General features: G+C 38.8%; 2 protein-coding genes and 1 long non-coding RNA gene across 3 annotated transcripts; all 3 read left to right on the top strand.

Annotated features, from left to right (window-relative positions):
- The first annotated feature begins 7,138 nt into the window (after nucleotides 1-7,138).
- Nucleotides 7,139-7,705, top strand: LOC137947644 (uncharacterized). The gene has a single exon (XM_068793439.1). It carries the CDS (start codon nucleotides 7,139-7,141, stop codon nucleotides 7,703-7,705), a length of 567 nt encoding a protein of 188 aa, XP_068649540.1.
- Nucleotides 7,706-17,395: 9,690 nt separating this feature from the next.
- On the top strand, nucleotides 17,396-20,976 carry LOC137948851 (trihelix transcription factor GT-2-like). The gene is made up of 2 exons (XM_068795033.1): nucleotides 17,396-18,342; nucleotides 18,950-20,976. Exons 1-2 carry the CDS (start codon nucleotides 17,813-17,815, stop codon nucleotides 20,439-20,441), a joined length of 2,022 nt encoding a protein of 673 aa, XP_068651134.1. The 5' UTR covers nucleotides 17,396-17,812; the 3' UTR covers nucleotides 20,442-20,976.
- Nucleotides 20,977-41,222: 20,246 nt separating this feature from the next.
- Nucleotides 41,223-42,526, top strand: LOC137948708 (uncharacterized). Its single transcript, XR_011111644.1, has 2 exons — nucleotides 41,223-41,663; nucleotides 41,879-42,526. It is a non-coding gene; the product is annotated as an uncharacterized lncRNA (long non-coding RNA).
- Nucleotides 42,527-72,089: the final 29,563 nt, after the last annotated feature.

The following is a 72,089-nucleotide window of genomic DNA, read 5'->3' as shown; positions in this document are numbered from 1 at the left end:
GGGTAAGTTCTTCTACTTTTGTTCTGGACTGGAACTAGACAAAAAGTCCTTGAGGTGCTCGACCAGGTCTGAACGGTAGTACTCTGCTGTTCTCGTCTGGGACTTGGTATCAACCCACTGATGTGCTCGGTTAACAAGGGCAGAAGTAGGTTGTTGGGCTCGGCTAGATCAGGACAGCAGCACATTGTTGTTCCCGGTGAGAACTGGATAGCCCCCACGGTTATGCTCTCCTAAAGAAAAGCAGTAGACTGCTGGGCTATGAGAGAGCTGAATAGAAGTAAACTGTTGGGCTTGGTGAGATCTAAATAGTAGTACCCTGCTGTTCTCGGCAGGAACTGGGCAGCAACCCATGGATATGCTGGTTCAAACAAACAACAGCACACTGCTGCTCGCTGGAAGGGATTGTAACCTCCATTCTCTGCTCGACTAAAACCGAACAACAGCACACTGCTATGTTCGTCGGAATGCAACAGTAAGCCCCATGCTTTGCTCGACTACAAACTGAACAATAGCACCTGAACTAGTGAACTCATCAATGTTGTTGTTCTGGGCTGAACTCTGTAAAACGGAAAGGAAAAGGGGCGAGAAGGAGAGATCAAAGGGATAACTAGAGCTCAAAGGGGAACACCAAAACTGAGCTTGTCAAGGAGAACTCAGGATCCTGTTTTTGGCCAAAATAATACTTGCCTCTTCATATTCCATATTCCCTTCTACATAAGCTTGACGTTGTTACGGTCCGGGGTCATGGATCGAGTAACACGGCGTGGGATTTGTGAATCCAGCACTGGTACTGAGCTGCTGGACTCGGTAAAGAGGGTTAAAGATCCCTTCTTTGACTGGTCTTCCACACGTGATCAGTACCCCTTTTTATGAATCCACTCTAGTGTTAAAGTTATAACTAGAATTGAATTAATTCACGTAGAGAAAGAACTGGAAGAAATACCTTTTGTTGCTCACGGAAATCAGGGTTTCAACCATGGTTTGGTTGCTGCTCGTGCTAGGATTGAAGTCCGAGCTTATGGATAGCCCTTGGCTAACCTTGATGGATGTTGCTGCTATGTTTTCGTGATACCTTCAAGCTAGGAAGAGATGCACCAGTCCTTCATGTGGAAGAACCAGAAAAACCTTCCTTTTTCTGCTCGTCAAGAGGGTTAGAACCCTTGCTTGTTGTTGACGTTGAGAAGGAGGGAAGACCCTCTCTTTGGGCTCAGAAAAGAGGCAGGAAGCTCCTCTTCTAGCTATGGATGATGGAGGATGAAGTTGGATTTTTGGAGTAAACCCTAAATTCAAGATCAAGAGATGATCTCAGTCTGTTTACACTAGGTTATTCTAAAATCTCAAACCTTGCCTCTTTCATTCATTCTTTCCCTTTAAATAGATCACATCATGGAGTTTTAGGGTTAGGGTTACAATAATTCCCATAATGCCCCTACATATAAAAATAATTAGAAATAACTCCTACTTAAAACAATATAAGAAATAAATCCTACTCAAAGTAATATAAGAAATAAATCCTATTGAATGAGGAGTTGTTGCCTCCTTCGTTGTGTGACTCGGTGTGCTATTGAGTCCACAACAGACGCCTGGGGCATATTTACTCCTAAACTGATATAAAATGCAGAAATATAAAAATAAGGGACTCAGTACCCAGTGACTCTACCACGGTGTTGCTAGGTTACACGGCTCACTATCGAGTTCATAACAAAATCTTGTTCTCACAGATTTAACAAAAAAATCCAATATGCACTGGTATTGGTCAAAGTATTGTGCAAACCGATAAAAACTGCCTTGATAATCTTTTCTAATCAAAGATAATCCAAGATGCATATATTCTCATAATTTCATAAGATGAAAACATGCATAAGGATATCTCTAAACAACCTCTTAATATCGACAACCTGTAGCTTAAAATTAATAATATCATAAATGAATATTTATCTCATGAGCTTCAATCTTGCTTCATAAGGAGTCTTCTATGAGCGGTTTTTAATCATATCTTCATAGAGCATAATGGGGATCCTAAATTAGTAGCTCTGATACCATGTTGAATTTAGGACCCCATGAATAATAATTTGAGCTAGGGGACAGAGAAATAAAAAAGGGAAAAAGAGAAAGGCTCTCGGGAAGAGAGAGAGAGAACGAAAATAAAGGAGATTAGAGAGAGAGCACTTCACACGAGCGAGGAGAAAAAGAAGAAGAGACTTGGTTGATATTTTTGATTTAAAATCTCCTCTATTTATATTTTGGGAGGTGATAGAGTTCATGTATAACTAACCTTAGGACTCCTAATTACATTCCAACTAGAACTCTCCAAGATAAACCTATTTTACTTCCCAGAGCAAGTAATTTTGTCAAGCCCTCCAAGTATGTTCAAATCTTTACTGTTGGATTAATTGAGGCCCTACGTCGGGAGGTTGAATTACATGGCCCAAGAGATTTGAACCACGCTATGAATTTGGCTAGGACAATTGATACTAAACAGCGTGTTCTAAAGGACTCAATAATCAGAAAACCAGCTTGGCCAAGCAGGATAAATACCTCTGCGCCATCACCCTATTTAGGGCCTCCTCGTACAGGTCCTACTGCAGCCCAGCATGCAGAGAGTTCTTCCTCCACGCCACCAGCCCCTTACATAAAAATTTAAATAGACAGGAGATGGAACAAATGAGGACCAAGGGCCTTTTGTTTTAATTGTGATGACCAGTATGTCCAGGGTCACATATGCAAAAAATTATTCAGTGTAATTCTCTGTGCGGATTCTGAGGATACCTTACCCGAGGAAGACGTTGTTGAGACAGACCAAGAGGGCCCAACTATTTCACTCCATGCCATGACTGGCCTGCGTAGTTCCAACACAATGCAAGTTCGGGCACAGTTGCACCTTCTAAAGTTACTAGCCTTAGTTGACTCGGGCAGCACGCATAACTTCATCAGTCAGCCAGCGGCAGAACAGCTTGGGTTAGTAATCCAGCATAACACAGGCCTCTCAGTCTCAGTGGCCAAAGGGGCCAAAATCGCCAGTATGAATATCTCTATAGCCACCCCCTTTTCTATTGAGAGCCATGCCTTTATTCCCGATTTCTTGGTGATTTCTTTGGCAGGATTTGATTTGGTACTCGGAGTTAAATGGGTCCAACTGTTAGGGCCAATTTTAGGAAATTTTCAGGCCCAGACGATGACCTTCACAGAGGCCCAGCGTCAGATAACCTTGCATGGCACACATGCTACTATGCCCTGCACACTTCAGGCAGTTCAGGTCCAAAGCACCGAGTTCAGTAAGTTATCTCAATTACTTACAGACTTTGAAGATTTATTTCAGGCACCTTCTGCTCTTTCGCCTATTCGCCATTGTGATCACTGCATCAGATTGCACATAGGGACTAAACCTGTGGTGGTTCGGCCGTACCGATACCCCCGCTTACAGAAGGATGAAATTGAGCGCCAATGCCAAACTATGCTCATCCAAGGAATTATTCAGCCCAGCAGGTCTTCTTTCTCATCCTCGGTGTTACTGGTCAAAAAGCATGACAAGTCATGGAGGTTTTGTGTGGACTCCAGGCAGCTCAATGCTCACACAATTAAAGAGAAATTTCCCATTTCAGTGGTGGACGAGTTTTTAGATGAGTTACATGGCACCACTATATTTACCAAGTTGGACTTGAAGTTAGGTTATCATCAGATTCGAGTTCATCCTTCATATGTGGAGAAGACCGCGTTCCGCACGCACCATGGTCATGTCGAGTTCCTCGTCATGCCCTTTGGTCTCTCCAATGCGCCATCCACATTCCAGGCCCTCATGAATGAGGTATTTATCTCTCTCTTGCGGAAATATGTTCTTGTTTTTTTTATGATATATTGGTGTATAGCAAACACTGGGACGAGCACCTTCAGCACCTTCAACAGGTATTTACTCTTCTCTGCTTTCATCATTTGGTGTTAAACAAGTCCAAATGTTCAATGGGTACCTCCGAGGTGGCATACTTGGGCCACGTTATTTCAGCAGTTGGGGTGAAGGTTGACCAAACCAAGATTCAAGCCGTCACAGACTGACCTCCTCCCTCCTCCATCACAGTGTTAAAGGGATTTTTGGGCCTCGCTGGGTATTACTATAAAATTTATCCGCAGCTATGGCCAGATTGCATCGCCGCTCCACAACCTCCTCAAGAAAAATGCTTTCACCTAGTCCGAGACAGCGGATCATTCCTTTCAGTAGTTGAAGGAAGCATTCTCTTCAACGCCGATTTTGTAGCTCCCGGATTTTGATGATTTGTTTGTAGCGGAATGTGATGCTTCGGGCGGAGGTATAGGTGCAGTGTTACAGCAACATGGCCACCCAATCACTTATTTCTATCAACAACTTGGCCAACACCATCACAAACTAGAGGCTTATGAAAGGGAATTAATCGGTTTAGCTAAAGCAATCAAGCATTGACGGCCTTATCTCTAGGGGCGCCCATTTATTATCCGAACCGATCATTGCAGCCTAAAGTATCTTCTTGAGCAGCGTCTCACCACCTCCCCTCAGCAACACTGGTTGAGTAACCTAATGGGGTTTGACTTTACCGTTGAGTATAAACATGGCAATTTGAATCTGGGGGTCGATGCTTCGTCTCGCCGGGACTTTCCTAAGCCACACTTACATCCTATCAGTCAGCCCAGAGTTCTTTTGCTGGATTCTATAAGGGAGGAGACATAGCAGCATCCGGAACTCATTGCTTTATATCATGATATTCAGCAGGGGACATCGGATATTCATTGGACGATCCAGGATCGTCTTATCTTGTTTAAGAACAGGATTTTTCTGCACCACACCTCGTCACTTATTCCCAGTATCTTAGCCTCTTTCCATGACAGTACACATGAGGGCAGACAAAAAACATATTTCCGCCTCAGTAGATATTTTTATTGGAAGGGTATGAAAAGCAGTGTAACAGATTATGTGGCAGCTTGCCAGACTTGTCAATGGAACAAAGCTGAATCATTAAGTCCAGCGGGGTTGCTCCAACCACTTTAGCTACCGTCAAAGGTATGGTCAGATATTTCCATGGACTTCATTGATGGCCTTCCCCCCTCGTTCGCTAAATCCATTATCTTTGTTGTGGTTGACCGCTTCTCCAAGTATGGCTATTTCCTCCCTTTGGTGCATCCCTACATAGCCGCTCACGTGGCTTAGATCTTCGTGGATAACATTGTCCGGTTACATGGGATGCCTGCGTCCAGTTCAGTGACAGGGACGCCATCTTTACCAGTACATTCTAGAAAGAATTATTCAAGCTGCAAGGCACGAAATTGGCGTTCTCTTCCGCCTACAGTCCGCAGACTGATGGTCAGACCAAGGTAGTTAACAGGACGATTGAGATGTATCAACGTTGTTTTGTGGGGGACTCACCTAAAGGGTGGGTTTAAGTGGCTGGCATGGGCAGAGTTCTGTTATAATACATCATACCACAACACCCTCGGCACTACTCTGTTCAAGGTAGTATATGGCAGAGATCCGCCCCGGCTTTTGTCGTATGAACCTGGTACATCCAAGATAGCCACCTTGGACCAGGCTTTAGCAGAAAGGGACGCCATGCTCAGTGAGGTGCGCACTCATCTCGAGGAGGCCCAACATGCAATGAAACTATCTTATGATAAGAAGCATCGGGAAGTGTTCTTCTCTCCCAGGGATTATGTATGGCTACGTCTCCAACATTATAGGCAGCTTTCACTGACCACCTCCAAACGTCACAAACTCTCCTTGAAATATTATGGTCTCTTTCGGGTGCTGGACCGCATTGGCACAGTCGCCTACTACATGCAGCTTCCATCAGAAGCCAAGATCAACAATGTGTTTCACGTCTCCCAATTGAAGGCCTTCCAGGGAGACTCCCCATTGCTACACACCCCTCTACCACCGCTACATGAAGGTCGGATCCTTTCTACTCCAGCGCAGGTGTTGCAGTCTCGCCGTATTCAGGGTGATTGGGAGGTTCTAGTGTAGTGGGTTGATGTTGACCCCAGTGACACTACATGGGAGCCCTTAGCAGCTTTTAGGACTCTCTACCCCTCTTTCGAGCTTGAGGACAAGCTCTTTTGCCAGGAGGGGGTGATGTTATGGACTCCATAGCATCCCGAGTTATTAACAAGCGTAGGAATTAAATTATTTGTAATTCAACACATTAGGGGTTTATTTGTAATTTGTTGAACTTATGGCCTTTGGCGTGTTTTCCCTAATTCCCTATATAGGGACGTGAGATGAATGAAGGAAGAGAAGCATTGAGTAAATTAATTTTAGCCAGGTCGGATTCTCCCTCAGAGGTCTAGGTTGAGCTTCCTTCAAAGCTCAATCCATTCCATTCCGATTCCACCATTACACGTTCAAAGAACAGGGGTTCTCTTCCAGTGTCAACAGTAAATCTGGAGGGAAGAAAGGGAAGAAGAGTGACGAAATCCATGGCCCGAGAAGATCCCAACAAGTACACACGAAGGTCTTCAAAAAACTTTGTTGCACATTTGATCCGATTTTTATTGGCAGGCAATGAAGACTTCCATTGCGAACTATGTTTCAGCATGTCAGGTCTGTCAACGAAATAAAACCGATCACTTGAATCTTGCAGGTCTTCTCTAGCCGCTCGCCCTCCCTACCCAGGTTTGGGCCGATATTTTGATGGACTTCATTGAGAGTCTTCCACTTTCAATCAGGAAATCAATTTTATTCGTGGTGGTTGATCGATTCTCCAAGTAAGCACATTTTATTCTGATGGCCAATCCTTATACGGCATCTCAAGTGGCACAGACATTCCTTGAGTATATTGTATGATTACATGGCCTTCCAGAATCTATAGTCAGTAATCGGGACACGGTATTCACTAGCAATTTCTGGAAGGAACTTTTTCGTCTAAGAGGCACAAAATTGAGGTGCTCATCCGCGTATCACCCTCAGACAGATGGCCAAACTGAGGTGGTCAATCGCACCATCGAAATGTATCTCTGGTGTTTTGTTCGTGATCGTCCGAAGCACTGGGTTAAATGGCTACCATGGGCTGAATATTGTTATAATACCTTGTTCCACTCTGCTTTGCAATCCTCTCCTTTCAGGGTTCTTTATGGAAGGGACCCCCCTCACCTTCTCTCTTATACAAAAGGCTCCACCCGCATGGACGCCATTAATCAAGCGCTCATGCATCGAGATCAGGCATTACAGACTATCATAGACTGCCTAAAGCGGGCTCAGAAGCGCATGATGGATGCCTACAACAAGGGACACCACAATGTTTCATACGAGGTAGGCGACTATATTTGGTTACGCCTACGATCGTACCGCCAGCAATCCATTGCGGGACCATCGCGCCATAAGCTCTCCCCCAAGTATTTTGGGTCCTTCTCCATTCTTAGCCGCGTGGGGCAGGTGGCCTATCAACTACAACTGCCTACTACGGCAAAGTTGCATGATATGTTTCATGTCTCACTCCTGAAACCATATAAGGGTTCACCACCTACTTTCCCTCTGTTCCTTCCTCCAGTGGACAATGGACATGTCATCCTGACACCCTCTGCAGTGTTACGCGCCCGTTTGACCAATGACCAGTGGGAGATTCTAGTTCAGTGGATAGGTACGGAACCTGAAGAAACTACATGGGAGCAGCTAGACAACTTCAAACAGGTCTACCCAACTTACAAGCTTGAGAACCTAGATTGCAAGACAGTCCTTACTAGCGTGTAAGGGCTTTACTATGTGGAATAATACACCCTCAATCTCACAACGAGACTCAATTTGATGTTATGAAACTTTATCTTGAAACCCATTATTACCTCTATGTGATTTTGTGTTGATATAATTTATGCGTTTTCTCATTTTTGTGTTTGATGTGTTATCTTTTGTCTATGGCAAAAACATATGCAATGAGATAAAAGTAAAAACTTTGAAATTACTAAATTTTACTAGAAGACATAAAAATGAGATAGAGCTCAAATTTGAAATCACTAGTTCTAATTTAAATTTTTAAAAGGAAGAGAAAGAAGGTTGTATAAGAGTTTGAGGAAATAGGCAGAATAAGTGAAAAGTTGGAGAAATAAGAGATTGGGAGAGGCTAAAGTGAAAAGGATGTATAAGAAGGAGAAAGTCAAAAATGAGAACAGATTGTAAGAACAAGAAAATGTAACCCAAAATAAGGCAAATCACCTCTAGACAATGGATGATAAAGGAGCACCCATATCTGGATAAATATTAACATCTAGGCCCACCTAGCAGACCTAGCTGAGGGAGGAGCTAATGCTAGTTTAAGTCCACAAAAGAAGTTTAAATCCTATGCCTAAAAATGACTTGAGAATGATAGTGAGAAAATTGAGACATAACGTTTGGTCTCAAGATCCCTCATAAGAGGGTTGTGCTCTACCCGCTTATGAATGATTACAAGTATGAACATATGGGAGAGTTTAAAAAAAAGGGTAGTAGATGTATATAACAATATGTACATTTCATAGAAAATAGGCAGTAAAATGCAACAGCTAGGGAGAGAGCTTATAAGGTGATAGGGGGAGCATATATATAAGAGAAGTATACCTAAATTTTGATGATAACAAAGGGGAAAAAATTAGGAAGCATATAGCATGTCTGCAGAGGGAGAAACTAGTAATTATTATCTTGCAATAAACATAGAGGGAGTAATGTTAGAAAATAGATAAAAAACTTAAGGAAATTTGTCAAAAATCATTCATGCATATGCACTCATTTACGTTTGTATTTATATATATGAGTGTTTGTCATCATCAAATATGGGAAGATTGTTAGTCTCAAGATCCTCATTGAGATAATTTTGATGATAACAAGACTTAAGTTACTAATGATATATGTTAACTATGTCTTGTATATCCAACAAATAAACCAAAGGAAATTTCTAGCATCATATTCCTTCTATTAACCATAGTATGTCCAAACTGCCCATACAAAAAATGGAAACATGCTACTCATGCTAAACACAATAAGCAACTCCATAAAAGCAAAACCATCTAACTAATAGATTGAGAGAAAAGGTTTTGTTGAAGACTTTTCATCTAGGCATTTGAAGCCAACCTGATAAAGGCGGAGAGAAGATGTAAACAAGGACAAGACAAGAAGGTCGTGTGACTGAACATCCTCACTCGGCCAAACATGAGAGAGAAAATTGTTAAAATTACATGGTCAAACACTCAACTGTTCGCATCAAAGAAAAGGGAATGAGCAATTTATGAAGGTTGATTTACCAGACTAAGACCATTCAAATGGTCTAGAGAGAGAAAAGCCACGAGAAGCATATGTTTAGAGAACCATCTGAATGCCCAGGAAAAAGAAGCTAAATGCCAGAAGAAGAGCACGAGGCATCTAATAGAAGTCATCCAATCAGTTCACAGCCATCCAAACAACCCTTTCCAAAAAAGCTACAAAATGAGATTGAAGGTTTTTATTCGGCCAAGATATGCATCCAAAATCTATGATTGACCTATCATGTGATTAATAGCTCAAAACGAAAACAAAAATTTTAAGTATTTCATCGAGACTTTGTAGTTAAGATTTTATCGCCTTGGAAAATAAAAGGTCATTTTCCATGTTCAACAATTCAATTTATGAACAGTGAAAACATGTTTATTTGAATCGATTTCAACCCAAATAATTTTAGCATGATTCCATGACGTTTATCTTGCACTTTGAATTATATTTGGAGATTGAATTTGGGAATTTGAAAAGAGCAATATCCAAAAAGCTAAGTATATTGGGGCTTTTATTTTAAAAATCTTTATTTGTTTAGCCTCTTACATGTTTGAATCATTACTCTCATACTTTGGAAGCATAATTGAAAGGTGTTTGAGCAACATTGAGTAGGGGCTAATATTTAGAAAAACCAAGTTGTACGTGCTTTTATTTTGAAATTAATTGTTGTTACTTGGTTAGGTATTTCCAAACCATAGCTCTCTTGGTTTAAAGCCAAGTTAATTGTTCAAATAATTAGTTGCGGGGGTGATTTAAAAGAAAATAAAAAATCCTAGTGCATACATACTCTTACTTTGAAATCAATCTAATACACTTGGTCAATTAGTATGAACTATAGATCTTATACTTTAAATTTTTAAAGTTGTACAGAATTGTGCTTGTGGGCTTAGATTGCAAAATCTTATTTGTTTTGAGTTATTTTCAAGTCTCCCCAATATTGGCAAACCAGTTTGATTATTTCTTGAGCTTGTACATTTTATTTTTGTCAAATGAAGACCCAATTGCGCTACTACTTATATATTGGGTACATAGGATTGGATATATCTATCTGAATGTATTTCGTACTTTATCATTTGCCTATTTGAAGAGGTTTTTTTTTTTTTTTTTTTTTTTGTAGAGGTTGAACTGTAAGCAAGTAACCCTTGCGTTATTCGGTCAAGCCTTGGCAAGGCATGGTCATCCTCATCTTAATTTGGTTGAGACCAATCTATGTGTTGAGGAGTAAAGATTGGTAATACCAACCTTGTTTGTTGTTGTTATAAGATATAAGTCCTTGTGTAAGCAAACAGTTGAAAAGTCTGAAGTCGGTCTAAGCCTAGTGTACCTAGTAAACTTCTATTGTTGCTAAATCCCTTATGAGTTTAAGCAAGGTTGTCTAGTAAGTTGCTTAGAAATCTTTTTTGAGGGTTTAGGTAGAATAACCTAGTTGCTACTGTATTCCTATGGGACGGTAACCAATTGTAAATAGGCCATGATAGTCAAATTAAGTGGTGTACATCTTTGTGTGAACAACATTATAATTGGCCTTAGAGGCAATTTATTGTAAGTATTATTAGATAACTCAAATATAGTGAATTAACTCTGAGGTGCATTTACCTTGGGAGTAGATTAGTGATCTGCAATGTAGACAGTGAACTACATAAATCATGTTTATTCATAGTATATTTGTTTGTATATGCATGAATTTTTACTTGGAAATCACTTTGACCTATTAAAATAATTAGATTCATAAACACAATTAAAGGCCAAACAAAATAAATTAAAAGAAAGTCAAATTTTTAACTTAAAATTAAACAAACATACTCTCTCTCTCTCTCTCTCTCTCTCTCTCTCTCTCTCTCTCTTTAGACCTGATAATATTGTAGTCTAAAAAATACCTCAACTTTAATTAAAAAACGTTAGAGTTGAAAATGTAAATCTCAGTTCTAAAATATAGCTCACTTTTTAAACCATTATATCTACTAAATTTTAGTTCACACAGATTTGATTTTAGCTATGTGAGATTCACTCTTTGTAATACAAAAAAAAAAAAAAAAATTATAGATTTCACCCTATATATTCCTTGAAATTTTTAAACATATCTTTTCTTATGTGATAAACTATTATTTGTTATTATAGTATAGTATATTCGAGACGATCCGAGCCGTCTATTTCCATCCATTGGGACAAACTTGAAAGTCGTTGACCAAAATAATTCAAGATTATTTGAAAGGCGACATTTTTGGCCCGTGCCCACTCGGCTTGGCCCGCATCGGATCCATTTCGATCTTGAAAATAGACTAGGCATAGCCTGACGAGACCTTCCCGATCAATTTAACCGGAGAGCGACTCCAGCACGTGAGTCACGTCATTCGCATCGCAGCTTTCTGCATAGCGCCATAATTAGTTTTAATTTTGGTAGGAAGCATCATAAATTAGTTAAGCAGTACCGAAATTCCAATTTCTCCACGTCTTAATCGTCGCCTCAGAATAGAAAATCAAGTAAGATCTTGAGACACCGCTCAGATTGTGGCCAACAGAATCCCGTTATCATTCGGTAATTACTTGAGCAAAAATTTCTAATCCAACTTAAGCGCGGAAGATTAGAGAATGATCCAGCGGAGAAAAAGTGTTAAAGAGTCGTCAACGAGGAAAGGGTCAGTCCCATGAGAAGCGGACAAGACAGGACTCGTCGGGACGTTAAGTACATTGTAGCAGGTCACATCCGATGGGCCTAAAGAAAGGACAATCTTGGCCGTTGAGTAATTACTAGTGGGTTCCACGAAAACGTGGACCATCTATGAGCTGTCAGGATTGAGGTCAGGTTTTGCAGGACGTACTTTTGAATGCTGACGCAAATTTAAAATTTGTGACATAAAATCTCTCCTCCCTCGCACCCTTCCTCACTCAGTCTCCGTCCGATATACGGTAACGGCATCCAGTACCTGCCGACATTAGAACGTACACGCGTCTTTAATGAAGTTGACCTGTCATAAAAAAACAGGAAAAATAATTCTACAAAACCACCGCGCTCTTGTGTTGCGGACTTTTTAGACGGCCCGATTAACAAAAAAGACGGCAAAAATAGGGGAATCCGGAAACACGATTCGTTCTTATTCTTTTCACGAGTGAGAGAATGAGAGCGGGTCCCTCTCCCCTCTCCCCCCCGCTGTGCCTGCAGGATGCAGAGGCTGAGAGTGACAGGGGACGTGGGGCCCACCGAAAAGCGGGAGCCCGCCCGAGAAGGAAAGAGTCGACTGGGAGAATCGGCCCGACGCACGTGGACCGCTCCTGTCACTCTGTTCTTGTCGTCGCCCACTGCGAGCAAATATCTCTTCCAACGAATTCCGAGACGTAGCAGTCGTAATTTAATAATTATTAAATTAATTACAAGCCACTTGTGGTTGTACCCGCCTTGCTGTTTCCAGTCGGACGGTTTCTATCTCCATTCGAATCACGGAGGCCGTCGATCAGCCCTCGCCTCATCGAAGAATTGGCCAATTCGATACGTCTCACATCCGGCTGGTTTAATGTAGGAGAAGGATCGTCTAAGGAGTCCCTTTGTAATTAATGAGTAATTTTGTATTCTAGATTCGAGAAAGAAAAAAAAAAAAAAAAAAAACTGTAATAGCCCGCGAGAGACATCAAAGTCATTGCCTAACGAAATAAAAACACATCAAAGAAAGCGAAGTGAATTTATTGTGTTAAGTCCAACACCTTTTTTCTTCCCGAGAGATTGTACAATCCTCATTTAATTTAGTGCAACCAACAGCCGGACAACATAATTTTAGTTAAAAGATTCCCATTCGTCCCTACGGGCTTGGCACCTTCACAGCGATAGAAGCACGTTCAGCTATGCCTTTGTGTTTTTTTTTACGTAATCAATAATGAACCCTCCCTTCCCTCTTGCCTCCGGGGCTCTGGTTATGAGCACCGAATGCCGATCTTAGCCATTTGTTGCTACCGTCCGGCCTCCGGGCCAAAAAGCAATCTTGTATAATAAAATCGAACCCAAGTTCAGAAAAAGAAGAAACAAAAGGGTTTTCCTTTTAGAAGTGGGGCCAGGATGGGTCCGTGGCAGTCGACATGTCCACGACAGCCACAGCGTGTCTAATAAAGGCAAGGGAAGCTCGCCCGGCAGGCTTCTTTGTACATGCAGGACTGTCCTGACGTATTTCTTCATTATTAATTCGTCATACTAGCTCAAGCGGCGGTAAATAATAATCGCGTCAAGTATCTGCAACCCTCTGCTTTGGATCTCACCATCCATCTCATACCTAAGTACACGATCAAACACCTAAATTTAATTAATGGACCTTCAAACAATTTACCCCTCCATCTCATACCTAAGTACACGATCAAACACCTAAATTTAATTTATGGACCTTCAAACAATTTACCCAAATCCGTCCACTCCATTCAAGAGCTTGAAGAAGGTTCGCACGGATGGGACCACTTATCCTCGTCGATCTAAGGCAGCATTAAGGGCATGAAAAGAGGCAAATCTGGACGCTGTGCGTATGTTCTATTCCGATGGCAATTGAGAGGAAAAAATGCCTTACGCCGTATTATTTTGAATGATGAATGCGTGAAATGCGAGTATGGGAGAATGGCGACGGCGACCTCGCTTAGTTGACTTGCTTCTAAACATCCAAAATACGTCGCCGTCGACTAAGACCGTTGCATGTGGACACTAAAGCAATGTTTTTTCTTTTTCATTTTTTTATGTCTGTTTTTTTAAAAAAAAAGTATCTTTAATTTTTGGTTAAAAGATCTCGTAGAAAATAACAGATTTTATTTTTTTATTTTTTTATTTGAGAGGGTAAAAAAGGCATCTGCTGAAGTGGACGAGCCTTGTTTTGAAGCCCTCGGAAATTGGACCAGCTGATGAGAGAGAGAAACAAGAGGTTTTAGTAAATTCGTGGCTCTCGTACACTCACGGGCAGCAGCACCAGCAGAAGCAAGCCAGAAGCCAAACCCCTTCGAAATTCGAATCCGCTTCACTTCATAGAATTCGTTTATACTGCAACATCAATGACGTTTTTTTTCTTTTGGCGGATTTAATTTCTTTCACATGGAAGAAATCGAGTTCTGAGGTTGGTTTTAAACTTTGACATGGTTCGTTTACATTCACTCAAGTACAACACGTCGAAGCTTTGATCCTCTTAACAGCTATATCATTTTGTTATAAATCATACCTGTCCGACCCGACACAACTTTCTCTGTCTATATATACTATTAAAAAAAATCCAATATGAAAAGTTAGTATTTCACATATTATTATCAAATAATTTTTTATATTGAATCACCCTTCGAAAAAAAATTAACCAAGAGTTTGATTTCACTCATGTCAAATTTTACTCAATACACTTTTCTCTTTACAAAATTATCATAAATTTTAAATTAAATCAATGTGATGGCTTGGGCTAAGTAAACCCAACCCTTGTCAAGTCTAATGAATCAAATAGGAATGAGACACAAACACACACTTATGCTCTACTCATGCAGGCAAGAATTAGTTATTGTCTCTCTAATTTTTAATCAACTTTAAAATGTCTTCAAATTTGTGTTTTAAACCCCTTTGATAAGAAGAAATAAATTACTTAATTAATGTTTAGGTGACGAAGCACCTCATAGTGAGCGACACCACCTAGCTGACTTAAGAAAATCATGGGTTAGACGTCCAACCTAAAGAAAAACCTTGAAATTAAACCAATTTTAGCAACAAGATATCTATATAGTTGATATACAGATTCAAATGTGCAAAATGAAGCCAACATATAGATAGGTCTCAGTAGCTGCCTGTCCTGACGTTAGAGAGTGATGAAGCTCTACCACACCGTCCCGACCCCACGCATAAATTGAATCGTGCTCGGTAGCTGAGATACTTGTTGTCACTCCCTACTACCTAGGGTGACAACCAAGTGCCGAGCTTGGACTAACCCCAACTTCCACTCATTGCTTCTATCAAATTTCAAACAGACAAAGAGCGTGCATTTCAGCCATGTTATTAAATATTAATCCGATATAGTCTTAAATCACGAATTCTTTTTTTTTTTTTTTGTGTACGCAAATGAAAAGTTTTATTTGACTAAATATTTTTAATGTTTGTGCCAATTTCCAACAAAATGTTGCAGAGATTGAGAAAATGAATTTTCTATTGTTCTAATAAGAAAATGGAAAAAAATAAACCCTCATGGCCATTTTGCTTCATAGATAAAAATGGTGCCCCTCCTAGTGCCAAATGCGAGTGGCGTAGCAATAGGGGGTTGTCACCCTCCTTCCTTTATGTGAGAGTCTAATTGATTGAGTCGAGTTAACAAGTTTAATTGGTGAATTATGTATTAACCCTTCCTTGGAGTGTATAGGAGATTCACCCAAACAAGGGATAGGGTTCAATTGAAGCAAATTCAATGGACCAATCTCATCCAAGTTTTGTAATATTAATTTCATCTTATTTGATTATTCATAAAAAAAATTATTTTCTTGCATTAGAGTGTCATTATTCTAGGGTTTTTTTGTATTTAATTATGTGGTTTTAAATAATTTTTATGGTATCTATATGTTTCAAAATAATTTTCCTTATCATTCCATTTATTTATTTGACTACTTATTTTTGTTGTTCGATAAATTGGTAAAATAATAAAGAAAGAGAATGGATAAAACAATTTAGAGAAGAAGTTGATAATTAGATTGATATATACAATAGCTTATTTCCTTTAACGTATAATATTATAAATTACAACTAATATGGGAACATCAAAATATGAGATTTATGTGTGTTTATCGTGACCGCCCGTGTACTAGTATCACCCAAGATAACGATCGCCAGCGAGATTGTAACCCGCCCAAGAAGCGATCACTAGAGATCTCGCTGACACTGTAACACTGTACTGCCCTCGTGCAAATCATGTAAGTGTAAGGGAATCCAAGGCCACAGCCCTAATAAATAAAAACACCAAGATCTTGAAATATGTCTCCCTTTACAGGGATCCATGTCCCCAAAATTGGTCAGGTCGCCGCTGTTGTCTCACGTGCGTCATAATACTTTTTTACTCGCTTAGATTACATAAAACATTGGAGACTTATACCAATTTGATGATACACTCCATCACATCTGGCTTACTCTGCTCGTTATTATAATTAAAATAATAATTTAATTTGGCTAAGTTAGTTATAATATCCACTAACATAAGTCGAAGATAAATAGCCCCTTAATTCACCTTACAAAAGATGGAAGAATATTTGGATGTGTTATTATGAAACTTAACTTGAACCCACATGATTTGTGGATTAAAAATAATCAAATTAAATCTCAAATTCTTAAAGCTGATCCAATCTGGATATCCATAAGTAATTTTATTTTAATAATTATTTTATATTAGTAATATATTCATAATTAAAAAGGTGGTATTAAAGAAGAGTATTTTTTTAAGTAATTAAATTAAATAGTTTTGAATAAATTAACCGAACATAAGAAAATAAAATAAAATATAATTTTTTTTGCTACTTATAGTAATAATCCATTCCAATTCAGGCTCAAAATCTGTGAGAAATGGATGATGTATAAATTTTAATAATTTCTTGATCTAATTTTTAACATTTATAAATAATAAATAATCTTTTTTTTGAAAATTATTGTATACAATCGATTACCCGATCCGACCTCACATATTTGCAACCCTAAGTAGGTCTCACAAAGATGCATCTCACCAGATGGAGATCTCAGGTTACCTCAGCGTTGCTCCTGGGAGCCGACACTCGCAGTGGTAGTGGTAGGTAAATTTGAAGATAGGTTTTTTTAAATGTACTTCTTCTCTATTTCCGCTCATCAGGCGATATCTCTTAATACGAGAAACTAAATTTTTTATTTCTGTTATATATGACGCAATCAAGTGCTCAATCATCCGTTGCTCTTTCTATATTTTTAAATTAAACAGCAAATATGCGTAACAATTCTAAAGAAACAAAATGCTTAAAAAATGGTGACAGTTCAAACTTCAGAGACAGTAAAGAAGAAGCATAAAATAAGTAAAAGAAAACATAAAATTATTTTGTTTGTTCAAAATATTGTTTTTATTTTGTTTTTGTCTTTTTAGATTTCTGTAAACTAACGTGACGTAAGACAAATATGATAAGCTTCCCCGTTTCCCGTTATTTCTCCGGTCGCCTCTATCTAGTGGAGTGAGGGAGAGAGAAGAAGGGAGAGAAGAAGGGGTAATAGGAAAACCGAAACCAAAATTTCGAGCTATCCCAATCGTCTTTGGAAGGTTCAAATACCAGTTTTTGAGGGAGACCCCCAGTCTTTTTCGTATCTTCAGCTCAAGGGTTTGAGCGGTTTCGAAGAGGTTTACAAGGCGTGGGAGTGTGGGCTGGAGAGAGAAAGAGGAAGAGCCGTGCAGGTGCAGCTCTACTTCAGATAGCAGCAAACTCCAGCAAATTACTCCCGATACATGTCAATCTCTGTCCAACGTTTTGCGGATTTACAGAATGAGCGGTTTTAGAAGAGACGGGAAATGGCTTAGTTAAAAGGTTCAGTAGAGCGCAGGTAGAGAGTTGGAAGGGGCAAGAGAAGATTAATTAGCAAGACGAAAGAAGAGGAAGATGCAGTCTGGTTATGGAGTTCCAGAGATCCAACAATTCATGGTGGACAGTTGTGCTTCACTTTTGTCTATCTCTCATGATATTGGTAACCCTTCCCAGCAGCAAAAGCACCATCAACATCATCCGCAGCAGCAGCAGCAGCAAATTCATCAAAGATTTCACCATCTCAGTCCCATCCCGATCACCCAACAGTTTTTCCAGCACCACCCCTTTCATGCCTTTCAGCATCAGCAGCATCCGCCGCCTCCGCCGCCGCCGCAGCAGCAAAGGAGATTGCACCAGCAACTTGGTCTCGATCAGGAATCGGGGCCAGAGAATACCAATTCCCCCTCCCGAATCGAGGTCGGCCTATGTCAGCCTCACTTCCTGGGAACGAATTTTAAGCTTGGGGTGAATGAGAATAGCTGCAACAGAAAAGTTTTACATGAGGAAAACACAATCCTCCGAAGTGATGACGGATCGGATAGTCGGCCAGTTCACCCGCGGTGGCAGGACAGGGACGAAGAATCCGCCATTAAAGAACCTTTCTGGTATGAAAAAATAAAAGAGAATCATTTTTTCGCGTTTCTCTTTGTCTCAACAGGATTCTTCTCTTGAAAAAAAATTACGCTGCCTCTGGTCGAGATATAGATCTGACAAGCCAACTTTTTCGCTAGAGCAGTGAAGTAGACAAATGAGAAAAAGCTAAAAAACCCTAATAAGAAGAAGCTGACAGGATGAATATTTTTCCCTTTTCCTTCCTTTTCAAGATTTTCTGATTCTTCTTGAGTTCATGCCGCTTCCAATTAGGAGTTTTCTGTACGCTGCTCATTCTATGAGGAAAGGTACGAAAAGTATTGAAAATCGAATTCACTGATTGTTTTTTTGATTTCCAAAGCAAAATCACGGCTTTGATACCTGACTTCGCAATTGTATTTCGTTTTCTTAAATCATTTCTTTCATAGTTTAAACCAAATATTCTATCACAAACTAGTTAATTTCTTTATTGATGCTAGAGTTTCGAGTAATGGATCTGATCGTCTTCTCAAATTTATGAATGTCTTAACATTTCGAATTATAAATCGCGACTTTCATTCTCTTTTCCTTGTGAACCATTTAAATAAAAAATAACATTTTATGAAATATCTTGTATTGCAGGAAGCCGCTGGACATAGAATATTTAAACAGGAACAGCAAACGCTGCAAGGAGAAACTCGAGGTCTCCACCAAGTACTGCGAGAAAGGCGAAGAAGGAAATGAAACCGAAGAAGGCAAGAGCAGCGGCAGCAACTATGGATTCTTCAGCGAACTCGAAGCTATCTACACTCGTAGTGGCGGAGGTGGCGGCAGTACTGGCGGCGTAGCAAATAATCAAGCTGGTTCGGGATCAGCTCTCACCGGTGATAACAATGGACCTACAAACACTGCCACTGCCGGGCCTGCTAGTGCTCCTCATAACAGCTTCGATCATGGATCAGAAACATCCACCGGGGAAGAAGCCTCCCTAAAAATGCTTCATAAGAACAGGAGAAAACGGAAACGAAAGCATATGAACTTTTTTGCTTCATTCTTCCAAAGTGTTGTGAAGCAACTGATGGATCATCAGGAGAGCCTTCACAGGAAATTTTTAGAGGTGATGGAGAGGAGAAATCAGGAGAGGTCTGAAAAAGAAGAGGCATGGAGACGACAAGAGGCTGCCAAGGCGAACCGAGAAGCCATGGCTCGAGTCCAAGAACAAGCACTGGCCTCTAGTAGAGAGGCAGCCATTATCTCTTTCCTGGAGAAGATCACCGGCGAAAGTATTAACCTGCCAAGCAAGACACAGTTTCGAATCAATTCCCCAGGTCAAGAAGACCATAAAAGATCTGAGAAATCTACTGAGCATTTGGAAAGTCTCAGCAATGACAACAACACGAACAACAATGGTAATCGTATTATTGACAGCACCAACACTCGGAGATGGCCTAAAGCTGAAGTACATGCCTTGATTCGGGTCCGGAGCAGCTTGGAATCCAGGTTTCAGGAGCCCGGACTCAAAGCTCCACTATGGGAGGAGGTCAGCCGTTCAATGGCTTCCCTGGGTTATCAAAGGAGTTCAAAGAGGTGTAAAGAGAAGTGGGAGAACATAAATAAGTACTTCAGGAAGACGAAAGACAGTGCAAAGAAGCGACCTCAGCAGTCCAAGACCTGCCCCTACTTTCACCAGTTAGATCAGCTCTACTCAAAATCTCAAAATGCTTCCACTCTCAGGCCGTCCGTAATCCCTCCGAAGGATAATTCGGAGCTATTGGACGCCATTGTCGTGCCATCTGACCAACCTAACCCGCAAAACTCATCTCTGGACTTCGTTGAGGAAAAGCTTGAGATGTGTACAAACTTCAAATTTCCTGAGATGGGTTCCCTGAATTTGGATTTTAATGGTAGCGATAACAACTGTAACGAGGCTACTGAGCTTAATGCTGGTCAGGTACTGCTTCAGCTTCAGCAAGAGCAGGGCAACGAAGAAGCGGATGACGGAGACGAAGACGAAGACGAGCAAGACATGGACGAAGGAGGGGAAGAAGAAGGAGAAAGTCAGGACCATGAGGAAAACCAAAAAGAGCAAGAAGAGAAAGAACGACTACAAAGAGAACATGTTCTTCCGCATTGAATCCTGAATGCATTGGCCAGACTAAGCATTTCAGCTGGCTTCTTCCCCTGGTTGGCGAGTTTTTTTTTTGTTTTTTTTATCGTTTTTTATGAAGTTTTTGTTACATTAGTCATAGAGTTACATCAACTAACGTAAAAATACTAGATAGATAAATTAGCTAAATAAATAAATTAAACGGCTGTATATTTTATATCCCATTGCCGGAAGAATGCTTTCTCTTTTTAGGTTCCTTCCCAAAAAATTCTAAAATAGGCGTAATATTGTTTTTCTTATCCTTCTCAGTTTATCTTCTACTTTTTGTTTCTTCTTAGTTTTTATCTTTTTTCTTCTCTTGGCTGTTATTTATCTTCTCGATAGCTCGTTCCTTAATGAATAAGAATGACAACAAAAACTGACATCTAATGGTTTCAGGCACAGCCAACTGATTTCTATCCCTTGGAAGTAAATTTGTTGTCTTTTCAACTGCTATATGTGGATTGCCATACTTTTGTTTTGTTTTTTTTTTTACGGGTCAGTGCAATTCAGATTCCACCATTATGCTCTTCACTATTCTCATCAGATAATTACTTGTGCAACTTCACTTGTTGCAGAGTGCAGACAGATTGGTCTTGATTGTCTTACCCGCGCATGATCTAATGAAATCGATAATTTAAGCATACTGAGAAGTTATCCTTTTGGTGTAGGAAAGAATAATTGGGAGTAAATTGAGGCGATAGAGTGAGAAGGAAGGCTCATCACATGAGCCTTTCTGCAATAAGTAATCCTTGTGGTTTAGTTTCTGAGAGGTCTGACGTCAGTGATCGATCGAAATCCGCACGGTGCACGTGGATGAGACGAGCAGAAAGCGGTAGGAAAACCAGGAAAATCATCCGACAAGAAATCAAGGCTTCTGGATCAGATCGAGTTCCAAAACCATATGGGAAAACTGTGTTATCTCAATCTTGGGGGAGAAGGTGTTTGATGAAATCCAGAGAGCGTGTGAGGGAGAAGGAGCGCTTGTCTGCTTCGCTTAAATCCGATTCCCACGACTGACATTGAGTGGCTTCCCATAGATCCATTGAGGTACAAAGGACGTCACTTGCTCGGGCCTTTTCTCTCTGGCTGCTTCGCATGTCGGAAGGCTATGGACCGATTCCTCCCTTTTTGGGAAGGATGAGAGTGCAAGAGACGACGAATCCACGATGGCGTCAGTGCAGACTGGTCTGGCCTCATAATGATGAGTTGAAGAGCCATTTCGACAGGTTTATCTTTCCATCAATGTAGTTTCGATGGAGACCGATCACATGATGAATACCAACCATTGGCGGTTGAGAACTTTTAAGAAGCATTATTAGTCAGTCAATAGAGGAGGTTTTCACCCTGTCAAAACGATTTCTTCCGTTTCAACTTTTTAACTTTTTAACTTTTTTAAACTTTTTAATTTTTTTTAACTTTTTCAACTTTTTAACTTATCAACTTTTTTAACTTTTTTAACTTTTTTAACTTTCAACCTCTTGTATTTTAACCGGGCGTTGAGGGCGGGTCGGTTGAGCAACCGATGGAAAAAAAAAAAAAACAACCAGCGAGTTAGAGGAATTGGTCGGGAGTGGCGTTTGTCGAGACTCTTCGGGCGGCCATTCAGCAGAGCAGCGGCGTTCCTCGAGAGACTAGGGAAACCAAAACGACTCCTCTCCATCGATTTTCCCTTAAACGATAACCACAAAATCGGAGCGATTTTGCCGTGTCTCCCATTTCTCTTCCATGCTCGTCTTCGCTCTTCAACGTCTTTGTTTCCGTAGCTTCTTCAAGGAGGGTGTACTTTCTCGCAATTAAATCCATGGCGCCGAAGGAGAGGAGGCCCAGGGTCAATAGCCGGAATCCGGAGCTCATCCGCGGAATCGGCAAGTACTCCAGATCGAAAATGTATCACAAGAGAGGGATTTGGGCCATTAAGGCTAAACACGACGACATTCTCCCAAAACACGATCCAAAGCCTGCAGAGCCGAAACCTGCGGAAAAAGCTTCTGAGTATTACCCAACTAATGATGTGAAGAAGCCTTAGCTAACAATAGGAAGCACAAGCCCACCAAGCTCAAGTATTTTGACTTGTGCATTTTTGTTTTGTTTTTTTTTTGTTTTAGCGTTGTCTCCTCTTTTATCGATGATTATTTGGTTGTATATTGTTGATGATTTAGGGCAAGCATTACTCCTGGGACTGTTTTGATTCTTTGTCGGTAATTTATGGGGAAGCGGGTTGTTTTCCTCAAAAACCTTCATTCTGGGTTGCTGCTAGTCACTGGTAGACTCTCTTGGCGTTTTTATTTGTTTGATTGCATATGTGCGCTTATGTATCTCTTACAGCTGAAGGGTTTCCGTATTGCTGCTTTATCTCTCGTTCTGCCTTTCCCGTCTGTATTAATCTTCTTGTGTTGGATGATTTTCTTTTCCCTTCGTATCCGAATAGTTTTGATATTCCCACATCCATGCTTTCTACCATATTGTGGTATCACCTTTCGGTAGCAGTGGCACATTGGTCTTTTGGAATTACATGAAAGTGTAAAACAATATTGATTCATATCGATGAGATTATTCCTGACTAGACATATCCAGTAATACCTACATGACCTATTTAATGATGGATGGTGCTCTATTCTTTTGGTTTGACTTATTGTTCAATGTGTGTATAATCAAAAGCCATCTAGAATAAGTGTTTGCTTTGTTGTATACTTTTCCATAGTATAACATGTAGATGATTTCATTAGTGATAAAATGATATTTATCAGCTAAACCTCTAAATAATTATTAAATAAATTTTATGGAATATATTATACAATGTTTATGAACAATTTTATGCAAAGTCTATAGACAATTTTATGCAGGATTTATGTATTGAGGTCATGCCCAATTTTATGTAGAGGTCATGCCCAATTTTAAGTAATATTTATGCATAATTTTATGTATAATTTATTTGATATGTATTTTATGTAAAATTTTAATTATAGTTTGGAGCTCGAACTATGAATGAGCTCGAGTTCAAACTTGGTTAAAACTCTTGGGCTCGAGCTCAATTCCAATTTTAGGCTTGAGGTTGGGCTCGGCTTGAGCTCGAGTTGGAAGTATTTAAATCAAGTTTAGCTTGACTCGAAACTACCCCTATGTATTAGCATTCCAAGGGATAACACTCAATGGTAATACCACACATTAGTGCTGGCTCCTTCTCCAATCTTGCTAAAGATATTTTGAAGCATATGGGTTCTCTGATTCCAAATAGCTTTCCAAAACGGTGATGCTTGACGAGGCTAGATTAGTATCGAAAAACACAAATTTCTCATCCTTATTACCCAAACTACTATTTTATGCAACTATTTTAACAAGCGTAAACTTCCCACCTGGACTCCAATGTTGGACACGTTCAAATAGAACCCATTCTTAGGAAGCTGTTTTCCGTAGATGTAGGAAGAAGTGGACAATCGTAACTACCCAAAAGTTACAACTTCTCCTCTTTTGATGAAAAAAAGGAATTAAAGTTTCATGGATCTGGTCTAACAAAGAGCGTGTGACTTTCCATCAAAAAACCTCTGAATAGACGAACCAATCTCTATTCTTCCGGAATCTGAACGCCATGATCGCAGGTAAGCGATCGTTCACGTTTCCTTTTACAAATTATGAATTTCATGATGTATTAGAAATTATTTTAGTCTAACATTTGGTATAATTGTAGTTGGTAAGCAACATTGCCGATTTTCTTCTCGATTAGATAAGGGCCGTAGAACTTGCTGGAAAGTTTTTGATGAACTCGTTTGAAGGCGGTTTGTTGGCGATAAGGATGTAGCTTAAGGAGGACCATATCACCTGCTTGAAACTCCACATTTAGTCTAACATTAGGACCTGTGGGCTCTAATACCAAATGTTAGACAATGAAATTCTAATATATCATAAAATTCATAATTTGTAAACGGAAACCTGAATGTTCGCTTACCTCCGATCATGGCGATCAAATTTCGGAAGAACAAAGATTGGCTCGTCTATTCAGAGGCTCGTTGATAGAACGTCACATGTTCTCTACTAGACCAGATCCGTGAAACTTTAATTCCTCTTTTCCCATCAAAAGAGGAGAAGTTGTAACTATTGGACAGTTACAACTGTTTACTTCTTCCCACATCGGAGGAAAACAACTTCCGAAGAATAGGTCATATTTGAATGTGTCTAACATTTAACACCTATTATCGATGTTTAAACTTTTGAATAACACCTTGAAAAGTTTGACGAGTCGGTTTAGTCATATATTGACCCCAACTAGAGTCAAATCTTGAGACTCCAACTGCTATTATCGATGTTCAAACCTCTGAATAACATCTTGAAAAGTCTGACGAGTCGGTTTAGTCATATGCTGACCCCAGCTAGAGTCAAATCTTGAGACTCCAATTGCTATTATCGATGTTCAAACCTCTGAATAACACCTTGAAAAGTCTGACGAGTCAATGTAGTCCTATTAAGACCTTGATAACATTGGGATGATGGGACTTGTATGTTAACCAAGTACGAACTTAAGGAATGGCTTTTGCCAAATATAAGTCCTAAAAAATGTTTTTGTGATCGTTGTTGAGCTTATCTAATTGAAAAATATGATTCATGCTTGTCAGCAAATAAATGTAATCGGATCCCTGCTCCATAAAACATTCCTGAATTTGATTAATGAATCGGCCACTATCTATTTTCACGTGAAAATATATATTCTTGTTCACAAAAATTAATGAACGTTCTCTTAGACTTCCTACACCGGTGGAGTTCTTGCAACCTTAACATAATCAAAATGAGGCCATTTCTCCTCCATATAACAAGCCAATAAAGCTGGGCCCTAAGGATATTGGGTATGGAGAGAATGAAATTGTTGGTTCAAAATTTATGACATTTTTCATGAATGTTACCGACCACCTGTAGATTCCACTTTTGAAGCTTTTCCTACAATATTGCAAAATTTGCAAAGACTGGAAGTTATGTGCACTAAACCCATGTGCTAATGCCAGTATTTGAACACTTAGGCCTTTTTAAGGAAATACTAGAAAATCATTTCTATGTAGAAATATGTTTTCAAGGACCATTTATCTAAAGGAAATTCTTACTTGGAAAGTTGAATAATTTTCACCCAAGATTTTCCAATCAAGACAAATCGGAAAACAATAAATTGGAAAAACATTGGGCCTGTTATGATATGTTAAAATGTATATTAAATGTAATTTATGTTCATAATTTTTGTATAATTTGGGATATGTATATAGGGTTATTTGATTAGGCTTAATGGGATGAGGTGGTATTGTCTTGGACCCATGGGCCATTTTGTAACAGGAAAACCTAAATGATAAATACTTAATGAAAGGGGGAAAACCCAACGGATACAATTTTGGATTCATCTTTGTGTGTTTCGTTTCGCCGTGAAACTAGAGAGCTACGCTCTCTTTTGTGGATGTTTGGACTGTTCCGTCAGTCCCTTGATCTTGTTTTGTCATGGTATCAGAGCTTTGAAGAGTAATCGTCCGACGTAATTTTGTTTGATGACCTGCGTTGTCCGACAAATTTTTTTTCTCTTCGCTTTCGGCATTGATTTCAGGCGCTATTGGAAATACTTGTCGGGTGGTTCCATTGCCGGACGAGTTACGGGGGTTCCGTTGCCAGGAAGGGGGTTCTAGCCGGAAGGGGAAACAAAAGGGGTTGTCGGAAAGTATTCTCCGAGCTCGAAAACGTTGTGGTTCCGTCATCGAAAAAACTCCATCGGTGGTTTCATTGTCGGAGAAGCTAAAATGGGATGGGGGTTCTCACCGGGAAACTCGTCGAAAGGGGGAACAAATGTAAGATTTTTTTTTCTCCCGCGCGTTCATTTCGAGTGATTATTTGGCATATGGTCGTTTTGCAATTTGAGAACCTTTGGGGGCCGATTTGCAATTTCTGAAAATTTGGGGGCCATTCTGGAATTTTTGAAGGTGTGAGGGTGCTTTTCAAATTTCTAACAGTTTGGGGATCTAATTCGAATTTCAGTTAACCTGGGGGCAACTCTTGGATTTTTGCAAGTGTAGGGGTTCATTTGCAATTTCCAAAAAGTGGGGGTATAGTTGGAATTTCTTTTCTTGCAGGGGTGCATCAAGAATTTTGCTAGATTCAATTTTATCATGTCAGCAGACAAGTCCGATTTCGCTCCTATTCGGTTCACGGGCAAAAACTACGGTACTTGGGAATTTTAGTTCCGGTTATTTGTTCAGTGAAGAGGTTTATAGGGTCATATTGATGGGAGTGATTCGGCACTTGGCGATGCTGATGCATTGTCAAAATGGATCATCATGGATGCTAGAGTCATGACTTGGATACTTGGATCTCTTGAGCCTCACCTAGTCCCAAATCCGAGGCCCTACAAAACTGCCGTCGATATGTGGAATTACCTCCACAAGGTTTATCGTCAAACTAGCATGGCCCGTAGATTTCAAGTTGAATATGAACTTGCAAATTTCACCCAAGGCAGTCGTTCGATTGAAGAATATTTCTCGGGCTTCCAAAATCTATGGGCTGACTACACTGACATAGTTTACGAGGATGTCCCTGCTGCTGCTCTCTCTACTGTGCAAGCTGTACATGACACCAGTAAACGGGATCAATTCTTGATGAAGCTTCGTCCCGAGTTTGAGATTGCTTGATCACATCTGATGAATCGTCATCCGGTGCTGTCCCTAGATGCCTGTTTGAGTGAACTTCTCCGGGAGGAGCAGCGCCTTACTACTCAGGCTGGCATGGAACCTCACGTTCAGGCTGATCTCTCGGCTCCTGTAGCTTATGTAGCACAAGGAAGGCCTCAGGGTTGGGACACCAATTCTTTTCAGTGCTTCCACTGCAAGGCTTATGGTCACTTTGTTTGGGACTGCCCCAAGAAGTCGGTTCTATTCTGTAGCTACTGTAAGAAGCCGGTCATCACATCACCGTTTGCCCTACACGACCTCCACGGAGGAAGCCTACAACTTATCATGCATCCACCGGTACATCTAGTTCTGCCACATTGCCGCCTGCAGTTTCGGTACCTATCATTCCTATTCCACCAGCACCTGCCAGTTCCACCACTCTCACTCCTGAAATGGTACAACAGATTATCATTTCTGCCTTTTCTACTTTTGGTATCTCAGGTAAACAGAACCTTTCTACTCAACCATGGTATTTTGATTTTGGTGCCTCTAACCACATGACCAACAATGTGGTATCTCTTTCGAATGTCCGAAAGTACGATGGCAATCTGCACATCAACACTGCTGATGGCAGCACTCTGCCTATCAGTGCTGTTGGTGATCTCTCTCCATCTTTAGCTGATGTCTTTGTGTCTCCTGACCTGGCAACAAACCTTTTGTATGTTGGTCAATTGGTTGATAAAAACTGTAATGTTCAGTTTTCTCGCTTTGGCTATGTTGTGCAGGATCAAACGTCGGGGAAGGTGATCGCGAAGGGGCCTAAAGTGGGCAGGCTATTTCCACTTAAAGTCTTTCTATCCACTTTTATTCCACGTTCTCCTATAATTTCTTTTGCTTGTAATGTTGTTGGATCTGGCCCTAAGTTGTGGCATAGACGTTTAGGCCACCCAAACTCGGCTGTACTTCGTACATTATTTAAATCGGGTTTATTAGGCAATCAAGATTGTACTTCTCATGACACGTCTTTTGACTGTTCATCATGTAAACTTGGCAAAAGTAAAACTTTATCATTTTTGCATCATGCCTCGCATGCCTCCCACTGCTTTGACCTTATTCATAGTGATGTTTGGGGAATTGTTTCCGTTATCTCGCATGCACAAATTAAGTACTTTGTCACCTTTATTGATGACTTTAGTCGATTTACCTGGGTCTACTTCCTATGAGCTAAGTCTGACGTTTTTTTCGTTTTAAAGAGGTTTCTTGCACTCATTGAAATTCAGTTCTCTGCTCACCTTAAAGTACTCCGCTCTGACTCTGGATGCGAGTACATGTCGGTAGAATTCTAAGAATTTCTTCAAAACAAAGGCATTATCTCTCAACGTTGTTATCCCTCGACACCCCAACAAAATGGTGTTGCTGAGTGCCAAAATCGTCACCTTCTTGATATGGTCCGCACCCTTCTCATTGAATCATCCGTTCCTCCTAGGTTTTGGTGTGAAGCTCTCTCTACCTTTGTCCATTTAATTAACCGCCTGCCCTCGCCTGTCTTGCATCATGTCTCTCCCTTTGTTAAAAGGTTATTCTCCGTCCTACACAGATCTTTGGACGTTCGGTTGTGTTTGTTTTGTGCATTTACCTGATCATGAACGACATAAACTTATAGCTCAATCCGTTATGTGTGCATTTCTTGGGTATGCCGGTTCTCAAAAGGGCTATGTTTGCTATGATCCTCAGGCGCGTCGAGTCCGTGTTTCTCGGAATGTGGTCTTCTTTGAAAACCAATATTTCTTTCCCTCTCAAGTTACACTTCCGTCTACCTCTTTGTCTAGTTTGCCAAGCTTTGATGAGCCTCAACCCATTGCTTCGTTGCCCTCTCCTCCTTCTGACCTTGCGCTTGACCCTAATCCTCCCTCTACTTCTGCTCCCCTCCATCTTCGCAGATCCACACGTAGTTCTCACCCTCCTGACCAGTATGGTTTTCCCTCCCCTATATCTCTGGTAGCTACTTTGTCTTCTATTTCCATTCATTCTGGATATAAACAGGCTATAGCACATGCGTGTTGGCAAAAGGCCATCCAAACTGAACTACAAGCGCTAGAGGAGAATCACACCTGGGACATTGTGGCTTGCCCTGCTACTATTCGGCCTCTTGGAAGTAAGTGGGTTTTCTCTGTCAAGCTGCGTTCCGATGGATCGTTGGATCAGTACAAAGCCTACCTTGTGGCCCTGGGGAACAGGTAGGAATATGGGATTGATTATGAGGAAACTTTTGCCCCAGTTGCCAAGATGACCACAGTCCGTACTATCTTAGCCATTGCAGCCTCTCAATCTTGGCCATTGCATCAGATGGATGTGAAGAATGCCTTTCTCCACGGTGATCTGCAGGAAGATGTCTATATGAAGCTTCCCTCGGGTATGTCTACATCCTCTCCTGATCACGTCTGCAAGCTATGACGTCCTTTGTATGGGCTTAAACAAGACCCCCGGGCTTGGTTTGAGAAATTTCGTAGCACCCTTATCCTCCACTGGTTTACCCAGAGTCAGTATGATTCCTCCCTCTTTTATCATAAGTCTGTTATAGACATGGTCATTCTCTTGGTTTATGTGGATGACATCATCATTACTGGCACTGACTCTGGACTGATTACCACGCTTCAGAAGGTGTTGCATGCCACTTATGAAGGATCTTGGACGCCTCACCTACTTCTTAGGGCTGGAAGTCCATCACACACTCAAAGGTATTTTCTTAAACCAACATAAGTATATTCAAGATCTTATCATACTCGCTGAGTTGGAGGACACATCTTCGGTGGCTACCCCTATGGAGGTCAATGTCAAATATCGGAAAGATGAAGGGACTCTCCTTGATGATCCGACTATCTATAGACGACTAGTCGGGAGTCTCATCTACTTGACTACTACTCGCCCGGACATTTCCTATGCTGTTCATAAGGTCAGTTTATGACATCTCCTCGACACCTTCATCTTGCGGTAGTTCAGCGCATCATCCGCTATCTGCGCGGCTCCCCTGCTCCTGGTTTATTTTTTCCTACTGGCTCCGCGCTACATCTGGTTGCCTGCAGTGATGCTAATTGGGCAGGGTGCCCCAATACCCGTCGCTCTACTACAGGCTGGTGTATGTTTTTAGGCAATGCACTGATTTTTTGGAAATGTAAGAAACAAGATCGAGTGTCCAAGTCATCTACCGAGGCCGAGTATTGTGCTATTTCTATTGCGTGTTCGGAAGTTATTTGGCTCCGTGGTCTTCTTGCTGAGCTCCAGTTTCCTCAACCCTCATCTACACTGCTTCATGTAGATAATACAAGTGCTATATAGATTGCAGCCAATCCGGTTTTTCATGAGTGTACCAAGCATATTGAGGTTGACTGTCACTCCATCCGCGATACTTTGGAGCGCCGGGTAATATCTCTAACGTACATTTCTTCGGATCTTCAAGTGGCCGATGTCTTCACCAAAGCATTGTCTCAATCCCGACATAAATTTTTTGGTTGGTAAATTGTTGGTGGTTGACTCACCATTATCAATTTGAGGGGGGATGTTACGATATGTTAAAATGTATATTAAATGTAATTTATGTTCATAATTGTTGTATAATTTGGGATATGTATATAGGGTTATTTGATTAGGCTTAATGGGATGAGGTGGTATTGTCTTGGGCCCATGGGCCATTTTGTAACAGGAAAACCTAAAGGATAAATACTTAATGAAAGGGGGAAATCCCCAATGGAAACAATTTTGGATTCATCTTCGTGTGTTTCGTTTCGCCGTGAAACCAGAGAGCTATGCTCTCTCTTGTGGATGTTTGGATTGTTCCGTCAGTCCCTTGATCTTGTTTTGTCAGCACGTAATTTGAGAAATCCATCTTCCTCGAGTAGTCATTGTTCTCCATAAGCTGTCTTCTTCTCAAGGCTTCCGTCCTTTATCTATAGTTGAAAATCCTCTCCTCCTTCCCCTCACTCTCCTTCTCCCCTTCCTGCCTTCCCTCCTTCGCCCTCCCCTCCCTGATCTTCGTTCCTATTGTTGGGGGAAGGTGGTGGTGATGTAGTCTCGGGGTCAGATGTGTTGGAAGACAGAGCCCAAACCCACACAACCAATGAAGGCCCACATATCAAAGTGTATAAGAAGATGGGCCCAAGTCCATAACACCAAGGAAAACCCATGGATGCAAGAAATATAGAAGATGAGCTCAAGGCCCATATGCCCACACACATTGATGGCAGGATGGTAAATAAAGGGTCATCTCATAGAGATGACATTGATGTAATTAAGTGAAAGTTCCAGGGTTAAAACCCTAAACCCTAAGTTCAGGGTATTATTATAATGTAGTAATTTCATAGATCTATAAATTGAGCTTCAGGGGGAGGGTAAAATATAATCAATTCCATAACCATTCTTCCTTTAGTTTTCTCCCAATGGGTTTCTTTTCCGTTTTCTCCATGAGCTAAATCCATGGAGTCCTGAAAATCAACATGGTATCAGAGCTTTGATTTTCAGGACTCGTCGTATGGTTTTTATGATTCTAGAAATCGGTTATTTTTTTTCTTTTCTCTTGTTGTCTTTTTTTCTTTACCCGGCATATTAATGATATTTTTTTCTTAGCCTAGTTGGAAGTAGAGTTTGATTCGTTAGACCAAATTTTTTTCTTTCTTTTATCTCTGTCTCATACGCTTGTTTTACATGGTTTCTTCTTCTCGTGTTGAATTGGTTGACCTTTGTCTTTCAAGTAGATTTTCAAATTACGCCGTCCTTGGCACAGCTGCCGCTGTGTGACATATTTCTCTTCCAGACCAATAATGGGTCTCACTCTTTTTTTCATTCGAAGCCTTTGTCAAATGCTTCCCACTGAGGGAGCACGCTGTGTGAGTTGAACCGCCGCTACACGTAGCTGATCAACCAGGTGGACGTCGAGAAAAAAAAACTATTGTTGATGGGTTACCGTTTAGTCAGGGCCCAAAGGTCACATCGCTATTGCCATAGACGATGCCACCATGAACGAGAAAAAAAAATGACTGCTGGTGCTGATGATTTTTGGAGACCAAAGACAATGGAATCCAGCCGACGACACCGGTGGAATAATCCCGCTAGCTTTGTTACAGTTTCTGGACGGTTTTTGCCTTCCTTGCTCAAAAAATTTCCTGGCGGAACTCACCGCAGGGTGACTGACAGCCGCTCGTCGACGGGGAACGAAAAATTTTGGGCCTCCGCGGGGAAGTTTCCTCCTGTCGAGCTCTATTTCCGCCAAATATGGCGGGGAGGAAGACGAGTTGCCAAATTAATGTTTCCTAAGGGGGGGTTAGTCCACAATGAAGTGGAATGAATTCCCCCCGCATTACCTAGTTCATCCCATTTATGGTGTTAGTCCAAAATGAATTGACTTGAAGTGAGATAACACCGTTTCATCTCCTCAGGAAAAAACAATGAAATTCTGTTTCCGCCCTTTTTTTCAATTCATCGAATTACCATGAGCGACGGCGTCGCTTCTTCCCCCCCCCCCCGAAACTAAAAAATTACCCACATTTCCTTTCTCCTCTCCTCTCGCTTAGCCTTCGTCTCTGGACGAAAATTTTCGCCCGACTTCGTCTCTGCTCCTCTCGCTCGGCGCTCGTCTTCGTTCTCTGCTCCCTCTCTCTTGTTATCTCTCGTTTTCGCCCCATCTCCCTCTCTCGTCTCTTTCTCTCTCGGCCTTTCTCTTCCCTCTCCCTCTCTCGTCTCCTTCTCTCTTTTCCCTCTCGGCCTCCATCTCTTTTCACTCTCGGCCTCCCTCTTCCTTCTCGTTCTCGCTCTTCTCTTTCCTCCTCCCCCGATTTGCTTTGATTTAACCTATTCCGGTTTCGAATTCCTTCGATTTCCTTCAATCTTCTTCGATTTTCGACGGTTAGGCGTCGATTTCTTCCATTGGGCTTACATTTCCCCATTCGGCGGTGATTTCCCCCAAATTTCAGAAGGTAATCCGAAACCCTAATATTTTTTTCAACTAATTTAGTTTTGTGTTTGAGTTAATTTAAATTTTTGTGCGTAATTTATCTTCATTGTGGCCAAATTAATTCCAATAATATCACATTCATTGAAGCTGAGATACAAAACGTTCATTAATAAATAATACAGATTTGCTCACTTGTTTCCTGTGCATGAGAGTTGATAGCTCAACTGACTGTTTAAGAACTTGACAACCCATCAAGTATGCTGTCAGTTCATGGCATATTTCTGGGACCATGCCCTTGCAGTTTCCTCATAACGGGTTCTTTAGATGCAGTGAGTTCCCCTCCCTACTTTTTCCCCTTGACTAACTCATTTCCATACAGTTTTCAAGAGAGTAAATTCTCTTGCAACTTTTCCTTTGCACTAACAATGCTCCTATTAGAGGGTGACACCCAGTTGGCCATACGCTGGGTAAGACCATGAACCCAAAACGAACCATCCAATATTAAGTGGTTCTACCCATTCGCTTGGTAAAATCATGAAACCAAAGCAAAGCATCTGCATTTAGCTGTTCCACATTTCCCAATGCAAGTCTTGTCAATTTTCTTGCTAGTTATGAGATCTCCCACCAGCAACTTGCTGCTAGATGCCATTCCTCTACAGTTTGATTCACTGTTGCAGTTTCTGATGTGTTTTCTTTTATTCTCTTTGTTGTTCTCTTTTGTTAGGAAAATCCTAGTAACTAGAATAACAGAATGTAATCCGAAACCCTAATTTTTTTTTCAACTAATTTAGTTTTGTGTTTGAGTTAATTTAAATTTTTGTGCGTAATTTGTGTTGATTGTGGCCAAATTAATTCCAACCCTGAAGATTAATTTTGAAATGTGTTAGAATGTTGTTGAATATGTTTGAAGTGCTATGGAATGTTTATGTCGTGTGGTGAGGAGATTTTGGAGTTATAAATATCCACCACATGGTCCAATTCAAACAAGGCTGAGTCGCCTACACGGGCGTCCATTAGCCAACGAAACCCGACCCCCATCAATGACGATGTACGGTTCGTAGTGACTGCGAAGTCATATGGGGCTCTACCAGGGGTGTTCGGTGAATTTGGACTTCATGAGTTTGTTTTTGCATTGTTCTAGTCATTTGCAATGAAATTAGTTAGATTACTTTTGAAATGTGTTAGAATGTTGTTGAATATGTTTGAAGTGCTATGGAATATTTATGTCATGTGGTGAGGAGATTTTGGAGTTATAAATATCCACCACATGGTCCAATTCAAACAAGGCTGAGTCGCCTACACGGGCGTCCATTAGCCAACGAAACCCGACCCCCATCAATGACGATGTACGGTTCGTAGTGACTGCGAAGTCATATGGGGCTCTACCAAGGGTGTTCGGTGAATTTGGACTTCATGAGTTTGTTTTTGCATTGTTCTAGTCATTTGCAATGAAATTAGTTAGATTACTTTTGAAATGTGTTAGAATGTTGTTGAATATGTTTGAAGTGCTATGGAATGTTTATGTCATGTGGTGAGGAGATTTTGGAGTTATAAATATCCACCACATGGTCCAATTCAAACAAGGCTGAGTCGCCTACACGGGCGTCCATTAGCCAACGAAACCCGACCCCCATCAATGACGATGTACGGTTCGTAGTGACTGCAAAGTCATATGGGGCTCTACTAGGGGTGTTCGGTGAATTTGGACTTCATGAGTTTGTTTTTGCATTGTTCTAGTCATTTGCAATGAAATTAGTTAGATTACTTTTGAAATGTGTTAGAATGTTGTTGAATATGTTTGAAGTGCTATGGAATGTTTATGTCATGTGGTGAGGAGATTTTGGCGTTGTAAATATCCACCACATGGTCCAATTCAAACAAGGCTGAGTCGCCTACATGGGCGTCCATTAGCCAACGAAACCCGACCCCCATCAATGACGATGTACGGTTCGTAGTGACTACGAAGTCATATGAGGCTCTACCAGGGGTGTTCGGTGAATTTGGACTTCATGAGTTTGTTTTTGCATTGTTCTAGTCATTTGCAATGAAATTAGTTAGATTACTTTTGAAATGTGTTAGAATGTTGTTGAATATGTTTGAAGTGCTATGGAATATTTATGTCATGTGGTGAGGAGATTTTGGAGTTATAAATATCCACCACATGGTCCAATTCAAACAAGGCTGAGTCGCCTACACGGGCGTCCATTAGCCAACGAAACCCGACCCCCATCAATAACGATGTACGGTTCGTAGTGACTACGAAGTCATATGGGGCTCTACCAAGGGTGTTCGGTGAATTTGGACTTCATGAGTTTGTTTTTGCATTGTTCTAGTCATTTGCAATGAAATTAGTTAGATTACTTTTGAAATGTTTTAGAATGTGGTTGAATATGTTTGAAGTGCTATGGAATGTTTATGTCATGTGGTGAGGAGATTTTGGAGTTATAAATATCCACCACATGGTATTTTGTTATTTGTTGGTTGTGTTTCTATGTGTCCCTAGTTACTACGATGAGTAATGGTTGTCTGATAAAAAAAATTTCTATGACGACCATCTCGGATTTAGATTATAAATGGCTGGAAGAAGACAACAAACTCCTCGATCATATGACATTTGGACCTTCGATGATGACAACAAAATGCTCGATCTATTGGTTGAGCAAGTCAATATGGGGAATAGGATGCCTAATGGGGTTTGGAAGCATGAAGTATATTTGGACTGTGTCAATAGGTTCAATTAAGACACAGTTAATAAAAAAACTGTTGAGTAGCTCAAGAATCGAACAAGATCATGGAAGAAAACTTACCAAACAGTAACAAGTTGTCTCAACACTAGTGGGTTCGGTTGGGATGCAACCACACATCGAGTTACTGGATGTCATTCTGTATGGCAAGACTATATCAAGGTCAGTAAATTATGATTGACTGTAAAACATTTTGTATGTTTTTCGCATTACTAGAACTCTATGCCAAGTCGTCTAAATGATGTTTTATCCTTGTAGGAGCATAAAGAAGCTGAAAAGTACAGACAACAAGGTTGCCCTCTTTATGACAAATTGGCTTTGGTAGTGGGAAACTCAATAGCCATGGGGAGAACAAGTCAAACTGACGAAGACATGTGTAATGATGTCCAACATCAGGAAGAAAATGAGCACGTGGATATGCTCGAGGATGTCGATTTAGGTAGAGAATCTCCTTCGCCATTCTTTACAGAAAATGAGTCGGCACTTGATCAGTCTCCAAGTACTAACCCGTCAAGTTCAAGTCGTCGTAGAAAGAGACCACAAATGACCACTGATGATAGTATTATGTTCGCTGATACAATGACAAGAATTGTCACCCTACTGCAATCTCTACAAGCTAAAAATGATAAAGCCACCGGAGAAAATTGGTATGAAGCACTCACAGAAATCCCGGACCTATCAGTAGAGATGAAGTTTCGCGCTCCTATATTGTTAGATACACCAATGAAGAAGGACATGTTTACGAAGCTGCCAGTGAAAGAGCGAATTAATTGGCTTAAATATTGTGCTGGTGAAATGGAGTCAATACTTTGAAGTACATTATGTATTTTGGGACGATTGTTTTGAAGTTTAATTATGTTTTTTTAATTATGACTTTGTAAGACGTATCATTGATAGATTATGAATTTTATTATGGTTAAGATTTGGGTTTTCATGATTGTCGTGTTCTTATTGTGTGGATGAATGTTGTGGGTGTGTGATTGGAGATGATTTTATATAGGTGTGATTAAAAATAGGTTATGATTGAAGAACATGGTATGTTTTTGTGTTGATGATATTATGAAGAAACAGGAATTATTGTTGAAGTCGTTATTATGGTTGTGGTGATTGTATTTGCAGGTTTCCATGGAAGACGAAAATAGGAATACAATGATGATTTTATTGACATGTCTTATGTACATGATGAGAATATACTATATGAACCATAGGTCTAGACGTACATTACGTCCTCGTGGGATAGGTGGTCCGATTTATTTACAAAAGGCATTAGCGAAATCACCTGTTAAATTTCGAAAAGTTCACAGGATGAATCAAATTGTGTTTAAAAAAATGGCAGAGATACTTTATAGCAAAGGATTTTTATCACCTACAAAGACCATCTCAGTGGAAGAACAACTTGCATATTTTCTCTTAACTGTTGGTCAAGGACAAGCGTATAGTGTCACAGCAGAGATGTTTGATAGATCAAACTGGACTATAAGTAGGTATTTCAATAAGGTGTTGAATGCTATTATCAAACTTCGGCCTGATTACATCAAACGGCCTTCAGAACGGACTCACTCGAAGATTTTAAACAATCCAATGTTTAATCCGTATTTTAAGGTAACATCACTTGACATATAATGAACAATTTTAGATTAATATTTAGAGTTACTTGTATTAATTGAAATGATATAATTAGGATTGTATTGGGGCTATTGATGGAACTCATATCAAAGCAAACATCCAACTTGAAGAACAACAAAGGTTCTGGAACAGAAAAGGCTATCTCTCACAAAATGTGATGGCAGCATGTACATTTGATATGCAATTCACTTATGTACTTGTTGGATGGGAGGGATCAGCAGCTGATTCCCGTGTATTGAAGGACGCATTGACTCGCCAAAATAGAATTTGTGTACCTGAAGGTAAATAATATATTGTTATGTAGTATTTTTTTTATTTTTTTTTCAATTATCTTATGTGAAAAATATTTTGTATTCTAGGTAAATATTATCTAGTCGATGCTGGTTATGCAAATATGTCAGGATTTTTGGCTCCATACCGAGGAACTCGTTATCATCTACAAGAATTTGGAGACAACCTTCCTAGAAATGATAAAGAGCTATTCAACCGAAGGCACTCATCTTTGAGAAATACTATTGAACGAACTTTTGGTGCTTTAAAAGCTCGATTCCAAATGTTGAAAGTTGCTCCTCCCTTTTCTTATAAGATCCAGATGAAAATTGTAATCGCTTGTTGCATATTACACAATTATATACGTAAAGAGGATTACAATGATATGTTTGAATTGGAAGATGATGATTCCGATGATGAGGTAGGTGGAGGAGGTGATGAGGTTCGATTAGCTGGTGAAAATTTGGATGGAGATAGCGATGATAGCGATGATAGCGATGATCTTGGGGATGAAGGCAACCTATCAACAACAATGCGGAGGCGTCATGCATTAGAATCCACTAGAGCTGCACAATTTCGAGATGCCATAGCAACTAGCATGTGGAGTGATTATTAGTGGTTGTACCTTATTGCATTTGAACATGTATGTTGTCGTTCGTATCTACTAAACTAGTCAATTGATGATGTTAAACGCACAAACTCTAATTATATTGGTTGTTGTCATTTTATACCTTTTTGTTTTAATTTTATTTATTAAGTATTTTTATACTATATAGTATGTTATTACAAAATAATTTATTTATTAATTATATTCATTTATGTTATTTTTAACTGTTTTATGTAATTTAAATAATTTATTCTACTCACACATAATTAGTTTAATAATTAATAATAAAATGTAATCATTAATTGGTTTAATTATGCAATTGCTATAATTAATTAAACAATTTGGTTTATTTATTATATTCCCTTATGTTATTTTTAAATTTTTATTAATTTTAAATAATTTATTCTAATCCCGCGTAATTAGTATAATAATTTATAATAAAATGTAATCATTAATTGGTTTAATTATGCAATTGCTATAATTAATTAAACAATTAGGTTTATTTATTATATTACCTTATGTTATATTTAAATTTTTATTAATTTTAAATAATTTATTCTAATCACAATAATTAGTATAATAATTTATAATAAATTGTAATCATTAATTGGTTTAATTATGCAATTGCTATAATTAATTAAACACCTAGGTTTATTTATTATATTCCCTTATGTTATTTTTAAATTTTTATTAATTTTAAATAATTTATTCTAATCCCAAGTAATTAGTATGTTAATTTATATTGAATTGTAATCATTAATTGGTTAATTATCCAATTTCTAAAATTAATTAAACCATTATTTTTATTTATTATATTCCCTTATGCTATTTTGTAATTTTTAATAATTTTATATAATATATTCTAGTCACGTAATTAGTATATTAATTTATAATGAATTGTAATCGTTAATTGGTTAATTATCCAATTGCTATAATTAATTAAACCATTAGGTTTATTTATTATATTTTTTATGTTATTTTTAATTTTTTTATTAATTTTATATAATTTATTATAGTCACACGTAATTATTGTTTTAATTTATAACAAACTATAATCATTTATCTAGAAAAGGACACTGAAATCTGTTTTCCAAGCACTAACACTGGAATCTGTTTTCCAGCCACTTCAACTGGCCTGGACTAACACCCAAACATGACTTGAAGTGGAAACAATTCATCTCACTTCAATTCAATTTTCCACTTCATTTCCACTTCATTGTGGACTAACCCCCCCCCCCCCCCCCCCCTAAGGGGAGAGCCGGACTTCAAGTCAAGTACATGACTAAGGGGGGGTTAGTCCACAGTGAAGTGGAAATGAAGTGGAAAATTGAATTGAAGTGAGATGAATTGCTTCCACTTCAACTCATGTTTGGGTGTTAGTATAGACGAGTTTAAGTGGCTGGAAAACAGATTCCAGTGTTAGTGCCCCCAAATGAAAAATATGATACAAAAAAGAGAATAAATAATATTTTATAATATACTTAAATAGAACATATACCTAAACATATAATTAACAAAAATAAGCGTGGTTACTACACTTATAAGTGATTTAACGTGTAGTATTAGAATATATTAATATCCTAATTAATGAAAAATTATATTATATTACTTAATGATTATAATTTATTATAAATTAAAATAATAATTATGGTTTAATTAATTATAAAAATTGGATAAGTAAACCAATTAATGATTATAGTTTATTATAAATTAATATACTAATTACGTGTGACTAGAATAAATTATTTAAAATAAATAAAAAAGTTAAAAATAACACAAGTGAATATAATAAATAAAAAAATTATTTTGTAATAACATAAGATATAGTTTAACATTAAAACTCACTATTTTAATAAAAAATAAGTAAATACATAATAAATAAATAAATATATTAATTTATCAATAACATAATATACATTTTAAATATTATTAATTAATAATATATTAACAAAAGAAAAACTAATGGTTTAACTAATTGGATAATTAAATCAATTATGACGATGTTTAATTTTTCCTAACTTAGGAAAAATTAAACAACGTCTTCGTCTTCCTCTGCGGCGGGCTTGGCAATGGTGACGGCAGCAGGCAACGGCGACGACGCTCCGACGGTACGCCGAGAAGGAGAAAATAGGGAGGCCGAGAGAGAAGAGAAGCCAGGAGGCCGAGGGGCTCTGGCCTCCTGTGCTCTGCGACGAAGGTCGAGAGAGGGAGGAAGGAAGGCCGACGGGGGGGGGGGGGGGGGGGGGGCGGAAAGAGAGGGAGGGCCAGGGGCTCTGGCCTCCCGTGCTCTGCGACGGAGGTCGAGAGAGGGAGGAAGGAAGGCCGACCGGGGGGGGCAGAAAGAGAGGGAGGCCGAGGGGCTCTGCGATGGAGGTGGGGGCAGAGGGAGGATGACCGATGGGGGTGGGGGTAGAGGGAGGAAAAAATACTTTGCTGAATGATCGCGGAGGGTGGGGGGAAGAGAGGGAGGCTGAGGGGCTTTGCGACAGAGGTGGGGGCAGAGGGAGGACGGCCGACGGGGGTGGGGGCAGAGATCGTCTGGAGAGGCTGACGAGAGGGAGAGCAGAATAGCAGGGGGGGAGAAGAAGCAACACGTGTCGCGTGTGGAAAGCTGATGATTCACAAAATAGGTAGGAAACAACTTTCCCCTGTTTTTGCCTGAGCGAATGAAATGGTATTATCTCACTTCAATTCAAGTCATTCTGGACTAACGCCATAAGTGAGATGAACTAAATAATGCGGGGAGAATTCATTCCACTTCATTGTGGACTAACCCCCCCTAACATTACTTCAAAAATCATGTCCAATGTGTAAGCGACGGAATGTGGTTTCCGCCCATATTTGCCGTTCTTCGACATGTCTCTGGCGCCGCGATTCGAACCCTCGTCGTTTTGTTTTTTATTTGGTCTCTCGCGTTCTCTCAGTCTTCTTCGTCGCTCGTCATTTCTTCCTCCTCGAAAATTTTCTTCACTCTTCTACAGCCATCTCCGGTCTCCCTGATCCCTCTCACTTCTCCCTTCTCCCTCTCGCTTCTCCCTTCTCTCTATCGACCTCCCTTTCCCTTCTCCCTATAGCTATGAAAGTCCTCTAGGCCTCCCTCTCTCTCCCTCACACTTGCTCTCCCTTTCGGCCTCCCACTCGCTTCTCCCTCACTCCTATCCCTCTCAGCCTCCCTCTCTTATCCCTCTCTTCTCCATCTCGGGCTCCCACTTCCTTCTCCCTATCGCTACTCTCTTTCCCCCCCAAAATACCTCCCGATTTTGTTCGATTTTTCCCATTTCAATTTTGATTTTTTTCGATTTTTGACATTTTGGTGTCGATTTCTTCTATTCTACTTTGATTCGGCGTCGATTTCCCCATTTGGCTTCGATTTTCCCCAAATTTCAAAAAGTAAGCCTACGCCCTAATTTTTTTCCAATTAATTTAGAGATGTATTTGATTTAATTTTAATTTCTATGCATAATTTGGGGATTTAGGGTTAGGGTTTATGGTATTTATGGTTCAATTTCATCTTTATAGGGTTTGATTTTGGAAATTTTGCTTATCATGCTTTGTTGTGAAAAGTGTTGATCAATTGACAAATTTCGACCTTGTTTGGAGGTTAGTTTCTCTTATGCGAGTAGATGGTTCAAGATTCTGTTTACAATCAATGGACAAATTTGGACCCTGTTTGGAGGTTAGTTTCTCTGATGCAAGTGGATGGTTAAAGAGTCTGTTTATAATTTGGATTAGTTTCTGTCATAAGGATGAGCTCCTCTCATTGAATGTAGATATCAAGTAGATACTATGCTTTTTATATTGGTGTGGAGTGTCATTGTTTACCATGTTTTATGGACACTTCTGTAAATGGCTAAGTCTTGTCTATAAGCTTTGGAAAAGATTATGCTGAGCACTCCATTACTAGAACTGGTATTGCCTTGCAAAAACAGCAACAGAAAGTGAAGCTTGGAGTACGGACAGAAGAACAGACTTGACGTTGTGAGTGTCTGCCCAACTCTTATTCTTGGGCCCATGTTGCAACCAACATGAATGCAAGCAGCCTGGTTTTATTCAAGATACTGACAGGTGCTTTACTCATAATTGATGTTTTAGACAGACTTTGGCCTAGCCAAGCATGATGAGGTTATTAATGGAAATACTGACATACATTACAATTTTTGTAATCCAGCATATTTTGTATCACTTTTTGCATGCAGCATAAACTTGATTATAGCTTTGTTTCAATCAATGAAAAATCACTGCCTTTTTTTTTATAGAGTTCATTTAGAATTAAAGAAATAATTTAGGCCCTGGAGCCAAAGTCATTTAATGTCTAGTTTAATAGATGGTTGTTCGCGTGTGCCCTAGGAGTAGAAAGGATGTTGACAAAAGTTCATATGGTGATCTTCTTGTTGCTTGTTGGTCTACTGTTTGGTACTCTTGGTTAGCTGCTGCTAAACCTGTTTTTGAGTCTTGTTATGATTTTGATAATGCTGGAGAAGAATGCTGCCAACAGGCAAAGCTTTGGTGCTTTCCTGGAGCTGAACCAAGTTGATATGGCTCACTAAATTCTGGGTGTTCACTGGAGGGATTGAAAAGATGTCGTTGCTCAATTGCTGGATTTTGTTCAACTTCATTGGAGGGAAGTTGAAAGTTGAAAGGCAAACCATTTGTGGATGGCACATACAGTTAGTGGATAAATTCTTTATTTGGCATTCGGAGTTTGTATATATTCAAATGGTTTAATATTTGCTATTTAGGGTATGTTTGGAACCGAGGGAAAAGAATATAAAATAAAATTTTGATTATTATTCTTTATTTGGCAATTTGACCTTTTTCCTTTCAATAATCTGAGTTGTGACAACTTTTTGGTTTAATTAACCTATTTTTAATTTAATAAAATCAGTGGTTTCAAATTTAACGAAAACATATTATTACTTAATATTACGTAGTGGAGGGACACGGTAGTGGAGGTGGATACTTCAGAGCAATGTCTTAGCGGCTAGGAGTGATTTTACTCTCACTGATATTATACCAACTGGGTCTCATGAACGAGAACACCAGTGTGAGGGGGAGTGTTGGAAGATGAAAACATATTATACAAGAAACATTGTAAACATCATTTGCAGCAAGCTGGGAGTTCATGCTGTTCTCTCACCCCAGCTTGCAGGGGAGTATTGAAAGACAGAGTCCAAACCCACACGACCAAAGAAGGTCCATATGTCAAAGTGTATAAGCGGATGGGCCTAAACCCATAAGACCAAGGAAGACCCATGGTTGCAAGAGAAATAGAAGATGGGCTCAAGGCCCATAGATCAAGGAGAAGACCCATAGACCCACACACATTGATGATTAGATGGTAAATAAAGAGTCATCTCATAAAGATGACATTTATGTAATTAAGTGAAAGTTCCAGGGTTAAAACCCTAAACCTTAAACCCTAAGTTCAGGGATATTATTATAATATAGTAGTTTCATAAATCTATAAATAGAGCTTCAGGGAGAGGGTAATATATAATCAATTCCTTAATCCTTCTTCCTCTTATTTTCTCCTAATGGGTTCCTTTCCCTTTTCCTCTATGAGTTAAATCCATGGAGTCCCAAAAATCAACAAAATGCTAGGTGGAGAGGGGTGTCTGAGGGCGTTTAGGAGATGTCAATGTGTTCATTTCTGGGTGGCATGAAGCAGAGGACTGCCTGCCATTCAGCCGAGAAGAGCTGCCTTTCTTCGTATGTTAATTAATCCTTTCTCTGCTTTCTCGTTTTTCTCTTTGTGATTATTCTATTTCAAATTATTTAAATTTTCCAATAGAAGGATGTACTGTGCCCTGTGTTTTGTTACTGATTCCGTTTATTTTTGTTTCTATCGTCGACGCCGAATTTGATTCTCTCTGTTGCAAATCCTCATGGTAAGAAAGCAACCTGATCACTACTTGCTTTTGATTTACATCTTTTACCAAGCAAATTAATCAAGCGAGCAACACGGAATGAATAGTTACCAAGCAGAATTCCTCTTTTTCCTTTCTGTATTTTGTTGAGCTGTAATATAACAGGCCACTGTGTTTCTTTTTCTTGGTTGTTGTCAACTTAGAACAAGAAATCCTAAACAATTCGTCCGTTAAAAAAATGACCGAAATGACCAATAAATTATGTTAAGATTATGAATCCACCATGAAAGGTTGTTGTGTTTTCCAGGTTAGATGAAACATTTGGCTCACTTAACTCCCATCTCAACAAACTGATGGTTTTTTATGAAAGTAACCATGACCATTTGTAGAAATGCTTTAACTAAGTTACATCCCTAGTATAAGCCTGTGGTTAGGGGTGGCATCGAGCCGAGCCGAGCCCAAACTTGCTTATGTTCGAGTCGAACTTGATTTAAATATTTCAAGCCGAGCCTCGTCTCGAGCCTAAAATTGTTATCGAGCTCAAGCCCAACGAGTTCGAGCCGAGCTTCGAGCCTCAACATACATTTAAAACTTTTAAAAAAATATATATCGAATAAAATGTAAATAAAATTATGCATACATTTTATATAAAATTGGGCATAACCTTTACATAAAATTGGGCATAACTTATATATATAATATGTGTATAAGATTGGGTATAACCTCTACTTAAAATTGAGCATAATCTATATATATAATACTTGTATAAAATTCGGCATGACCTCTACTTAAAATTGGGCATAATCAATATACATAATACATGCATAAACTCTCCATAAACACTCCATAAAATTGTCTATACATTCCATAAACACTTCACGAAATTGTTTATACACTCCATAAAATAATCTAAACACTCCATACACTGCATAACATTATAAATAAACTCCATACAATAATCAAACACAACAAAATTAAATAAAATATCACTATCAATTTACAATCACCCAAATAAAAACTATAAATCCTTTAAATAAAATCCTATTACTATTACAAACTTACTAGAAAATTACAAGAAATATTTTAAATATTTCTTAGGAAAGTTAAATGGACCTCTTATTGCCTTTTCTAAGGAAATAAATAAAAATTAATAATTAATCTAATATATTATTATACTTATTGATAAATTTTTAATCACATAAAATGTCAAATACAAAATTGCTATGAAAATGGCCTCATGCTCAAAGTATTATATCATCAACTGTCAAATACTTATTCAAAATTTTTCTATATGGTTTTCTAACCCATCTTGGCAAGAAAATCTTACTTGGAAAATTATATGATTTTTTAAAAAGAATTTATAATTAGAAAAATATTTTGAAAAAATATGAGGCACTAATGGTCCCTATATTTCTATTAAAAATGTCTTTTCAACATTTATTTAAAAAACCACTAATAGTCTCTATAAACGTATTTCTACTAAAATATCTTTTCAATTTATTTAAGAGCCATGAGGAAGTGACAAAGAGTTTTTTTTCCCTTGTTTATGATCTCGCACGTAGGTGTGGCTTTGAATAAATTATATATAAAATTATGCATACATTTTAAAAAAATATAATGATAGGGGAGGTTCAGGATTGAATTTCAATAATGGATTAAAATGCACCAATATTAATATTTTTGACTCCAATTGTTGTCTATCTTGTTTTGTAATTTTTTAATCTAGCCATAATTTATTATGGCCTCCTTAGTGACCATAGATAAAAGTTTATATTCTAGGAAAAACTAAAAATATTTTTCCTATGATACATATTCCCAAAAAAACCTTTAAATAAAATCTTATTACTATTAGTGACTTATTAGAAAATTACAGGAAATATTTTAAAATTTTCTTAGGAAAGTTAAATGGACCTTTAATTGTCTCTTCTAGGGAAATAAATAAAAATTTATAATCAATCTAATATATTATTATACTTATCGATAAATTTTTAATTAAATAAAATATTAAACACAAAATTGCAATGAAAATTGCTTCATGCTAAAAGTATTACAATATCAACTGTTAAATAATTATTCAAAAATTTTCTATACAGTTTTCTACCCCATTTTGGTATGAAAAATCTTACTTAGAAAATTATATGATTTTTAATAAAAAATTTCAATTAGAAAAATATTTAAAAAAACATGAGATCCTAATAGTTTATAGAAAATTATTTCTATAAAATTTATTTTTAATTTTTTCCATAGGAAAAAGTTTTTTTTTTTTTTTTTTATGATCTCACGCGTGCGAGATCATCTTCTCGCGAGGAAGGGAGAGATTATTTCTCCCCTGTTCTAGTTTTCCGTCGAGACGACGCGGAGGGAAGGGGGTTACGGCACCGGGGAGGACCTATCGTCGGGGATGACGGCCACGACGAAGTCGGCGGCGACGGAAGCGGCGGCGACGGCGAGGAGAGGAAGATATCGAACGGATGGCCACAGAGGTGGCCGATGAGCAGCTGCGATGGCTGTATAGACGTCGGCGAACAGCTACGACGACGGTAGAGGCGGCGACAACAACTGATGGGAGGGGTCGGCGGTGACGAGGGGGGAGGAAAAAATTTTCCCCCCCTTGCTCCCGCTCCCGCTCCCACTCCCCTGCTCGCTCGTGATCCCGTTACCAATTCATACCGATCCGACTCATTTTGAGCCGGCTCGCGAGCCGACGAACCGAACCTAGCTTCGGTCGAGCTTGGCTCGTTAAGGTAAATGAGCTGATTTCGGTGCTCGAGCTCGGCTCGAGCTCGATAAATGATGTATCGAACCGAGCCGGCTCACGAATCGGCTCGGTTCGGAGCCACCCCTCCCTGTGGTGGTAAGTGAGTTCGTAGGAGAGTATGAACAAACCAATCTCTATCTCCCAATGCAGACTGCATAGATAGTGAGGACCCAAGCTAAACATTTTTTTCATAAGTTAAGGATCCCAACACCTTTCTCCCTTCAAATCAACCCTGGCTTAAAAGGTCTACCTCCTCAACCCTTACCTTGCTTCCTTCTTTCTTTTTCCTTTTATCATATTAATTTTTTTTAATTGAACATCCCCATGAGACTGCTCTTCATCGGTTTCATTTTCAAGTTGCTTGTTTATGTTACGATCCAACCATATTTTTCTTTTTACTTCTCCACATAACCTAGTTAATTCCAACTAAGGTACAATACCCTGAAGTAGACTTCCTATCATCAGGTGATCCAACATAATTTGCATTTGAGAAACCTTCTATGTTGCAGTGGCCATGATTCTTAGAGAGAAGATATTTTCCTCGAGCTCATTTTAAATATCTTAGCATCCTCTCCACGACTTGCTAATGGGTAAGTTGTGGTTTGTGCATATAATGACTCACTAGACTCACTACATATGATATATCTGGTCTGGTCACTGTGAGGGATAAGCTTTCACTAAGCCTCTGATATTTATGTATATCAACATCTTCTCTAGAGTTTGCACATAGCTTTACATTAACATCCATAGGAGTATCTGTAGGTCAACTCTCCATCATCCATGTGTCTTCTAGTAGATCCAAAACATACTTTCTATGAGATAATATCATCCCATGTTTCGACTGGAATACTTCAATTCCTAGAAAATATTTTTGAAGTCCAAGATCTTTTGTTTTAAATTCTTGGCATATCTTTCTTTGAATTCTTTTATGCTATCTACATCACTACTAGTTAAGATGATATCATCCACATAAACTGCTAGTAGTACTTTTCTCTTTAAGATATTCTTGATAAAGACAAAATGGTCCAAACCGTATCATTGCTTGGCTAAATTTGTTAAACCAAGCCTAAAGAGATTGTTTAATCCCATATAGGGAATTTCTCAATTGGCATACAAACTACCCCTCAACCACAAAACCATATGGTTGATGTATCTCCTCTTTTATGTCCCCTTTCAAAAAAGCCTTTTTGACATCCAATTGAAATACTGGCTAAGAGGAATTAACAACTAGAGATAATAAGATGTATACCAAGTTTAATTTAGCCATTGGGAAATTGTTTTTTCTCATAATCCACTCCATAACACTGAGTGTATCCCTTGACAACGAATCGGGCTTTGAAACAAGCAACAAAACCATCTAGATTATGTTTGATAGTAAAAAACCATTTAAAACCCACGAGTTTCTTACCGAGAGGAAGAGGAACAAGGGCCTATGTCTGATTTTCATATAAGCATATATTTCTTTTTCCATGACAATCTTCCATCCTAGATGTCTCAGAGCATTTTGATAAGACTATGGAACAAAGATGGAAGAAATAGATGCAAGAAATTGACAATATGAAGACGATAATCGATGGTGAGAAAAAAAATTTGAAATAGGATGAGAAGTGGAGGGCCTAGTGGAAGTCCAAGACTCCTTTCTTAGATCTATGTACCGAGTTTTAAATTGTGGGCCAAATACAATTTGGGAAGATGGACTTACCTTAGAGGGATCCATAAACTCCACAGGTGTTGTGTTGCCCGAGTCTTCAGGGGGCCGAAGTAGAATTGAATCAAGTGGCACAACGAACTTTGAAGCAGGCTGAATAGATAAAAGACCCGGGGGTGTATTTTTTGAGGAAAAAAAATATGTGTACTAAGGATTGTAATAGACATAGACTTTTTGGGTACTCGAGTAACCCAAAAAGAGAGGGATTATAATAGACATAGCCTTTTTGGGTACTCGAGTAACCCAAAAAGATACACTTACGTGATTTAAGTTCAAGTTTACTATTTTGAGGAGATGTGGTATGAACAAAGCATATGCAACCACAAACTATCAAAGAAAGGGAGGAGTCTTCATTCGAAAATAATAATGAGTATGGGGATTTATGGCTAAGGATTGAAGAAGGTAACCTATTAATAAGGTAGCAGGCTATAAGAATGGCATGAAGCTAGTAAAAGTAGGGTACTTTCATAGAGTAGAGTAAGCCACGGGCTAGCTCAAGGAGATGTCAGATATTTCTTTCAATTACACCATTTTGTTGAGGGGTGTAGGCACATGATATTTGATGAATAATGCCATTATCGTGACAAAAGGATATAAATTCACTAGATAGGTACTCTTTGGCATTATCTGATCAAAATACTTGAATTTTTTTTCCAAACTTAGTAGACACCAAAGCAAGAAAGGATTTATATATGAAAAAAATTTTAGACCTTTCTTTAAATAGAAATAGCCATGCGCTCGAGTAAAGTCATTAACAAAAGTGAAAAAACATTTAATTTGAGTTATGTTCGAGAACTCAAGGGTCCCCATACATATGAATCAATTAATGAAAAAGGAGCAACACCATTAAGTTTGTTGAATTTAGGATCCCAGCCAAAAAGAATTAGTAGCAAGGGATAATAAGATACATACCGAGTTTAATTTGGCCACCAAAGAAAAAATTTCCTCAGAATCGATCCCATAACATTGAGTATAGGTTTTGGAAATGAGGCAGGCCTTAAGGAGAGCAATTGGCCCATCCGGATTATGTTTAACCATATAGACCCACTTAAAGCTAACGAGTTTCTTGCCTGAAGGAAGAGGAAATAGAGCCCATGTCTAATTTTCATAGAATGCCAGCATTTCTTCTTCCATTTCCGCCTTCCACCCTGGATGTCTCAAAACCTTCTGATAGGATTGTGGGACATAAATGGAGGAGATTGATGCAAGAAATTGAAAAAATGAAGAAGATAAATGATTATGAGACATAAAATTGGATATGGGATGAGAAGTAGAGGGCCTACTGCAATTTATGGGTTCTTTCCTTAAGGCGATAGGCCGAGTATCATACTGTGGTCTAAAAGGAATAGGAGAAGTTGTACTTACCTCAATGGGATTTCTAAACTCTGCAAGTGTGGTGTCGGCCAATGTGTTAGGAGGTTGAATAGTTTCCACAACATGGGGCACTACCGGTCGAGGAGAGGTCAGTAGAGAGGAGAGACCTAGAGGGGCACTTTCAGAGTAGTATGAGGAGTCTTCAAAAAAGGTTACATCCCTAGACACAAGTAATATTTGGAGAGTACGATTGTAGCAATTATAACCCTTCTACGTGCGAAAGTATCCTAAGAAGATACACTTGATAAATTTCAAATCAAGTTTACTACGCGGTGGTGAGGTAACATGAACAAAACATATACACCCGAAGACTTTCAAGGGAAGCGAAAAAGGATCACCATGTGGAAACACTAGTGAATATGGACATTGATGACTGAGAACGGAAGATGGTAGCTTATTTATAAGAAAACACACAATAAGGATGACATGTGGCCAATAAAATTATGATACTTTCATGGTATATAATAAGCGGCAAACTACTTTGAGAAGATGATGGTTCTTTTATTTTGCTATGCCGTTCTGTTGGGAGGGGGGGGGGGGGGGGGGGGGGGGGGGGGGGGGGTTGTAGACATAAGACGTTTGATGGATAAGGCCATTTTCTTAATAGAAGGAGTCAAGATCACTAGAGATATATTCTTTAGCATTATTAGACTGAAGTACTTTTATTTTCTGACCGAATTGGGTGACTACCATGGCATGAAAGGATTTAAATATTGATGATATTTATAAATGGTCTTTAAAAAAAAATAGCCATGTGGTACGAGTAAAATCATCAACGAAGGTAATAAAGTACTTAACTTGGAAAATGTTTGAGACACACCTTACATATGTGCGAATCAACAAAAGGGGAGCAACACATTTAAGTTCAGGTCGGGGAGAGTAAGTGGTCCTCTGGTGTTTGCTCAATTGATACACTTCACAATTTAAACTCTACCTATTTTAAAAGTAGGAAACAAAATATGAAATGATTGGCTGGATGGGTGTCCCAATCGATTGTGCCATAGACTTGCCTTGGTGTTTTTGGTTGAGATGGCATTGATTTGAGGCATGTCTAGGTAGTAAAGCTGCCTTGTTCATGGCCTCCGCCAATCACCTAATTCGTTGTAAGATCTTGAAACACACAGGAAGCGAGTGAGAAGGTGATGGATCAATTAAAATGGTGAGTAAGGTGACTAACAGATAAAAGGTTTAAGGGAAAACTAGGAAAAAAAATGATGTCTGTGGGCGGATGTGATGGCCTAATAGAAGTGAATCCTTTCCCGAGAACTTTGGTTTGGGATCCATTAGCTATGTAAGCAAATTTATCTGAGAGATAAGGAGAGACAAATTAGAGTAGAATTTTGTTACCTGTGAGATGCTCAAAGGCCCTTAAGTCAATTATCAAAGATGAAGAGGAGGAAGTAGCAGAGAGCATACCTGAAGAGGTGGTGGCAGCAACAGTGGAGGAGGAACTTGGAGGAGAGACCATCAGATTTTTTATTTTTTGAAATAAGTCATACTCATCATCGGTAAGTGTCTTCTTTTCTGTTGGTGAGGCAGACTTATCCTCCTTTGTACTACTTACTGAGGCTTGATTAGCCTCGGCCCATTCTAGTGTGCCATGGATTTTCCAACATTGATCGATAGTGTGGCCATATTTCCCATAGTGGGTTCATTCCTTGGCTGCGGTCGGTTGACGTTCCCCTATTACCAGAGTACATAGCAGATGATACTTCAGTGGGAGAAGGGGAAGAGAAGTCTACAATGCAGCGTAATGTGGCACATACATCATCGAAGGTGGGAATAATAGATGCACTAAGGAGTTGAGATTCAGCAACCTCGAGATTTGGCTTAATATTTGCTAGACAAATGGCCATGGCTAAGGCTTCACAAAGACATCAGTGGAGTTAGGCTGAGCTAACTTCCATTATTGAAGAAGGCCCCTGAATCGAGCTAAGTACTCATGGATATTTTCTCCTGTATAGTATTAAACATACTTTGGAGGATGTCATATGGCCTTTGTAAGATGTCGGAGCTAGAGTACAACTTAGCACATGTTTCCCAAATTTGCTTAGTTGTGTCTAGATGGACAACATTGTTGAAGACAAGTTATTCCATGCCATTAACGAGCCAAATAATTACCAAGTGTCATTCTTTAACCACTTGGTGTAGGGAACATCTTCCTCATCAATGGGTGGTCCAAGTTTGGTGAGGTGACCTAGTAGGTCCTTTGTGATAAAATATTGTTGAATATTTTTAGACCTGCTCAAGTAATTAGATATCACTCTCAAGGTAATGGTGGTAATCTTGAAAATATCACTCTTACTTCCAATATGTTCTTCAACCATGGGAGTAAAACATGTAAAGGATGAAGGAAGAAAGTAATTTTCAAGCCTAACAAAACCAAATAAAAAACCCAAGTAAGAGTCAACTTGAACCAACTCGGCTCAAAGGAGAATCCGAGCCCAATCTTCCAATTGCAACTTGAACTCAATTCTTTCTATCTCTCCCGCACTCTTCTCTCTCTCGGTCTCCTTCTTCTCGTGGTCTCTTCTTCCTTTGAAATTTTCTTTTCCCTCTTGACTTCCATCTCCCTCTCGCTTCTACCTTCTCCCTCTCAGCCTACCTTTCCCTTCTCCCTCACGTTGAGAACATCCTCTCAGCCTCGCCCCCTCCCCCCTCTCTCTCTCTCTCTCTCTCTCCCTCTCGGCCTCCCTCTCTTCTTCCTCTCGGCCTCCTATCCCCTTCTCTTTGTCGCTGTTCTCTTTTCCCCTAAAAAATCTCCTAATTTCCTTCGATTTCCCTCATTTTGATTTTGATTTTCTTCAATTTTTTGACATTTCGACGTCAATTTCTTTGATTCTACTGCGATTTCCCTTGATTTTCCTGTTGGAAGATAGGCCTAAGCCCACATGACCAAGGAAGGCAAAGGAAGGCACACATATCTAAAAGTATCATAAGATAGGCCACACGACCAAGGAATGCCCACAAGATGGGCCCAAGCACATAAGAAGTAGGACCCGCCATGATTACAACAAGCTGACATCCTTATCACATATGTTGGAAGATCAAGGACTCAAAAAGACATCTTTATCTTATGGTTACATCCTAGAAGAGTTCTAGTTTGAGTTATGTTTGTCTTTTATCTATATTGAGTTATTTAATTATGCTAGAACTCATATTTAAGTGTTACATTTTGGGTGTAACTGGGACAAAAGTAGTTTTATTGTAATTGGACTCTACTACCTTCCTTTGCTATAAATTGAGGTTCATGTACTCTGATTATAATCAGTTAATGAAGTCAATGAAGTATTTCTCTTTTCCATAAATTCAACATGGTATCAGATTAGTTTCTATGAGTTGACTTGGTCAACCCTCAGAGATAATGTGATCCTTTTCTCTAAATCTAGACCCTAAGTCTAGGTTCGTAGTTATTTATTTTAGTCCCTACTCTGTAGTTTTCTTTGCGTTTTAACCTCTATACTGAGATTTTCATATTGAAAATTATTTATTGATGCAAAGATAATTGAGTCTACTTTCCAAAGAAAAATAATTTTTTCCAATCAGAGTTATCTACAGAGAGATATAGATATTTGAATGAGCAAAGTTTAGATTGCAAAAAGGTTTGAGCAGCAGCAGTAAGCTTCTGCTTCTGAGGTTCTTTATGCTATCAATAACTAGACTTTCTATGGAGAAATATATATATATATCCAAAGAAAGATATGTAAGTCTATTATTTTACCTATTCAACTAATTTTTGATCTGAGTTATCTATAAAGATAAATTGATATTTGAAGCAGCAAAGGTCATATTGCAAAAGACGTTCGAGTAGCAGCAAAAAGCTTCAACTTTTGAGGTAATTTATGCTATTAGGAAAGAGAATTTATATGGAGAATCATATATAAAAATAAATATATGTAAGTGTATTTTCTTAACTATTAAACCAATTCTCGATATGATTTTTATATAAGGAGATATTGATCTTGGTAGAGTCTATGGTCATTCTATTTAAAAGGAGAAACAATACTTAGTTCGGCCAAATGATAGAGACCGAAATATATCTGATTATTTATATTCTTATAATTATATTTTATGAAGTGAAGTACTTGGATGAAAGGTATTTTAGTCTAGTTTCTGTCTAAGAAAATTTCATGTCAATGTAATCTATATTTAAAGATATATTCACATTGGAAGAATAAAAGGTCATGCTGGGATTTTGTTGCATTGAAAAATCCGAATTTAAGCCCATTGTTTTGCGTCACTTTTTGAGTTGATATATCAATAAAATATCTCACCTCTCCATGGTTTGAGGGCTTATCTATACATATCTATTATTTGGGCTTATTGCTATTTCTAGATATTTGGTTCAAGCTGGGATCATTGCAATTACCTCCAAGCTTGAGGGGAAGAAGTAGAAGAAGTAAAAGGAAGAGGTATTTTATTCCATATGTTGTGGATAAGTTTTATGTGACCAAAATATTCAAGAAATGGGGAGTACAAAAGAAGAAGCTTATGCATCTAAGAAAAAATATTTGTATCGGATTATGATTATTTCATGGGTCCTTCTACAAGGTTTATTATTTTGGTTTGTGTTATACGTATTGGAAGATGGTCGTGTTACATTACAACCGCTGCTATTATGTCTCATTGGTTGAGACATTATTATTGAAGAAGAGGTGGCCTCAGTACCTTTTCTCATACCATAATTTATTTGACTCTCAAAAATATCACGGTTGGGACACCATGAGAGTTGGTGCCCGGTTTGGGACACCATGATAAATTTAACTCTAAAAATTATCACGGTTGGGATACCATGAGAGTTGGTGTCCGGATTGGGACACCATTATAAATAAACCCACAACTCCCCCTGTAATGGCTTTTATTACTTCTACCACTTGAGAGTCATTGTCTTGTGGAGGGACACGGTGGTGGACACTTTAGAGCAATACCGATAGACACACTACCTACAAAAGACGGAGTGTGCCCTTCATCCAGCATTAGGACTGGAGTATGGAGCAATGTCTTACCGGCTAGGAGTGATTTTTACTCTCACTTATATTATGCCAGCAGGGCCTCATGGAAGGACGCAACTGCTTGAGGGAGAGTGTTGGAATATGAAGGCATATGGGAATATGTGCCATTTTATACAAAAATATTCTATACATCATTTGCAGCAAGCTAGGAGCTCATGTTGTTCTCTCACCCCCAGCTTGAACCAAATATCATAGATGTAGTAATAAGCCCTTAAACAAGGGAGAAGTGAGATATTTTTCTAATATATTAACTCAAACAGTGACGCAAAATAATCGGCTTAAATTCGGAATTTTCAATGCAATAGGATACTAGCATGACCTTTGATTCTTCCAATGCGAATATATCTTAAAATATAGATCAGATTGACATGAATTTTTTTCCTTTTGAAACTAGACTTAAATAAATTAATCCAAGTACAACTAATATTCATAAAACATAATTACCAGATGATAAACAATTTGATAGATTTTGGTCTCTGTCATCTAGCCGAACTAAGCATTGTTTCTCTTTTTTTCTTTCCAACATTACCATTGACTCTTCCAAGATCAATATCTCCTTATAAAAAACTCAGATCGAGAATTGGTTGAATATTTAAGAAAATATAATTACATATATTTTTTGATATGTAATTATATATATAAAATCTCTTCGTTGATAGCATAAAATACATCGGAAGTTGAGGCTTTCTGTTGCTGCTCGAACCTCTTTTTTTTCAATGTGACCTTTGTTGCTTCAAATATGGATTTATCTTTGTTGATAAATCTGATTCTTGAGTCTCATTCTTGATAGCATAAAATACCTTAGAATTTGAAGCTTTCTGCTGTAGCTTGAACCTCTTTTGTAATTTGACTTTCACTCATTTAAATATCAATTTATCTTTTTAGATAACTCCGATTGGAGAAAAATATTTTTTCCTTTGAAAGTAGACTCAAATATATTTCTGTCATTATATATTTTTGAATATGAAAATCTCAAGATAGAGGTGAAAAATGCAAAGCAAACTACGGGAGTAAGGACTTAAAAAAATAACTACAAACCTAGAGTTAGGGTTTAGGGTTTAGAGAAAAGGATCACATTATCTCAGTGGGTTGACGAAGTCAATTCACAGAACCTGCTTTGATACCATGTTGAATTTATGTAAAAGAGAAATACTTCATTGACTATCATTGACTTATTTTAATTAGAGTACATGAACCTCTATTTATAATAGAGGAAGGTAGTAAAGTCCAATTACACTAAAACTACCATTGTCCCAATTACACCCAAACTCTAACACCTTAAAAGATAAGTCATAGCATACTTAAATAGCTCAATATAGATAAAAGACAAATATAACTCAAACTAGAACTCTTCTAGGATATGACGTTAAGATAAAGATGCCTTTGTGAGTCCTTGATCTTCCAACTTATGTGATGAGGATGCCACCTCGTGGTAATCATGGTGGATCCTACTTCTTATGGGTTTGGGCCCATCTTGTGGGCCTTCCTTGGTCGTGTGACACATCTTATAATACTCTTAGATATGTGGGCCTTCCTTGGTCATGTTGGCTGAAGCCCATCTTCCGATTGTAATTTCTATTGATTGTTGCATAATTTTGGGATTTAGGGTTCAATTTCGTCTTTGTAGGGTATAATTTCGGGGTTAGGGTTAGAGTTTAGTGTATTTAGGGTATGGTTCATGGTATTTAATAGTTTATGGTGAAGGGTTTATGTTTTTTGTAAATTTTTTTAGGGTTCTCGGTTTTTGGGGTGATAGGGTTTAGGGTTTGGGCTTTTAGGGTTTTTAAGGTCTAGGGTTTAGGGTTTAGGGTTAATAGCAGTTAGGTTTAGGGTTTATTGTTCTTTTAATTTTTTTTAAGGTTCTCGGTTAGGGTTTAGAGTTTGGGGTGATATGTTTTAGGGTTTAGGGGGTTTAGTCCACTTCAAACAAGGCTGATTCGCCTACACGGGCGTCCATTAGCCAATGAAACCCGACCCCCATCCCTGACGAGGTACAGTTCGTAGTGACTGCGAAGACAAATTGGGCTCTACCAGGGGTGTTTGATGAATTGGATTTGATGAGTGTGTTTTTGTATTTTTTAGGGCATTTGCTATGGAATTAATTTGATTAATTTCGAAATGTTATAGAATGTTATTGAATATTTTTGTATTGCTATGGAATGATCTTGCCATGTGGTATTTTTTTGTGGTTTGTGTTTCCATTTGTCCCTAGTTACTATGATGGGTAAAGGTTGTTTGATTAAAAAATTTCCATGAGGACCATCTCATATTTAGATTATAAATGGCTGGAAGAAGACAACAAAGTGCTCGATCATATGACATTTGGACCGTCTAAGAAGATAGAAAAATGCTCGATCTCTTGGTCGAGCAGGTCAATATAGAGAACAAGAGTCCCAATGGGGTTTAGAAGCATGAGGTCTTTACAGGTTGTGTCAATAAGTTCAATGAAGGTGCAATCAATAAAAAAACTGTTGAGCAACTCAAGAATTGAATATGATCATGGAAGAAATCTTACCAACAGTAACAAGTTGTCTCAACACCAGTGGGTTCGGTTGGGATGTAACCACACAACGAGTTATTGCATATCATTCTGTATGCCAAGAGTACATAAAGGTTAGTAAATCATGATGTACTGTAAAATATTTTGTAAGTTTTCCGTATTAGTAGAAATCTATTCCAAGAAGTCTAAATGATGTTTTATTCTTGTAGGAGCATAGAGATTCTGAGAAGTATAAACGTGAATGATGCCCCCTTTATGACAAATTGGCATTGGTAGTGAGAAACTCAATAGCCTTGGGGACAACTAGTATAACTCCTATAGATCTGGGCGATGAAATCATCCATGAGTCAAAACATGTCCTGATGGACAAGCTCGAGGATTTCGATGTAGTTAGGGAAACTCCATCGCCATTCATTAGTGGGAATGAGTCGATAGCTGAGCAGTTTCGAAGAAGTAACCCGTCATCTTCATTTTATCGTAGAAAGATAACCGAAATGTTTGCTGATGACACTGGTAGATTCATTGATGCAATAAAGTGTTAAATTTAGGAGCCCTTTTCTAATATTCCAAGCAAGGGAAGAGAGAAAGAAAAAGAAGAAAAGGGTAAGAAGGCTCTCAGGTAGAGAGAAGAGGAGAAGAGAAACAAGATGTGCGTCAAGCAAAGAGAGAGATTTACTCAAGAAAGAATTGTAGAACTAAATTAATTATGAGTTACAACACCTCTATTTATAGTAGAGGAAGTGATAGAGTCCTTATACAATTAAACTTTAAGTCTCCTAATTACATTCCAACTCTAATTCTCTAAGATAAGCCTATCATGAAAAGATAATACTATCTACTAGAGGTCTAATATAACTTGAACTCTAACTCTTCTTTAATCACATAAACATAAGAGAGGAGGCTGGCTCGTGGTCTTATCTTTGTGGGTCCCACATGATCTTCCAACTCATGTTGATAAAGTTACCAGTTTGCGGTATCTTTGTGGGTCCCACTTGATCTTCAAATCTTCTAACTTATTCTAGCTCATGCTTTTTATCTCGTAACTCGTGCCTGTCAAAGTGGTTCCGTCCACGCTTGTAGGTAGTAGCTTTCCGCACCTAACAGATCGGTCTGTTGGGTTGTATTGGCTAGCCGCTGTCATGGTATCAGAGTTGGGCACGCCAGGTCCGCCGTTCGAATCCCGTGAGAGACGACTCCTGAATAGGCGGGGTGGGTGTCAGAGTTTTTTGGTTCCGGTCCACTGGGTTAGGTTCCATTCGCCCCTGGTCCACTGATGGGTTAGGTACTTGGCTTTCTACATCTTAAATGGCGGGTTGTATTGACTAGGTATCTGACTAAGAACTCTGAAGTTAAGCGAGCCTGAGCGAGAGTAATCTTAAGATGGGTGACCTCCTAGGAAGTTGCTAGGCATTTGACATGGTATCAGAGCTGGGCACGCCACGTCCTACGTTCGAATCCCGTGAGAGGCAGTCAAGAATGGGTGGGGTGGGTGTCAGAGTGGTTCCGTCCACTCTTGCAGAATCTTAGGATGGGTGACCTCCAAGGAAGTTGCTAGGCGTTTGACATGGTATCAGAGCTGGGCACGCCAGGTCCGTCGGTCGAATCCCGTGAGAGACGGTTCCAGAATATGCGGGGTGGGTGTTAGAGCCAGGTGGTTCTGGTCCACTGGGTTAGGTTCCGTCCGCCCCTGGTCCACTGATGGGTTAGGTACTTGGCTTTCTGCACCTTAAATGACGGGTTGTATTGGCTAGGTATCTGACTAAGAACTCTGAAGTTAAGCGAGCCTGAGCGAGAGTAATCTTAGGATGGGTGACCTCCTGGGAAGTTGCTAGGCGTTTGACATGGTATCAGAGCTGGGCACGCCACGTGCTATGTTTGAATCCCGTGAGAGGCAGTCAAGAATGGGCGGGGTGGGTATCAGAGTGGTTCTGTCCACTCTTGTAGAATCTTAGGATGGGTGACCTCCGAGGAAGTTGCTAGGCGTTTGACATGGTATCAGAGCTGGGCACGCCAGGTCCGCTATTCGAATCCCATGAGAGACGGCTCCAGAATAGGCGGGGTGGGTGTCAGAGCCAGGTGGTTCCAGTCCACTGGGTTAGGTTCGATCCGCCCCTGGTCCACTGATGAGTTAGGTACTTGGCTTTCCGCACCTTAAATGGCGGGTTGTATTGGCTAGGTATCTGACTAAGAACTCTGAAGTTAAGAGAGCCTGAGCGAGAGTAATCTTAGGATGGGTGACCTCCTGGAAGGTTCTAGGCGTTTGACATGGTATCAAAGCTGGGCACGCAACGTCCTGTGTTCGAATCCTGTGAGAGGTAGTCAAGAATGGGCGGAGTGGGTGTCAGAGTGGTTCCATCCACTCTTGTAGGTGGTAGTTTTTCGCACCTAATAGATCGGTCTTTAGGGTAGTATTGGCTAGCCGCTGTCATGGTATCAGGGCTGGACATGCCACGTCCCGTGTTCGAATCCCGTGAGAGGCGGTAGAGAATTGGCAGGGTGGGTGTCAGAGTGGTTCCATCCATTCTTGTAGGCGGTAGCTTTCCGCACCTAACAGATTGGTCTGTTGGGCTGTATTGGCTAGCCGCTGTCAGTGCCTACCTTGGTGAGGACTCTTCTTGGCATCCCACCTCCTCATGGTGAGTCCCACCACCTCGTGCAACCATGGTGGGTCGCACATTGTAACACTCCCCTCAAGCTAGGGGTGAGTAAACATTGTAGATGCTCAGCTTGCTGCAGATAGTAGACATAATCTTGTGAGTGACCGGCTTGGTGAGAATATCTATAACTTTGACTTTGTGCTGATATATGTTTAAGAGATAAAAGGCCTGTTTGGAAATTTTCTCGTATAAAGTGGCAGTCCACTTCAATATGCTTCATTTTTTCATGAAATACTGGATTCGATGTAATGTGTGTTGCTGCTTGATAATCACAATATAGATCCATCAGAGCTTCTTTGTAGAATCCCAATTCAATGAGAAAATATCTGATCCATAGGAGTGCACTAACAGTGTGTGCCATGGCTCTGTATTCTGCTTCTACACTAGACCGTGCTACTAAATTTTGATCCTTGCTTCTCCATGTAACCACATTCCCTCCAGCTATCGTACAAAATACCAAAGTAGATTTCTTGTCATCTGGGGATCCGGCCCAGTCTGCATCTGAGAATCCTTCGAAGTTGAAGTGACCATATTTTTTATAGTGAAGCCCTCTTCCAGGAGCTCCTTTTAGATATAGTAATATCCTTTCTAGTGCTTGCCAATGACTAAGTTGTGGTTTGTGCATATATTAACTCACCACAATGACTACATATGATATATCAGGCCTTATTACGCACAAGTAAATGAATCTTCCCACTAGTCTTTGATATTTCTCGATATCTACATCTTCTCCAGTATCTACACATAATTTTGTATTTGAGTTCATAAGAATTTCTGTTGGTTTGCATCCCATCATTCCTCTCCTCTAGTAAATCAAGGGCATACTTCCTTTGGTATAGCACAATCCCAAGTCTAGATTGTAATACTTCAATACCCATAAAATATTTGAGTAGTCCAAGATCCTTTGTCTTGAACTCAAAACATATTTTTTCTTTTGTTTCCTGGATGCCCTCAAAATCACTACCAGTTAAAATGATATCATCAACATATATTGCCAGAATTACCTTGCCTCTAGGTGTGTTTTTGATAAATAGTGAGTGATCTCCAGAGCATCTGTAAAATCCAACCCTTATGACGGCTTGACTAAATTTCTCAAACCATGCATGAGGAGACTGTTTTAAACCATACATAGAATTTTTTAGTCGACATACTGACTTCCCCTCAACCACATACCCAGGTGGTTGTTGCATATAAATTTCTTCTTTGATGACCCAATTCATTAAGGTATTTTTCACATCAAGTTGATGTACCTGCCAGGAAGAGTTAGCTACCAGTGATAATAACAAACGTACCGAGTTCATTTTGGCCACTGGAGAGGAGGTTTTCGCATAATTAATTCCATAAAATTCTTCCCATCTTTGTAGAAGGTGATTACTCCTTAGATAGTCTAAAATGACTAGCCAAAGGAGTACTTACTGGTTTTGCATCATTCATGTTGAATCTACTCAGCACCTTCTTCACATATTGATCTTGTGACAGTTTCAAGACATCAATGTCCCTAGTAATCCTCATCCCAAGGATTACTTTTGCAGCACCCAAATCTTTCATTGCAAACTTCTTGGACAACTTCCCTTTCAACTTTTCTATTTCTTATTTTCAAACACTTGCCATCAACATGTCATCAACATATAGCAGTAGAATGATATAGGAGTCATCAAGTTTCTTCACATAACAACAATGATATGCCTGGCACCTCAAGAAACCATTACTACTCATAAAGGTGTCAAACTTCTTATACCACAGTCTTGGAGCTTGTTTAAGACCATACAAGCTCTTTTGAAGTTTGCACACCATTTTCTCCTTTCCTTGTGCTTTGAAACCCTATTGTTGCATCATGTAAATTTCTTCCTCCAAATAACCATGAAGAAAGGTTGTCTTTACATCAAACTATTCTAAGTGCAAGTTTTCATTTACCACTAGTCCAAGCTTTGTTCTAATAGTAGTCAATTTCACTATTGGAGAAAAAATCTCAGTTTAGTCAATGCCTTCTTTTAGTTGAAAGCCTTTTTCCACCAGTCTTGCCTTGTTCCGCTTGCTGCCATCATGTTCATCTTTTATTCAGTACACTCATTTATTCTGCAAGGCCTTCTTCCCTTTTGGTAACTCGGTCAACTACCATGTCTAATTGGATAACAATGAATTCATCTCGTCCTTCATGGCCTGTTACAATGTGGAACCCACCATGGTGCACGAGTTGGTGGGACCCACCATGAGGACATAGGACACCAAGAAGAGTCCTCACCCAAGCTAGCACGAGTTAAGAAGATAAGAAGCACAAGCAAAAATGAGTTAGAAGACTTGAAGATCAAGTGGGACCCACAAAAATACCACAAGCTGGAAACCTTATCAATATGAGCTGGAAGATCATGTGGGACCCACAAGGATAAGGCCACGAGCTGGCCTCCTCCCTTATATCCACATTATTGAAGAGGAGCTCTTGTTCAACTCATATTAGACTTCTAGTAGATTGTATTGATAGACTTATATTGGAGAGATAGAGTTGGAATATATTTAGGAGATTGAAAGGCTAATTGTATAGGACTCTATCTCTTCCTCTACTATAAATAGAGATGTTGTAATTCAGAAATAATCATGTTACACTTCTCCTTCTTGAGTAAATCTCTCTCACTCTCTTTGCTTGGGTCACATCTCTCTTTTCTTTTTTTTCTTCTCTCTACCCTAGAGCTCTTCTTCCCTTTTTTTTTTTTTTTTTCTTCTTTCTCTTGCTCAGAATATTGGAAAATAGATCCTAAATTCAACATGGTATCAGAGTATTAAATTTAGGATCCCTCGTCAAAAGGAATACTCTAAAGAAGTGATAATCAACACCACTCAAAGAAGGCTCTTTTGTGAAGAAAGATCACAAACCGTGAGATAAGTGCTTACTTTTTTTCCTTCATGTTACTAGTTTATGAATTTAGAAGATGATTTAAATATGTGTATGTGAATTCTTTTCATCTTATTACATTGTGGATAAGCATGCCTCTCCATCTAGAAGAAGCTATCAAAACAGTTTTGTCAGTTTAGAAATTCTGTTCACCGAGACCAGTCCATGATCAGATTGTTGGAATTTATTTTTCATGAGAACAAGAGTTCTCTGATATAGAAGATTGTTATTGAGTCTCTTATGAGTGGTGTTAGAGGGAAAAATCAGAATAATAATTTATCATCAATCCCAAAGTTCCCTTTACATCGAGTTGTTTGAAGATTACTACTAGGTGTTATTGTTAGATCCACATCGGTTAAAATATAAATACTTCATTGACTTCGTTAACTTATTATAACCAGAGTACATGAACCTATATTTATAATAGAGGAATGTAGTATAGTCCAATTACAATTAAACTACCTTTGTCCCAATTATACCCAAACTCTAACACTTAAAAGTTAAGTCCTAGCATAATTAAATAACTTAATATAGATAAAAGACAAGCATAACTCAAACTAGAACTCTTCTAGGACGTGACCATAAGATAAAGATACCTTTGTGAGTCATTCTTGATATTCCAACTTATGTGATAAGGATGCCAGCTCGTGGTAATCATGGTGGGTCCTACTTCTTATGTGTTTGGGCCCATCTTGTGGCCTTCCTTGGTCATGTGGGCTTGGGCCTATCTTTCAACAATAAACATCATTAAGAATATGCTAGAGAACTTAGAGAAAAATATTCCCATGCTTTGAAAATCAACATTGTTGAATGGACATTGGAATGATGGATCGACCACTGGTAATGATCGATCATTCAGGACTATGCAGGAAAAAATATAAAGCATGATCTATTAACCATAGTCGATTGATCGATCATCCAAAACATGGTCATTTCATGTTATAATGCATGATTGATCATCCCACTTGGAGTGATCGATCATTTTTGTCTAGGCAAGCAAATTTCACATTGAATGATCGATCACCCTTCTTGATTGATCGATTAGACAAAACCTTGACAGTAAGGGACATAAAACCTGATCGATCATAGGAAATTCACTGATTTATCATTTTTGAATTGTACATCCAAATTGAATTTTGATTGATTGATCATCCACTGGTAATGATCGATCGACTTAACTTTTTTGGACCAACAGTAACTAATTGATCAATAATTCCATCGATCAATAAGTCATTGTCTGACATAAAAGTAGCCATTATAATCGATTGATTGATCAATCAATCAAAGTATTGACTTTCACATACGAGCAAATAATTGCTAGTTTGAGTTGGGAAAGTTATAAATACCCCTCCAAGTCGCGTATGGAGAAGAGAATGAGTGTTTATTGGCTAATAATCAAGCCATTATTTTCTATCTTGCAAAGTTCCTTTGAAAGTGCTTAAGAGAGAAAAAACAGATAACCTCACACTTTTTAAAAATCTCATTTCTCTTTCATCAAACCTTGCATACATATAGTTAAAATCTCCTTCATCATTTCACATCATGCTATAAAGGAAGAGGAAACTTGAATCTCTCAAGGAGAAGAATGTCTCCAATTAAGGGTGTATTTTTACTTTTATTTTACTTGTATTGTGAAAGGTTCATCTAGAACCTATATAATATAGATAGAAATACCTAGCTAGAGTTAGAATGTGGCCGCAATCTCTTGGGTGATAAGCATCGAAAAAATCATGTATTGAGCTACTCGGCTATAGAGAGCCAAAATTTCTTTTGTAATTCCAGCTATTAGAGCTTTTGAAAATTGTGGAATTTCCCAAGCAAGGATTCTTGGGTGGTGAGTACCACTAGGGGAACATTAATAACAAAAATTTCTTCGTCCCTGTGGTGTGTGCTTGTTACGTGTTGGAAGATGGGCCCCTGCCCACTCAACCAAGGAAAACCAATATATCTAAGAGTATTATAAGATGAACCACAAGACAAAAAAAGGCCCACGAGATGGGCCCAAGCCCATAAGAAGTAGGACCCACCATGATTACTATGATCTGGCATCCTTATCACATATGTTGGAAGATCAAGAAGGACTCACAAAAGCATCTTTATCTTATGGTCATGTCCTAGAAGAGTTCTAGTTTGAGTTATGTTTGTCTTTTATATATATTGAGTCATTTAATAATGCTAGGACTTTTCTTTAAGTGTTAGAGTTTTGGTGTAATTGGAACAAACGTAGTTTTATTGTAATTGGACTGTACTACCTTCTTCTATTATAAATAGAGGTTCATGTACTCTGATTACAACAAGTCAATGAAGTAGTTCTTTTTTCCATAAATTCAACACATTTTATTTTGACTTGCTTTCATGCATGGTTATTAATTGCACGCACAACTTGTTTTTAATTTGATAATCTCAATTCACCTCCCTTTTGAGAAGCCACTTGGGACTACATATTATACCAATCAGCCAGTAGACCGGATATAATGTTCTCATTATGCATATGTGCTAGATTTCAATATGATCCTAGAGAATCACACAAAGTGGCAATGAAAATTTTTTTCCCTTATCTACTTAGGATACTAAACTTAGGTCTTTGGTACTCAAACTCTTCAGCCATTGATCTTGTAGGTTACGTGGATGTTGATTTTTTTGGTTGCAAAAATGACAGAAAGAGTGCAAGTGGTAGTTGGCAATTACTTGGAAATATGCTTGTCTCTTGGTTTTCCAAGAAACAACATTCGGTTGCACTATCCACTACCGAAGCAAAATACATAGCATGTGGAAATTGTTGTGCTCAATTTCTTTCTATGAAACAACAAATAGACGACTACGACTTAAAGCAAAAATAAATTTTAGTCAATTGTGACAACATGAGTGCCATAAATCTAAGTAAGAATCTAGTTCACTACTCTTGATTAAAACACATAGCAATTAAACATCAATTTTTCAGATAGTTGGTTCAAACCAATGTTATTAAGATTGAATTTGTCCCTACCAAAAATTAATTAACAGACATCCTTACAAAGCCATTAGGATTTGATCGTTTCTCTAACCTTCAAGGAGAACTAGGCAAGATCAACCTACCTTGATTCTCTTAGGCTAAATTTTTTTACCTTAATGAACACATCCCACCATTATAGTGCCAAAAGAGTGAAGTGCAAATCAAAAGATTACATTTTTGTCACTCTACACTGATCATTGATCAATCAATACCTATTGATTGATCGATCAAACGAAACTGAATGATCGATTATTCACAGTAAAAACAAAGAATATTAGGAGCCAAAATTGGTTTTTAACCTGTCTCATCATATCAAATCATTCCAAAACCATTTCCTACGATTTTTAAGAGCACCAGAGCCTCAAATCATCCATTCCCTTTTGGTTTTTGAGCGATTCCCATTGCAATGCAAGGCTAAAAACCTAAGTTTTGGTAAATCCACATGAAAAACAAACCTATTCACTATGGTTAGGATGGAATTTATGGCCAAGAAGAAGACCCGTATCAAGGAGAGTGACACATGTGAGGAAATACCAAACTGGAGGGAGTATTTTTGCACTAGTCAACAAAGGGGTAGGTATTTTTCAAATTCTGCCGCTAAGAGTATCGATGAGCCAACAAAAGTGGATATTTCCTTCTGTGAGAGAGAAATAGAAGGTTTTGAGGAACTTCTCCAACCCTACCAAGGTCTTTTGGAGAAAGCTCAGCATGTCTATCCCCTCCCTATCAAGATATTTTACACAAATCTTGAGGTAGAGGAGCTCGGGCCGTACAACCTTGAGCTCTCTTCCTATGTAAAGAAGACAATAATTACTATTTAGTCTCTATACTTGAATACCTTACTTTATACCTCCTTCATGGGCATGACCCAATACATGAAGGAGAGCTGGCCGACGGACCTTCCAAAAAACATCCAAGATGCGCTTCTTTCGGTGTTTGTTTAGACCGCCAGAAGTTCAAACGAGGTCAAGATCAAGGTCCTTTCCATGGTGCCATGATTTACTATGGAGATTGTGACCCATCATCAATCCAAGGAAGGGTACCTACTCACAGCTCATGACTGTAGATATTTCATAAGCCAGATAGCAAACATTGCTATGAGTATGAGAGCAGATGGTTTACATTTTTCTTAGTAGATCAAAACCATCTTCCTTCATTGCAGAGTGGACTTGTCGGATGAGGTGTCAATGGATATTATGAAGAAGATGCCCATTGGAGAAAAAAAGGTAGAAAATTTTGGATTTGCCAAATATCAAGGTGAGTGGATCCTAAAGGAGGCAGCCCCACAACCTGCAACTTCTGGAGATGAGCTCAATCCGGAGCCTCTTGCGGATCAATTCAAATTCGTGAAGACGAGATGAATGGAAGAAGGCAGCTCTTCCTCCATTGATCGCCTCACAACGCTCTAGGGAGCATCAAATGATGTTTTGACTACCAGCGTAGTAATTCTTGCTATGCAGGATCAGTTGAAGGCCACTTCTCACTTCAACAATCTCAATAGAGGATCAACCAGCCTCTAGCTCAGGCACTTTGTCTTTAGGATCTACCTAATATTTTGACTCCCATTGTATTTTTGAATGCTCTATAATTTTACTTATTTTACTTTGAAGCACTGTCAAAATTACAAAATTTTCTAAATATGAACATATATATATGATATGGCCTTGAACCAACTTTTGTTATGATTTATGTTTTCAATTCCATATATTTTTGAGTGTGACAAAAAGGGGGAGAAATAGATGGGAACTTGGATCAAATGACCTTTGGCACAATTTTTTTGGAAATTTGATGCTTAAATGGATCTGAATACACTATGCAATGATTAAGAGGGAGCATATGTTGAAATTGAAAAATCAACTTAACTCCTACCATTAGGGAAGTGTATCTTTTTAGTTTTTTCCAAGTTAGGTTTTGTCATCATAAAAAAGGTGGAGATTTTATCATAGGTTGACCTTGTTGAGGACTCAATAGCTTACCAAGTCACCCAAAGGAGGCGGCAGTGATACACTAAATTAATTACTTTTACTTTCATAGTTTATATTGCTTTTAAGTATAGTTTTTCATTAAGTTTGTAAGGATACAAGTTGTAGGGGTAGAATTGTCAATTTTAAGCCGAAAACTCTAATGACGTCAAACCCTATTTAGAGGGTAAAGGAATAGAAGAAAGGCAAACATTGAATTAGGTTAAACAGGGTTTGGAGTTCTCCTTGACGAGCTCTAGGGTTTGGGAGGTCTCCTTGATGAGCTCCAAGTACAGGTTTTCTCTTGAGTTTGAGTTTACTCTTGCCCTTTTGAATTATGTTTTGCATTGATCTTATCGAGGCCAAGGGGGAAGGTTTGTTTTCCTTTTTCCGAGTTCAATTAGAGGGTATAGCCTCCTCTACGTCCACAACAGCAAGAGGGGACTTCTCTCCCTCTTTCCGAGCAAGGGTAAGAGCTTCCCAGCCCTATACCAAGAGCAAATCCTATGAGAGGTGTTACAACCTCTAAACCAGCAAGGAGTAGGGTTAGGGAAACCTAATCTCTCTCAGCCGTGAGCAGTAGCAATAATCCAAGAGTATCCTAGCCCCTCTCAGCACTCCAACAACCAGGGTCCACCCCTATTTGTCTGAGAGCAGCAAAGGTTTCTCAACCCTTACCGAGAACAACAACCTAGCTGTTAAAAGGAGACCCTTTTATTCCTTACTGAGAGTAGAAGCTCTCCTACAATGCTGGATTCATGAATCCCACGGCGAGTTACTCGATCCATGGATAGGGACCATAACAGACTCCCATATCGATTTTGATGATAACAAAACTTAATTGATCTAACAATTTGAAAATCCAAGTATTTCCGATACTTCACCTTCAAGAGTCAATGAATCTCAAGGTCTAAAGCTTCAAAATGATCAAGCCTACTCAAGACCTCAAGCACCATTGAAGGACGTCTCTTGAAGAACCCCCAAGGAAGAAGGCAATGAGAAGACTATAGTTCAACGTAAAAGCCACATATCTAAACTCAGTCACAATGTAATAGAGTATTATTAAACTCCCTTCATTCAGTACAATTGTGAATATAGAGCTTTTTTACATTAGCATCCATAGGACTATCAACAGGTTGACTCTCTGTCATCCCTATGTTCTCTAATAGATCCTATACATACTTTCTATGATATAATATAATATCATGCTTTGAATGGAATACCTCAATTCTTAAAAAAAAAAAAAAAAAATTAGAAGTCAAAGATCTCTTGTTTTAAATTCTTGGCTGTTGAATTTATGGAAAAGAGAAATACTTCATTGACTTATTATAATCAGAGTACATGAACCTCTATTTATAATAGAGGAAGGTAGTAGAGTCCAATTATAATAAAACTACCTTTGTCCCAATTACACCCAAACTCTAACACTTAAAGATAAGTCCTAACATAATTAAATAACCCAAAATAAATAGAAGATTAACATGATTAAAACACCTTTAAACTGAAACTCTTCTGTGAGACCTGCTTCCATAATAATTGTGGCTTTGTTAAACTTCTTATTGTGTGAGACATCTTATGCCACCTCATGTGATCATGGTGGGTCCCATATCTTATGGGCTTGGGCCAATCTTCCAACATTCATAGTTATGTGGGCCTTCCTTGGTCGTGTGGGTTTGATCTCATCTTTTTTGGATCCATATCTTATGGGATTGGCCCATCTTCCAACACTCTTAGATATGTGGGCCTTCCTTGGTCGTATGGGTTTGGGCCCATCTTCCAACACTCTTAGATATGTGGGCCTTCCTTGGTCGTATGGGTTTGGGCCCATCTTCCAACACTCCCCCTTAAGCTGGGGGTGAGAGAACTTCATGAACTCCCAACTTGCTGCAAATGATGTATAAAATATTTTTGTATAAAATGGCAGTCCTCCATATCTTCCAACACGCCCCCTCACATTAGTGCTCTCGTTCATGAGGCCCTATTGGCATAAGATAAGTGGGAGTAAAACCACCTCAACCCATATGACATTGCTCCATAATCCATTCAAATAACTCATTCTGGATGTTCAACACACTCCTATCTTCTGTAGGTAGTGCCACTCCTATTAATGTAGGTAGTAGGTCTATACGCTGTTCAAAAGTGTAATAAAAAAAAACTCCTCCATCACCGTGTCCCTTCACAGGACAATGATTCTCATGTGGTAGGAGTAATAAATGCCAAGTCATGGGGGTATAACATAGAGTTAGTAATAAACTCTTCCATCATGGTGAAATAACATAGATGTCCTTATGGTTAGTTGATGTAGTAACATATATTGAGGCCACCTCTTATTCAATAATAATGTCTCATCAAAAGAGACATAATAGCTACAGTTGAATATAACACGACCATTTTCCAACATATAATACGAACCAAAATAATAAACCTTGTAAAAGGACACATAAAATAATCCGATATAAAAATTTCCTCTTAGAAGCACAAGCTTCATTTGTGCTCCTCCTTTCTTGAATATTTTGTTCATATAAAACTTATCCACGACATATGGAATAAAATACCTCTTTTTTCTACTTCTTCTACTTCTCCCCCTCAAGTTGGGTGGTAATGACAGTGATACCAACTTGAACCAAATATCATAGATGTAGCAATAAGTCCAAAAAATGGAGGTGTATAAAAAAGCCCTCAAACCAGAGAGAAGTGATATATTTTCTTGATATAGCAACTCAAAAAGTGACACAAAACAATGGGTTTAAATTCGGATTTTCCAATGCAATAGAATACCCGCTTCCTTTGATTCTTCCAATGCAAATATATCTTTAAATATAGACCAGATTGACATAAAATTCTCTCCTTATGAAACTAGACTTAAATACCTTTTATCCAATTATAAATTCTATTCATAAAATTTAATTATCAAAAGATAAATAATTTGATAGATTTCAGTCTCTGTCATCTGGCCGACCTAAGTATTGTTTCTCCTTTTGCCAGCATGACCATTGACTCTTCCAAGATAAATATCTCCTTATACAAAAATCAGATATAGAATTGGTTGAATATATAAGCAAATAGAATTACATATATTTATTTTGATATATAATTCTTCAAATAAAATTTTGTTATTGATATCATAAAATACCTCAAAATTTGAAGTTTTTTGTTGCTGCTCGAACCTCTTTTGCAATCTGACCTTCGCTGCTTCAAGTATCGATTTCTCTTTGTAGATAACTGTGATTGGAAAAATCCTTTTTTATTGGAAAGTAGACTCGGATATATTTTTGTCAATATAAAATTTTCAATATGAAAAGCTTAGTATAGAGGTTAAAAAGCAAAGAAAACTAACGGGTGTAGGGACTAAAAAGAAAAAAATACGAACCCAGACTTGGGGTTTAGGGTTTAGAGAAAAGAATCTCATTATCTCTGTAGGTTGACCAAGTCAACTCACAAAACCTACTCTGATACCATGTTGAATTTATGAAAAAGAGAAATACTTCATTAACTTATTATAATAAGAGTACAGGAACCTCAATTTATAATAGAGGAAGGTACTAGAGTCCAATAACAATACAACTACCTTTGTCCCAATTACACCAAAAATCTAACACCTAAAGATAAGTCCTAGCATAATTAAATAGTCCAAAATAAATAGAAGATTAACATGATTAAAACACCTTTAAACTGAGACTCTTCTGTGAGACCTACTTCCATAATAATTGTGGCCCTGTTAGACTTCTTATTGTGTAAGACTTCTTATGCCACCTCATGGGATCATGGTGGGTCCCATATCTTATGGGTTTGGGCCCATCTTCCAACATTCTTAGGTATGTGGCCTTCCTTGGTCGTGTGGACTTGAGTCCATCTTCTGTGGATCCATATCTTATGGGTTTGGGCCCATCTTCCAACACTCTTGTATATGTGGGCCTTCCTTGCTCGTGTGGGCTTGGGCCCATCTTCCAACATTGGCATATCTTTTCTTTGACTTCTTTTATGTTGTCTGTATCACTACCAGTTAAGACAATATCATTCACATAAATTTCTAGTTATACTTTTCCTTTTAAGGTATTCTTGAGAAAGACATAATAATCTACTAAGCACAGGCTGAATAC

The sequence above is a fragment of the Aristolochia californica genome, unplaced genomic scaffold, assembly GCF_029961685.1.
Source record: "Aristolochia californica isolate CCGP_79_NKW_82.1479 unplaced genomic scaffold, dmAriCali1.0.hap1 SCAF_13, whole genome shotgun sequence".
NCBI classification, from domain to species: Eukaryota; Viridiplantae; Streptophyta; class Magnoliopsida; order Piperales; family Aristolochiaceae; genus Aristolochia; species Aristolochia californica.
Note: the sequence above shows the minus strand (reverse complement) of the source record. Positions and strands in the feature narration are given on the sequence as shown.

What these genes read in the sequence shown, in the direction of transcription:
- LOC137947644 (XM_068793439.1), top strand. Translation starts at nt 7,139, where the DNA reads ATGGACGCCATTAATCAAGCGCTCATGCATCGAGATCAGGCATTACAG.
- LOC137948851 (XM_068795033.1), top strand. Translation starts at nt 17,813, where the DNA reads ATGCAGTCTGGTTATGGAGTTCCAGAGATCCAACAATTCATGGTGGAC. An exon ending in GCCATTAAAGAACCTTTCTG is followed by an intron (nt 18,343 to 18,949) that starts GTATGAAAAAAT and finishes CTTGTATTGCAG; the next exon opens with GAAGCCGCTGGACATAGAAT.